The sequence below is a fragment of the Hibiscus syriacus genome, unplaced genomic scaffold (genome assembly GCF_006381635.1).
Source record: "Hibiscus syriacus cultivar Baekdansim isolate YM2019G1 unplaced genomic scaffold, ASM638163v2 tig00110009_pilon, whole genome shotgun sequence".
Lineage (NCBI taxonomy): Eukaryota > Viridiplantae > Streptophyta > Magnoliopsida > Malvales > Malvaceae > Hibiscus > Hibiscus syriacus.
In genome coordinates this window covers 1726314-1798402 of record NW_024062561.1, presented here as the reverse complement: position 1 = coordinate 1798402, position 72089 = coordinate 1726314, and the positions used below count along the sequence as shown (strand labels likewise).

The 72089-nt window shown below is 34.0% G+C and overlaps 1 protein-coding gene and 1 pseudogene across 2 annotated transcripts; both read left to right on the top strand.

Annotated features, from left to right (window-relative positions):
* The first annotated feature begins 20730 nt into the window (after window positions 1-20730).
* On the top strand, window positions 20731-36196 carry LOC120212283 (DNA-binding protein SMUBP-2-like). Of its 2 annotated transcripts, none has more exons than XM_039210646.1 (15): window positions 20731-20882; window positions 21120-21224; window positions 21436-21504; window positions 21941-22030; window positions 22144-22227; window positions 22581-22748; window positions 23028-23215; window positions 23631-23703; window positions 33267-33320; window positions 34149-34406; window positions 34726-34932; window positions 35038-35141; window positions 35401-35545; window positions 35698-35832; window positions 35943-36196. In XM_039210646.1, the coding sequence occupies exons 1-15, from the start codon at window positions 20790-20792 to the stop codon at window positions 36117-36119; spliced, it is 1950 nt and encodes a 649-aa protein (XP_039066577.1). In that variant the 5' UTR covers window positions 20731-20789; the 3' UTR covers window positions 36120-36196. The 2 variants fall into 2 exon arrangements, with proteins under 2 accessions (XP_039066577.1, XP_039066578.1); XM_039210647.1 differs by having other exon boundaries at window positions 20867-20882; window positions 21440-21504.
* An 8800-nt stretch (window positions 36197-44996) lies between these two features.
* Window positions 44997-47223, top strand: LOC120212281 (annotated as a pseudogene).
* Window positions 47224-72089: the final 24866 nt, after the last annotated feature.

Below are 72089 nucleotides of genomic sequence, written 5' to 3'. Positions count from 1 at the left end.
CTTTGGCCGAATAAAAAGCATCCCTTGGTGTTTTGCCGCCTATTTGATGTCATATGGAGTGCACATGCTTGAATGATGCACATGGCAGCCTCCTTGAATGCACATGGGTCTTCTTGTAATGCTTTGGTGAGGTTGCAACCATAGAATGATGTCTTGAATTCCTTTGGCAGCCTAGAGATGAACCAGCTTCAAGGTAAGCTAGGTGAGTGTCTTGGTAGCTAACTAGGAGACTTATAGGTTGATGAACTCAAGCTAGATAGCTTTGGTCTTCTCAGCTCCTCAGCTACTCCCCCAGCTACTTCCAGCTACCTTTAGTCCACTTTTCAGTAATTTGGTCCAAAACTCTCCTCCAGCTAAGTTAAGCTACATGCTAGCTCCTCTAGCTAAGTTGAAGCTCCTTAAGTGATTAAATGAGCTTTCATAACGTTCATGAGCTAGTGTGAGCTGATATGCTTGTCCTTTTAGCTAACCAAGCTACCATAATATGCTTTGCTTTGTGTTTCACCTATAGGAATCAACAAACAAATAAAGTAAGCAATGTGTGAGCTCATTTAAGGTAAAATGCATACTGTCGTGAGGTGCTTGAGTGATATGAGCTATGAATGCATGTCATGAGCTAAATACATAATGATATAACATATGTAAGCTAATGTATAAGACCTAGGAGCTAAAATAAATGCACATGTGCTAACAAATGAATGATTAAGCATGCTGCCATTTCATGAATGTAATGAATCATGCTTAAATAAATGCAAGACTATTCTAACATACTTGAAATAACATTGTGTATCAATCATAAAGATGTGGATATATGATGTATGCATGAATATCATATAACATGGTATTCATAATAAATGATAAATGGAAACATGTAATAATAATATCCAAAGAAATGATATGTAATCATAGCATATATTTGAATGATATGAAAAACATGATCAACTAAGCATAGAATGAAAATAATAAAATGATAATTTATACTAACATTTGAATGCATGCTTATGATAGAATAGAATGTATAAATGATATAATATAAGATAGGGTAAGGAAGAACTCCCTTAAAAATAGCAATGAAAAACGTCCATGGAATAATCAACTTATGGAGAATGTTGGGCATGATCATGCATGTATCTTCCCCCTTTCTTTAAGGCAATTTGTCCTCAAATCGAAGTTTTTTACCATTGATTGCTTCTTTTGTGGAGGAATGAATTAATCTACTCCATGTAGAATGTTCAACTTCATTTGTTTAGCTTCTCCCCTTGCATAAGCACATGTCTCTTGAAAACCTCTATTGTGTCATTTTGAATCATCATGTATGTTTGGAAATTCATCACCCTTGGTGATAGGACATAATCCTTGAAAGTTTTCCTTTGAACCATCATGTGCCCTTTGATGAATCTCTAATCATCTCCTTTGTGGGTGAATAATCTTACCTTTTTTCTTGAAACAACACATTTGATTGAAAATGCACAAGTCCATTGAGATCCCTCTTTGGAAACGTGATATCCTTTTTGGAATAGGACTTGCCTTTTGGATTACTACTTTAAACTTTGTACCTTTTTAAATGATGGCTTTTGAGTTGGTGGATAATGCTCGATTCATCTCTTCGAATTGTTCAATATAAGTGAAAATAACTCCATAGATATGAATCCTTTCGGTGCAAGAAACCCCACATTTATCATTTGCCTCCATACCCAAGCCAGAGGTGAATTCAGTTCAGAAACTTTGGTATTGACCTTCTTGCCCTTCTCCGGTAATTGCATAAATCCCAGTCTCTTGGTGATTAGGAAAAGGATTATGTGTCATATTGGGTGACTCTGAATTATTGAAATAAATTTAGTTCATATTGCATATCCTTTGAATAATCCTCTTAAAGGCAAGGCAGTTTTCGATAGCGTGTCCCGGGACACCACAGTGATACTCACAATGTGCATTTTCGTCATACCACCTGTTGTATGGCGGTTTAAGAGGCTCTACTGGGTACAGTGACACCACATGTGCGTCAAAAAGCTATTGATAAAGTTCCTTGTACATCAGGAGAATAATATCAAAATGCTCTTTTTCCTTTTCTCTCATTGGTTACCTCGAATCTTGTCTAGAAGTACCTGATGGTACAACTGCGGTTGGTTTTGATTTAGAGATCATAATGCGTTTGCTGGTGTTGAAAGTGTTGATGTTGTTGATCTCTCATTCTCTCTTCTTCATAGGAGGTCTTCTACTTGACTCACCTCCTGCTATCTTTTCTTTCTGAATAGTCGTTTCCACTATCTCTCTATCCATAACCAAATCAGAGAAATTTTCAAAGGTAATTACAACCAGATGCCCGAAGAAAGGAGCCTTCAAGATATGTACGAAGAACTGCATTGTCTCTTTTTCATCCAAAGGTGAATGAACCTACACAGCTAAATCCCTATATCATTGTGCATATTGTCTGAAACTTTCATTACACTTCTTCTCCATACTTTGCAGCATGACACGATCTGGTTTCTTATCATTTACATGATTAAATTGAATTAATTCAAAATTCAAGGGCAAATTTACAGAGGTGACTAAAATGAATTACACATCAAAACTATATGGAATACATAATTAATTTAAAAGCTTGTAATTGCAAGGTGGTCCCTCCTATAAATACCCCTAAAATCACAAAAAAAACTCATTTTTACCACATTTCACAAAAAAACTTCTCCCCCTAAAAAATTCTCTCAACTCTCCCCCTATCCAACCAAGTGTCGGCCAACTGCCGACGACCACCCGCCTCCCAAACCGTCGCTTCGGCCACCACCTCTAGTGGCCGAAAAACCTAAGCTAACCCAAAACGCTTCTCTTTCCACCCGATTCCAAAATCGAGCCCCAAATTCCCTAAAAAAACCATAAATGATGTAGATCTACGCTTGAAGTTTCGAACTTTACCTTTAGTGCGATGGTTTTTGGGTTTAAATTTTCTTTTTGATGATATTTGTTTAGCTTAAAAATGTTTGTTTTCCTTGTAATATTTGTAACTTGATATTTAGTATTTCGGTTTTTGTATGTCGTCTCCGTTTATTGCTGGGTTTCTCTTTGTTGGATTTTGTGTCTTGTAATACTCGACCGATGACCTTTTATAGCCTCTGGAAATGAGTTGTTTTCTTGAATCAGGCGTTGTAATCCCAATTTTGCCGGGATTTGGGAGTGGCTGATTCTCTTGTCATGTCGTCATTGTTCGGATTTTGTTCTGATTTTGTGGTTTTGCAGTTTAAGGGGCCGAAAATTTCGGTCGGCTCTTGAACCATGCTGGCCACGCGCGCTGCTTGATCTCCCCATGCGGCGCCCTTGCTTGATATGAAACCATAGCCCCTACTGGGTCAGGCAGATGAGCTTATGCCTTACCGGGCTTGCTGGGTTAGGCTTGCTTCAGTTGGGCTTCATTGTTGGACCTGGACTTTGGACTTCTAGACATAAAAAATAAAAAATAATAATAATAATAATATAATAAATATATAATAATAAATAATGATAATATAAAATATAAATATACTATAAATGTAACACCATTCTCCCGTATACCTTTTTGTACACGAGATATAGATGTCACATCACTTTTAAAACAGTTCTTCTTTTGAAAACCCGTAAAATTTTGTTTCAGTTTCTAAAACATTTTAATTAAAACAAATATAAAATATGCATTAAATTTAATTACATAACAAAAGGTCTTGTTCAAATGTTTTTCAGAGCGTTTTTACTAAATACATTACATGCAAACTAAATATATCAAAATGTAGACAAGTATTTCATACTGTTACTGACTAACCGTTTATGATTGTGAGCTTTTTAACCCGTTTCGTTTAAGCCCGCACCGCCAAAACCCGCGGGCTAAACGGGCGGGTAGCTCGTATACCCACCTCTAGTATCAATATCTTCCTCATAGTATCGATACTACTCGTTGATTCATCCCATTTTAGCCTATAGTATCAGTATTATTCTATCAGTACCGATACCATTACCTATATTTTCCATTTTTCAACCCGAAACTTGCCCAAATTTGGTTAAATTTCCTCATGTTTAGTCCCCAACAATACTATTTAACTCTTCTCTACTTATCCATACTAACTTTCCTTCATTTAGCTACTTAAAACATCTAAAATCTCTCAAGCTCATTTGAGTATAAGAATCACACCATATTTTCTAACTTGTTATTAAACTCATCCAATGCTTCTAATCTCTCATTTACTACTTTGACAAGTCAAAACAACTAATAATCATCAATAAACACTTATATCTTAACATATAATTTCAAAACCCATTTTTCTTAATTCTTTAATATTCTCCCATGCCATAGTTTTAATCCTATATAACCTTTCCTTAAGCTTACATATCACTTAAGGTTGCAACAACAACCCATAATTAAAAGGAAAAATTGATTAATTGAAGTTTACTTTTGGAGCTATGAAGGAGAGAAAACCACTGGAAAGAAAAAGAAGAGTAAAATGACTTATCCTAGTTTTTCATTTTCCCCTTTTTGTAACACCCCCCAGACCGATACGGGTGACCCGATCTGATCTGAGGTGTAACATTAGGGCCACATGTGCGACCCATTGTAAAAATAACTGAAAATTTAAAAACTTTTATTAAAATATGTAAACTCATAAAATCATTTATCAGTATTCAGAAATAAAACATATTTTCAGACTCAGATATAAAACAAAATAAAATGTACATGTCCCCTAATCACATGTACCATACTCTGTAAGCAACACCAGAAGACCTCCCTTACTGATGTTGATAAATGCATTGGTACGATTCTTTTAACCTGAAAATTGAGTAACAGAGTGAGCTTTGGGAAGCTCAATAATACAATACTACCAGTTGATGCTACATGACATATAGATAAATGAAAATCCATATAATTTCCTTATTGAATCAGACGTATACTGGTTTTCGGGATAATATGTGGTTTCACTAGTAGTTCATCGAGTAGTAGCCATAAAGATCTTAGTTCATAAGAAGCATTCATGGTATCACATTTTCAGAAGGTCGTATAGGATGTCTAGTGTGTTCCAATCAAAACCAGTGAAAAGATATAAATCTTTTAAAAACACAACGGAACCCTCCAACCAAACTCCATTATGCAGTTCCCCAGAACTACGTCCGTAGGGCTTACCTAAGTACACAGTAAAGGGAGCCAACCTAAGATATGCCTTGGGGCCTATGGGCCTACCCAAGTGTATCATTAGGTCCGTAAAGTCTTACTAGGTGGATTAGGGTTGTGACTCCATACTCCATAATCCTTCCATACTCCATAATCTTTCCATATAAAACTCCAGTAGAAATCATTTTTAGCCATAAATCATAATACCTGGACCGTGATCCAAAAATATGTCATAATCGTAATAATGTAATAAACCGTATAATTGATTTCCACCTGTATACCATAAGTAGTTCCATGATTAACCCAAGGGAGTGCCTTAAGGCCTACCCAAAGATCACCTTAGGTCTATAAGAAATTACCAGCTTGATCAGAGTTGTACCTCCAGTCTACCCATATAATATCCCTATAAAACAATTCGAGTATAACTAGTGAAACATAAAACCATGGTTCAGTAGTTTCCATGATTCTATAAATCATGAAATATTCATATTTTCGGTGAAAACCATAATCGGAGGTCATATACCATGTTTCCATGGTTCATAAACCAGTAAATCAATACTTTAGTGAAAACTCATTTTAAAACATATAAAACCGTCATGTAGTACATATGGAACACACTAGAGGATCCAAGTATTTTTCTGAGGCATTTTGTAGTTATCAGTATGGATAACCTAAAACTTGTGCAATTTGATCGGATTTCAAGAACGAGGTCCTATTGAAGAGAATCGATTATTAACTGATCTAATCAGACATTTAAGGTTGATACTTTAGAAGCTCACTATGTTTCATGTACATCAGGAAAGTGTTCAGGTATGACCAGAGTAATTTGACCTGATAAAGGAGAAATGAATATTCAGGGCACTTACCATCCAAGTCAATCGATCGGATTATCGAACAACTCGAGGTGAACACTCCCAGAACTGATGTCTGTTGACTGGTCAATTTATTGCCCTTCCAGGATATTCACTCTTTAATACCAACAATTCTTGTCCATAGGTCATCTTCAGAATCATTGTTGAACATATCTTAAGGAAGAGAACATATATCCTAATAATCTTTATTTTCTTTCCACATTGCTACAATATCAAGAATTGTCGACGTATTTAATTCTTGGTTCTCAACCCATAGGGACCGTACATCATGCAAGTTCATTGGTGTTCCTTGACTCTTCCAATCACTTACTAAATTCTCAGTCATTAAAGTTATTTAGTTCATTTAGTAGTCAAATCTATCCCATTTACTTCAGAGTCTTCCCAAGTAATTTAGACGCTTCTGAGTTTCGGATACATGTTGTACTTCTGTTCAGTTCACTTTGGTCATATAATAAAGTCATTTTGGTATTCGTGGTTGATTTATCACTCAAATATCCACTTCTCAATATCGAATGCTCTCTAGCGTTGAGCTGAGCCGAGTACTTATAGAATTATAATCGATCGAAAATTGAGGAGACGAACGAGCATTCAAGTGGTATTTATGCCATAAGGGTATTTTGGTCATTTCAGTACTTAACGTTATTTCAGTCATTTCAGAGCTTGAGGATATTCAATCATTCTTGGGATTGGTGATATTCTTGGGTCTTTTGCATTCCAGGGGTATTTTGGTTAATTTACAGATCCAATGTATTTCAATCATTTCATTCATCTTATTATTTAATTCAAACTTATCATATATTCCAGTCCTTTCAAAAAATCCTGACAAAAGTGCACCATCGATAAATTATTCTTCAGGTATTTACTCATAACTCAGAAATTTTCGGGTCAAGTGCCTTATCAGATGTTACAAACATGTTATCAGGAATTTTTTATACAAAGACAGGATCTTAATAATTAAATCTGTAATTTATCGAGTTAAGTACGAATCCTCAAAGTACTTTCTTATTTAGGGTTAACTCGAACTATTTTTACCTATCAAGGGCATTTTCGTAATTTCTTAACCAGATAATTTCGGTATTAAAACTCTTAACAAGGATAATTATAATTTACATATCCAGGGTTGATTCCTTAATCACTTAATCTCATAACTTAATTTAACTTCAACTGTCTTCCAATTACTTATATTAGTCATCTGAGCCATATTCAGATACCGAATTTTTATCTATTCGAATCGAGTGTATAAATTAATTAACTACACAGATGAGACCAAACATTTTCATTCATGCATTTACCAATACCAACATGTTCCATAAAGCATGAAAATGTAGTAATGTATTACTTTGATTTCCATGTCATACTGATCGACCATATAAATTCCATTCTAACGCCCTCGTTCTTTAATTCAATGTCCAATAATTCCTCAGATACATATAAACAAATATTTCATAAAAAAATGGAGCTTCATTCCGAAAAACGAATCAAATTGGGTGATTAATCAGTGAAAAACAACTTACCGGGTTTGAATTTGGCAAAACGGACCAAAAAAATAGACGAAGCCCACGCACAAGGGCCGATCAACGGTCAACGACAGTCAACGGTTCAGTATAGGCGGTAAAGTCTAGGCGGCTCGGTCGGATCGGTCTAGCCGGTCATCTGGTTCTCTAGGCGTCCAGACGAAGCCCACACACAAGGGCGGCGTGTGCGGCGGTCTACGTACTCCCAAAAATTCTTAAAACGGTTCACAATTTTGAATGGTGGAGAGCTCTATTTTGAAACGCCAGAAAGTTTAACTTCCTCACCCCCTCACGCGCCGGCAACGACGGAGACAAGAAGGACGCCGGTGGACATGGAACGATGCAAGGAACACGATGGTGCGTGAGGTGTCGAAAACAGAGCAACGATCGACGAAGAATCGATGATTTTCACGGCGGTGGAGTTTAAAAACTTTGATACTTTGAGTTGAATTTACTGCAAACAGTGACGATTCACGACGAGAAGTTTGAGGGGTTTTGTTCACCGGTCGACAACGAACACGATGGTGGTTTCGGATCGACGAACGGTGGTCGGATGGTGGAAAATTGGAGCTCAAAGGAGTTGACGGGGGAGAGGAAATGGGGAAGCATTATGGGAAAACAGAGGGGGAGGGGGTTTATAATTCTCACTTAAAGGAAAATGGATAAATTATGAGTTTGGTCCTCGAATTCCTATACTTTTCTAAAACTGACTACCAGTTTAAAAAACTGACTACCAGTTTAAAAAACTGATAATTTACCCCTAAATTGGAGTGTTACACTTTTCTTAAATCCCTCACTTTAAATGGGTTTTAAATTCATTTCACTCTAAAAGACCAAAATGCCCTTTCAATATTACAATTCTTACTAATTAGTTTTACTTAAATCATTTTTTCTACTTTACCACTTATTCCATTTAATCTTTCAAATTTTAATTCCTTTCAAAATAATCACTAACCTACTATTTGGGGTATTACAATAATATATAATAAATATATGCTATAATATATAATATATATTATATAATATATATAAATTATACTATAATAATAATATATAATATATAATATATAATCTATAATCTATACTATATACTATATATATATATAATATATATAATATATAATAATACTACCATAAAATATATAATATAATATATAACATATACTATATGTAATATAATATATATACTATATAATATATATTATCCCGGAGAAAATAGGTGTATACAATATAAAACTAAGTGTACAAATTGTACTTCTTTTCTTATTTAAGCGTATAATTTTTTGTCAATTTAGGTGTTTAACATTTTGAAGGTTATCATTTAAATAAGTCTTACGACGTAACGGTCGTTAAAAAATCTATTCAAAGTAAGTCAACCAATTAGTATTTGACACGTGATTTGATTTTTTATTTCCTTTAATTTTTTAAAAAAAATAAAATTCATAAATTTTCAAAAAAAAACTCAACTTTTCCTATTTTTCATAAAATACCTCAAGACCTTTAATTCACTCGTCAACCATCACCATTGTCGATAACCACTCACTCACTTGTCGACCAGTTACTCGTCGACCATTCTCTGACCATTTACTCATCGATTGAGATGGACATGTGTTGGGATTTAAGGAATTGAGTTTAAGGATTTGGAGAGTTTGAAGCTACGACTGACACTCGGCGATGGATGACTGACGAGTGGGGTGGATGTTTTGATATTAAGGATTTCAGGATTTTTTTTTTTGAGATTTTAGAAATATTTTGAGTTTTTTAATGATAATAATTTTAAGTGTTTTTTTAAATAAAAATTTATAAAAGTGACACATGTCACATTCTTTTAATTGGTTGAAGGAACTTTTTTAACGTCTATTACGGTCAAGATATCTAAATGATAACATTGGAAACATTAGATACCTAAATTATCTAAAAAGAAATTTATTCAGCCAAATAGGAGACAAAATATAGTTTGAGTAATTTTTTATATTAATCTTGTTTAAATATGAATGCACGTTTTAAATAATTTTTTATTTTTTTATAATTTCGTCAATTGAGTTGGTATTTGCTATTTTAAAAGTTTTCTTAAAAAAGGTTGTGTATTACCGCAGCTGTTATTAGAAAGCATAATTACTTGCTTGCTTTGCAGTTTATCCCATACACGATTAAGCAGTAGATTTTAGGATGAGTTTAGAGTGAGCTACATACACTGATGTACATTATTAATATAAAAGCATAATAAAATTTATAAATAATTATTAAATTTATTAAAATGATTTTATTTGTCATTGAATTTATAAATAATCATTAATTATGTAGATATACATTATTAATATAAAAGCATAATAAAATTTATAAATAATCATTAAATTTATTAAAATGATTTTATTTGTCATTGAATTTTTAAAAATTATAAATAAATATTAAACTTTTGATTTTATTAAAACTAGACAGCGACTATGAAATATTATTAAGGGATGATGTGTTATACTAAATTAATAAAAAAATATCTTATTTGACCCTCCAATTATGATTAAAATTTCATTTTTTATATTTTTCAATATTTTTAAGTAAAATTTTCAAAAAAAATCTAGATTTTTTAAAAAAAAAATCTATGAAAATAATTTATTTTTAAAATTAAAAATTATAATTTTTTGAATTTTTTTCATTCATTAAATTATTTCATAACTAATTATTTATAAATCGTGATTTTATTTGTAAAATTGAAAATTTATAATTTTTGAGATCCAAAAAATTGAATTATCAAACAATGTATTTATTTTTTTATTAAACGATGTGATTCAAGAACTTGACTTTTGTTTAAGAAAATTTAAACAAAATTTTAAAATACACATTCAGAAAATTATAATATCACATTGATAAAAAAATACATCCAAACTTAAATAAAAATAATAGAAACAATCCTTGATTTTAATAATATATCAAGTAATTTATATGGTATAAATTCAATATTTATAATAGGACACTAAAAATAACATTTAATCCATTTTATTTTCAATTTAATGAATGCAATACAAATTATTTTAATTAAAATTAATAGTAAAATGAAATTTTAGCTACAATTAAATGGTCACATGCGATATTTTCTATTAATTTAGCATGTCGCACCACATTTTTAATAATAGATAATGAAGTTGTGCTCATTTTGTAACAAAATCTAAAATTTAATATCTATTATATAACCTTTGAAAAATTAATATCTAAAAAGATAGCTTTGATATAATGGACATAAATTTAACCTTATTAAACTAGTGGTGATTCTGGTAGATATCAATGTTTGACATCTATTCCAAAATTTTCCAAAGACTATTTACACATTATTATGTTCAGTATTTCTGAAAGGTCAAATGATACGTGATAATGTTAATATTGTAACCCCTTCAGACCGATGCGTGTAACCCGAACCGTGTAACCCGATTCGATCTGCAGTGTCACATTAGGGCTATCGGAGCGATCCACTATAAAAATCTCGTAAAATTTAAAACTTTTTTCAAAACATGTAACTCATAAAATGATTTATCAGTATGCAGAAATAAAACATATTTTCAGACTTAGATATAAAACGAAATACAATTACATGCCCCCTAATCACATGTATCATACTCTGCAAACAACGCCGGAAGAACTCCCTTACTGAAGTCGATAGCTGTACTGGTACAATTCTTTTAACATGCAATGGTGAGTAATAGAGTGAGCTTCGGAAAGCTCAGTAATACAGAACTACCAGATGATGCTGAAGAACGTGCAGATACAGATAAACATATATTTACTTATTTGTTCAAATATCTACAAATTTTTAGGCTGAGCTGAGGTCCCCATTGATATCTCAGGTAGTAACAGATAATATTCAGTTCAGATGTAAATATTTCGGATGTCTAGGTTCAGGAGATCAGAATAGGTTATCTAGTGTGTTCCCTCAAAACCAGTGAAAAGATACATGTCTTTTTAAAACATATTTTTATTTATCAAAAACCATAGTAATCCCTCCAACCGAACACATCATAATGTGTAGGTTCCCTAGAACCATACACCCCATGCACAACAGTAAGACCCTGAGCACAAAGCCGATGAACCTGCAGATATAATTCCTCCAACAATACCCCAAATAAAACATTTACCGTCAATAAATGGAGATATCAGAAAACAAAACATAATTCAGATAAGATATCAGAACAGAATCCAGGTCAGGAATCAGAACAGATTTCATATCAGATGTCAGACCAGAATTCAAATCGAAAATCAGATAAAATATTCATGTTAGTAGGGATCACGCTAGAGTTTCTAGATACTATTCAAAGATATTGGATAACCTTATCGGGTGGAGAAACACGGATCTTCAGTTTACCGATAGAATAACGGAAGTTAGAATCACTATTGGAAGAGTTCATTAACTGACAGAATCATCAGTTATTCAGAATATAATTTATCAGGATCATCTTATTTGGATATTTTTCGGAAGCTCTACGTAATCAGAAGTGTATTCAGAATCCTTTTGCATCTGAGTTACTTGTGTTTTCATACATGACCAGAGTGATTTGAACTGATAAGAAAGAATGAAGATTCAGGACCTTTACAATCTATGTCGATTGATCGGATTATCGAACAACTCTTAGATGAATAGTTCCCAGAACTAATCCTTGTCGACTGGTAAATTCATTGTCCTTCCAGGGTATTTACTCTTTAATACCAAAAATTCTTGTCTATATATCATCTTCGGAATCATCGATGAATAGATCTTCCAATGTCTTTATTTCATTTCCACGCTTTCACAATATCATGAAATGCTCAAGTGTTTGATTTATAGTTCATGACCCAGAATGACAAAACATCATGTAAGTTCATTAGCATTCCCAGACTCATCCAAATCACTTATTTAATCCTCAGTCATTGAGCTTACTTAGATCACTTAGTAGTCAAGTCTATTCCAGTTACTTCAAAGTTTTCCATAGTAATTCGGACGATTTATGAATTTTGGATACATATTATAATTTCGTTTAGTTTAGTTCGATCTTCATGGTAGATTTGTCAAATAAATATCCAATTCGTAGTACTGAATGCAATCTAGAGTTGAGCTGAGCTGAATACTTCCAAAATTATCATCAAGCCAAACTTGAGAAGATGAACACACATTCAAGTGATATATATGCCATTCAGATACTGACATATCATTGTGGTTGATCGGCTCACTTAAGTTGTGTTCCATAACTTTTAAGGGTAGTACAACACCCGTGTTTATTTGGATTCCTTAATTAATCCAAGACATTTACTTAGTCTAGGCTATAAGGGTATTTTGGTGATTTTGGTGCTCAGTTTTATTCCATTCATTTCATAGCTTGATGATATCCAATCATTCCTAGGCTTGGTGATATTCTTGGGCCATTTCCATTCCTGGGGTATTTTGGTCATTTTACAGATCCAATGTATTACAATATTTTTCTTCCGTCCGATCTGATTATTGAATTCAAACTTATCATTTATTTTAGTTCTTTCGAACAATTCTGACAAAAGAGCACCCTCGATAAATTATTCTTCACGTATTTACTCACAACTCGGAGATTTACGAATTATCAGAAATTTTCTGAACAAAATTAGGATCTTAACAATTAAATCAATAATTCAACGGTTTATTCATAACTTCATGGGTGTTTTCTCATTCCAAGTCAACTGGGCTACTTTTACCTCTCAAGGGTAATTTCGTAATTTCTTAACAAAATAATTTCGGTATTAACTCCTAACGAGGATAATTATAAATTAGAGATCCTACGGTTAATCGCTTTCTCAGATAATCTTTGAACTTGAAATGATTCCTTATCAAACTTCTAGTATCTTTGTACAAGTCATCTTGGGGTTAGAAATTGGTTATCCAAATTTTCTAGACAAATCTAATATTTTCTATACACGTCAGTAACTTTATTGGATCAATATGTCTTTTCAAAGTTATTATTCAACTTCCAGGGACAATCCTTATCTTTTTTACAACATAAGGGTATTTTTGCAATTTCACCTAACCGAAGTATTCTCATAATTTCTCATCCAAATACCTTAGGCATTTAACCTTTAATTATATAAATTTTAATTTACATATCCAGGTTGATTCCTTTATCACTTAATCACAAAACTTGTAATTTAATTCCAACTGTCCTCCAATTTCTTATATTAGTCATCTGAACCATATTTAGTTACCGAATTTTTATCATATGCGGATCGAGTGTAGAAATTATTTAACTACAAAATTGAGACCAACATTATCTTATTCATGCATTTACCAATATCAACATGTTCCATAAAGCATAAAGAGGTAGTAATGTATTACCTTAGTTTTCACACCATACCGATCTACCATTTAAACTCCATTCGATCACCCTCGAACTTGAATTTCAACTTCCAATAATTCCTCAGATACAAAGAAACTGAATTTACGTCAGAAATGAAACTTAAATGAGAAACCATATTGAATACGAAGGTAAATCACTGAAAAATAGCTTACCGGGTGCAAATTTGGCAAAACGGACTTCAGATTCGGACTTAGGGCGTCGACAAAAACCCAAACAATAACTCTTGAATTCAAGCTCACCAACTCAATTTCTAACTTCAAATCTTTTTCTCAAGAACCCGAACTTTAAAATATACAAACTCAAATCTAAAGTAAATTTCTTCACCATAATTATAACTTATTAAAAATCCTTTCTATAATAGAGGGACATAATTGACGAAATTAAGAACTCAAAGGGCCAATTTAATACTTAGCTACCAAGGTAAGTGACCAAAATAATCTTATTCAAGCCATTAAATAATATTCAAACCATCCTTTTCTTCAACTAAATTGATCAAATGTTCTAAATCATCATTTGTCACAAAACTAGTTTTCCCCTTCGAATTATGTGTTGAACTGCCCCCAATTACAAAAAGTTATTAGCCATCAGTAAAATCAAAGACAAACAAAATTTATACACTGATTGTTATCTAGCAAAAAAATTTTGAAAAGTGAAAATCAAGTGGTGAAATCATAAACTAGGGATTGAAATCAAGGGTGGGTGGAAAAGGAAAAGAAGGCTTTTGAATCCCATCATCTGAAGGTAGTGGAGTTGAATCCTTCGAACCAGAATAAATAATTAACATTCCTCTGCCTATATTTGCCCACTTCGACTTCCATGCTATCACACCAAAACTCCGATCAATACAATGTTGAATTATGTTTCGATATAACAAATTTAAGGAAAAATGTTTTTTGACTTGAATTGAATTTATTCAAAGTTTTAAAAAGGTTTCAAAAATAATTCAAAGTCCATTAAATTTGGATTTGAGCAAAAATGCTATAGGGATCAAAGTGCATCCATGCACCTGTCACTAGTGCATCGATGCACCATGTAGTGCATCCATGCACTCCATTTCGAATGCAATTAGTGCATCGATGCATCTTGTTGTGCATCGATGCATATCCTGTTGTGCATCCATGCACCAAGTCTGCAACGGCTAGTTTATTTGAATTTAATGAAGGGGTATCGATGCACCTTGATAGTGCACCGATGCACCTTGATAGTGCACCGATGCACCTTGATAGTGTACCGATGCACCATGTTATGAGCAGCATTTTTGAGTAGAAAAATCATCCCCAAATGGCTCCAAAGCATCCCCAACGATTATATACGACATCAAACACATTCCAAGCTATAAATACAAGCTAAGGACACTTGAAGAAGTAAGAGAACAACTATCCAAGCAATCAAACACAAGATAAGAGTTTTTCAATCTTATTTCATCTTTCTCTTGTAAATATTTTGTTCTTGTGAGCTCAATCTTGTAAACACCTACCTTAGAAAGGTTTTTCTTGTTTACTTATTTTATCCTTTTGTAAAGGGGAAAGGTTCTAGCTTATCTCGTGTAAAATCTAGGGAAAGGTTCTAGTTTAGCCCGGAAAAACTAGGGAGTTGTAAGGTGATCTCTTTGTCCTCAAAAGAAAGAACAAATTAGTGAATTTGTTGGAAAATCCTTGGTGAGGAGCTAAAGTAGTGGTCGTAAACTTTGGTTGAGAAAGTCGAACCACTATAAATCGCTGTGCAATTCTCTATCTTTCAATCTCCTTACTCCCTAAACACAAAATTATTCTGACCCCTCTTTGCAAACCGTTACGGTTGTCGATTCGAGCTTTCAAAAATCCCAACAATTGGCATCAGAGCCTAACTCATTAAGAAGATTTAATCACCTTGAGATGATCCTCAAAGAAGCTCTACCAATTCCCGACACAACCGAGAAGATGGCTTCCACCTCCGGCTCGTTCCACATAGAAGACTCCCTACCAACAGACAAGCCTCCATACTTTAATGGAGTTAACTATCGTCATTGGAAGAAATTAATGAAGGTATTCATCCAATCCAATGATCTTGATGCATGGGAGATAATCGAGAACGGCTACTCTTCTCCAAAGAAGAATGAGAAGAAGCGGAGTGACAAAGAACGGAAGAAAGCTCAACTTAATGCCAAGGCCATACACATGGTGTTGTGTGCATTTGGTCCTGAAATATATGAAGGAGTTTCTTCATGTTCAAGTGCCAAGGAGCTTTGGAATAAGCTCAAGGAAATCCATGAAAACAAGAAAGAAGAACCAACAATAGTGGTGTCTCTAATGGCTCGTGAAGAGCCTGAGGTATCTTCTAACTCAAATGAATTTAATTTATATATGTTTGACATCTATTCTAGAATTTTCCAAAGAATATTTACACATTATTATGTTCAATATTTCTGAAAGGTCAAATGATACATGATAATGTTAATATTGTAACCCCTTCAGACCGATGCGTGTAACCCGATCCGATCTGGAGTGTCACATTAGGGCCACCGGAGTGACCCACTATAAAAATCTCGTAAAATTTAAAACTTTTTTCAAAACATGTAACTCATAAAATGATTTATCAGTATGCAAAAATAAAACAAATTTTTAGACTTAGATATAAAACAAAATAAAATTACATGCCCCCTAATCACATGTATCATACTCTGCAAACAACGCCGGAAGAACTCCATTACTGAAGTCGATAGCTGCACTGGTACAATTCTTTTAACCTGCAATGGTGAGTAATAGAGTGAGCTTCGAAAAGCTCAGTAATATAGAACTACCAGATGATGATGAAGAACGTGCAGATACATATAAACATATATTTCTTTATTTGTTCATATATCTACAGATTTTTAGGCTGAGCTGAGGTCCCATTGATATCTCAGGTAGTAACAGATAGTATTCAGTTCATATGGAAATATTTCGGATGTCTAGGTTCAGGAGATCAGAATAGGTTATCTAGTGTGTTCCCTCAAAACCAGTGAAGAGATACAGATCTTTTTAAAACATATTTTCATTTATCAAAAACCATAGTAATCCCTCCAACCGAACACATCATAATGTGTAGGTTCCCAAGAACCATACACCCCCTGCACAACAGTAAGACCCTAAGCACAAAGTTGAGGAACCTGTAGATATAGTTCCTCCAATAATACCCCAAATAAAACATTTACCGTCAATAGATGGAGATATCAGAAAATAAAACATAATTCATATAAGATATCAGAACATAATCTAGGTCAAGAATCAGAACAGATTTCATATCAGATGTCAAAACAAAATTCAAATCGGAAATCAGATAAAATATTCATATGAGTAAGGAACACGCTAGAGTTTCCAGATACTATTAAGAGATATTGGATAATCTTATCGGGCGGAGAAACACGGATCTTCAGTTTACCGATAGAATATCGGAAGTTAGAATCACTATAGAAAGAGTTCATTAACTGACAGAATCATCAGTTATTCAGAATATAATTTATCAGGATCATCTTATTTGGATATTTTTCGGAAGCTCTACGTAATCAGAAGGATATTCAGAATCCTTTACATCTGAGTTACTTATGTTTTCATACATGACCAGAGTGATTTAAGTTGATAAGGAAGAACAAAGATTCAAGACCTTTACAATCTATGTCGATTAATCAGATTATCGAACATCTCTTAGATGAATAGTTCCCAGAAATAATGCTTGTCGACTGGTCAATTCATTGTCCTTTCAGGGTATTTACTCTTTAATACCATAAATTCTTGTCTATAGATCATCTTCGGAATCATCGCTGAATAGATCTTCTAATGTCTTTATTTTATTTCCACGTTTCCACAATATCATGAAATGTTGAAGTGTTTGATTTGTAGTTCATGACCGAGAAGGACAGTACATCATATAAGTTCATTAGCATTCCCATACTCATCCAAATCACTTATTTAATCCTCAGTCATTGAGCTTACTTAGATCACTTAGTAGTCAAGTATATTCCAGTTACTTCAGAGTTTTCCAGAGTAATTCGGACGTTTTCTGAATTTTTGAAACATATTGTACTTTTGTTAAGTTCAGTTTGGTCTTTGTGGTTGATTTGTCAAACAAATATCTAATTCTTAGTACTGAATGTGATCTAGAGTTGAGCTGAGCTGAATACTTCCAAAATTATCATCGAGCCAAGCTTGAGAAGACGAACACACATTCAAGTGATATCTATGCCATTCAGGTATTGACATATCATTGGGGTTGATCGACTCACTTAAGTTGTGTTACATAACTTTTAAGGGTAGTACAACACCCATGTTTATTTGGATTCCTTAATTAATCCAAGACATCTACTTAGTATAGGCCATAAGAGTATTTTGGTCATTTTGGTGCTCAGTTTTATTCCATTCATTTCATAGCTTGATGATATCCAATCATTCCTAGGCTTGGTGATATTCTTGGGCCATTTCCATTCCTGGGGTATTTTGGTCATTTTACAGATCCAATGTATTACAATATTTTTCTTCCGTCCAATCTGATTATTGAATTCAAACTTATCATTTATTTTAGTTCTTTCGAACAATTCTGACAAAAGAGCACCCTCGATAAATTATTCTTCACGTATTTACTCACAACTCGGAGATTTACGAATTATCATAAATTTTCTAAACAAAACTAGTATCTTAACAATTAAATCAATAATTCAACGATTTATGCATAACTTCACGGGTATTTTCTCATTCCAGGTCAACTAGGGCTACTTTTACTTCTCAAGGGTAATTTCATAATTTCTTAACAAAATAATTTTGGTATTAACTCCTAACGAGGATAATTATAAATTAGAGATCCCAGGGTTAACCGCTTTCTCGGATAATCTTTGAGCTTGAAATGATTCCTTATCAAACTTCTAGTATCTTTGTACAAGTCATCTTGGGGTTAGAAATCGGTTATCCAAATTTTCTAGACAAATCTAGCATTTTCTATCCACATCAGTAACTTTATTGGATCAATATTCTTTTCAAAATTATTATTCAACTTCTAGGGACAATCCTTATCTTTTTACAACATAAGGGTATTTTTGTAATTTCACCTAACTGAAGTATTCTCATAATTTCTCATCCAAATACCTTAGACATTTAACCTTTAATGATATAAAATATAATTTACATATCCATGCTGATTCCTTAATCACTTAATCACAAAACTTGTAATTTAATTCCAATTGTCCTCCAATTTCTTATATTAGTCATCTGAACCATATTCAGTTACCGAATTTTTACCGTATGCGGATCGAGTTTATAAATTAATTTACTACACAATTGAGACCAAAATTATCTTATTCATGCATTTACCAATATCAACATGTTCCATAAAGCATAAAGAGGTAGTAATGTATTACCTCAGTTTTCGCACCATACCGATCTACCATTTAAACTTCATTCGATCGCCCTCGAACTTGAATTTCAACTTCCAATAATTCCTCGGATACAGAGAAACCGAATTTACGTTAGAAACGAAACTTAAATGAGAAACCATATTGAATCCGAAGCTAAATCACTGAAAAACAGCTTACCGGGTGCGAATTTGGCAAAACGGACTTCGGATTCGAACTCAGGACGTCGACAAAAACCCAAACAATAACTCTTGAATTCAAGCTCACCAACTCAATTTCTAACTTCAAATCTTTTTCTTAAGAACCCGAACTTTAAAATATACGAACTCAAAACTAAAATAAATTTCTTCGCTATAATAATAACTTATTAAAAATCCTTTCTATAATAGAGGGACATAATTGACAAAATTAAGAACTCAAAGGGCCAATTTAATACTTAGCTAACAAGGTAAGTGACAAAAATAATCTTATTCAAACCATTAAATAATATTCAAACCATCATTTTCTTCAACAAAATTTATCAAATGTTCTAAATCATCATTTGTCACAAAACTAATTTTCCCCTTCGAATTATGTGATGAACTGCCCCCAATTACAAAAAGTTATTAGCTATCAGCAAAATCAAAGACAAACCCAATTATACACCGATTGTTATCTAGCTAAAACAATTTGAAAAGTGAAAATCAAGTGATGAAATCAAAAAACAGGGATTGAAATCAAGGGTGGGTGGTAAAGCAAAAGAATGCTTTTGAATCCCATCATCTGAAGGCAGTGGAGTTGAATCCTTCGAACCAGAACAAATAATCAACATTCCTCTGCCTATATTTGCCCACTTCGACTTCCATGCTATCCCATCAAAACTCCGATCAATACAACGACCCATGAAGGAGCCATAAAGATCATTAACTCGCTCAAAACATCCCCGATCGTGGCTTCCTTAGAATCTCCAAAAGAACTGAACCCAATGCCATCTTTAAGCATCTGTTTATAAAATAATTTTAATAATTTTGTCTTGAAAAGAACCCTTGCCTAGGTGTCAAAGACAATGGCTCCATTATTGCAGAAAGACATAAGTTTCAATCCCACGTAAAAGCTTTTTTTATTATCACTAAAAGGGAGGGGCAATCTCAAGCTTGGGTCCTTGAACTTTCAAGAATTTAAAAAATTGCCATAAAATTTTGAAAATCATACAATTTGGTCTCTAAAAATATTTACCCCAACTTTAGGGTGTGACAAATATCTTAATGTCAGTGAAGTAAAAGTAAATAAAATGTTGATCAATTTAATATTTTTGTTGTAAAAAGATTTTTTTTGAGATTTTAGGTTTAAGCAATTATGTTATTAAGGTGTATGTCTGTTATTAAATCATGAATATATATTATATATAATTACTCTAAGTCATCTAAAGGAAAAATAATTAAATTAATAGAAAATCATTTGAATTTTTAAATTATATTATATGAAAAATTTACATAAATGAATGATAAATTAAGGTCTAAAGTGTATATAACCTAACCTCTCCATAATTTTTCACAGTTATCCCCCGACGGTAGTGACAGTGGTAGTGTAGCAGCAATGGCGATGCAGGGAGAAAAGAAGAAAACATCATCTCCAATATCTCTTCAACAATTCATCACCAACGTCACCCCTTTAATTGATTTGGAGAAGGTTCTTTCTTTCACTCCTCTCCCTCTATAGATTTGTATTTGATTTTTCTCTAAATAACTTTTCAATCATCAATAGCTCCAAACCAGAGAAGTTTTCATATTTTTGTTCCAGCATTCTTCGACTCTGAAACTTTTGTGGCGATTTTGATGTAAAAGATATTATTCCGTTCTAGTATAGCCGTTGATTCATTTTCTGTTTCTACAAAGTTTTGATTAGAGAAGTCTGTTTGTGTTTCAGGAAGCTGAGATATCAGCTTCTCTAAGTTCAGGAGCAGCAAGAAATTTGGTCACTGCTCAAAAGAGGGGCTCCATCATTCTAAATTTGAAGTGTGTCGATGCTCAGGTTGGTTTGTTTTCTTTGCTTTCTATATGGTCTTTGTGCTACTTTTAATTAGCTGCATTTGCTGGCTCTGTAAAGTAGATGGAAAGGGAAGAAAAAGAGGATACCCATTTTGTTTTGTTTTGCTAAAAGGAGCAAGGACCATGCTTAAAATTGTGTTTTAGAAACGGCTTCAGTTTCTTATTGTTTACCCATAATTTGGTTTTGCAAATAGACAGGGCTTATGGGGAAAACTCTACTTGAGTTCCACTCGACGAAAGGAGATGTTCTTCCCGCTCACAAGGTGAGGATTCTTGAAGTGGTGCTTTTTTGGAAAACTCTACTGTAGAATACATTTTAAATTGCAGTGAAGAAAACATTTGTATTTAATCACTCCTTTGCTTTCAGTGAATATTTTCTTAGTATTTATTATAATTGCAAACTGTCTATTTTTCTTGAATGTGGTTCTATGCTGGATTTCAACAGTTGTCTGCCTTACTTCACGATGGAACAATATTGCTTGAAAACATGATTTGGGGTCAAAATGTTCTAATTTAATTTCTTGAAAACGATGAAATAACTAATTGATGTAAATAAGAAATAGCATTGCATTCGGTTATAACTGAGTGTATATCCAATGAAAATGAAGGGATTTTTTTTTTCATTTTCTTTTATGTTGTTTTGAAATGCATGTTCCCTTCTTTTTAACAGCTAATGTTTTCCCCTTGCTTGCAATGCAGTTTGGAACCCATGATGTAGTCGTTCTAAAACCAAACAAGGCTGTTTTAGGTTCTCCTTCTCTTGGGCAAGGTGTAGTTTACCGGTTGAAGGTAATTATTAGAGATGGAGCATTGGTGTTGGGTTATTTCTTTATTGGTTTTGTTGCTTCATATCATGAATGACCCTCCTCTGAATTTCTTTTACCTCTGATCCATGTGCATAGGATTCCTCAATCACAGTTGCTTTTGATGATGTCCCAGAAGATGGTTTAAATAGTCCCTTGCGTCTTGAAAAAGTGGCAAATGAGGTCTGCTATTCTGAATTTATTTTGCTTCCAGGTTTTTCATATTGGCTTCTTCAGTTACACAGTGTGGACAATAGTTCTACTTTTTATGTGGATTCAGACTTTCCCCAGTGCATTTCAAATCACTTTCAATTTTTTTTTTATGTTTGTTGAAAAGTTTGTTCTGGTTGACCTGGGAATCATGTAGGAAGTGAAATGTGAGGTTTTAGTTTTCATTTTTGCTGTTAACATCTAATTATATATCCAAGGATAGAACTAGATTAATATTGAATACTTGATGATTTACAAGATATATGGAGTTGGTACTGTCAGTGCTTATAAGGAAAAACGTATCACATATATAATGACCTTTGCAGGTGACATATCGTAGGATGAAAGATGCTTTGATAACATTGAGTAAAGGTGTGCTGACGGGTCCTGCCGCAGATCTAGTTCCTGTATTGTTCGGAGAGAGACAGCCAACAGTATCAAAGAAGGGCACTGTCACATTCACCCCATTTAACAAAAACCTTGATCATTCTCAGGTGCGTTGTATGGATTCATTGTTCTCATCTTTTCAAATAATTAACTTATTATTTCTTTTCACTGTGTTTCTTTTCTTTTGTTCTGTTCTTCTCACACTGAATGGTGATGATGTTATGGTTAAAAGCTATATTCTATGTGCACTATGAACATGTTGGCATCAAAACATATTTACGCTGTAAAACATGTTTATATAGGCTTTATGCATACTATATGTTTTACAAACGAAGGATCGATTTTTTTGCCCTAATTTATTCATTAACCTTCTTTTTGGGATCAAGAAAGATGCCATTTTAAAGGCACTTTCATCAAAGGATGTATTTTTGCTGCATGGACCTCCTGGAACTGGAAAAACTACAACAGTTGTGGAAATTATACTACAAGAAGTGAAGCGAGGGTCCAAGATACTCGCTTGTGCTGCTTCAAATATTGCTGTTGACAACATTGTTGAGCGACTTGCCACTCACAGGTACAATGGCCAAATATACTGGAAAGCATTCTTCAGCCTCAATTAGTAAAGAAATCTTTCCTGATTTACTTTTGTTTCTGATCCTCATGGTTTTCTACTTCTGGGACTTCATTCACGCAAAAGGACTAATGATTTATTTTAGCAGATAAGAACCAAAGGATTTAAACTACCCATTTTTTTATGCTTACCTTGATTCTGTTGACGTTTGCTGGTTCTAGCATATTTCAATTCCATAAAATTCAGTAATTTTTTATTATTAATTGTTGGGCCATATGCCAGTTAGTAAATCTCGTCTTGTCTTTTTTTTTATTGTTACTTTCATATGATTTCTGCTGAGACTTGAAATGTTAGAAGTTCGTGAGAATTAGGATGGCATATGATTACCTAATTTTCATTTCAATAAAATTTTCGTCAGAGTAAAGATTGTGAGATTGGGGCATCCTGCACGTTTACTACCTCAAGTTTTGGACAGTGCTCTTGATGCAAAGGTAAACCTTTGGTTTTGAAAAGGAAAAAAAAAAACGACAATGAAATTTGAATGTACTTTTTTAGTATAGGAAGACGGGGAAAATATTTTGTGTGTAAAAGACTTGGGAAAATGGTTCTGAGTAATAACGAAATGAGGAAATGTCATACGTGGAATCATGAGATGATTGAAAATGTGTTTGGGGTGGGAAGTAAAATTTTAATTTGTGTGACCCATTATATACTTTTATTATATTATTATTATTATTAAAGTTTTCAAATAATCAATTGTTATGATAAGTATAAATATAGTTTATTTAATTAAATTTACTTATTTGATTAAAAATATTTTTAAATTTTAATTATATATTAATAAAAACATTAGTATTTTTATTTAAGTGAAATATTTTTGTGTTAAAAAATTTATAAAAAGTATTTTTATTTCCGTACCCTGCCACACCCATATCTCGATTTTCTAAAAATTACCGTGTGGCTGTGTCCATGTTGTGTCATACATGTATTGTGTCTCTGTGCTCGTGCTTCATTCAGTTTCAGGCACATACTTGAAAGTTACCCCCGTCCAGTGTTTCACAGATTTCTTTTAAAATGCTTTTATTTATGATTATGTGCTTTTGCTTATATGTTGAAAGGATGTCATTGATGCTTCCGTACAATGGTCTTTATCATTTTGTTATCCATAGTTTTCCCGGGACAGAAAAATAAGTCCTCATGTTCTATTTCTGAGAAATTGAGACCCAGTCTCGTATCATCACTTCATTTGAGTATGTTGGAAATACTTAAATTTAGGAGATTTTCTACCTTAGTTCTAGGAATTTCCTTGTAAATATTAGCCATAATCTAATTACTAATTTTTAGGGATAGACTAATTATTAGAGATTATTTCCTTTTTATTCTTTTTCTGCTATGTTAAAAGGGGTGTACTCCTATTAGAAGAAATAAGACTTTTCTTCTTCCTAAATCTGTTCATGGTATCGAGAGCCATAGGATTCATTCGATCCGACTCATTTGTCTCTTATCTCTCTTCCTAAACAATTCTTTTTCCTTCTCTCATGGGTGATATCAATGAAACCCTCTCTGAGACTGAGATCTCACAAATTACTCAAAATCACAGCCAATGAATCCCTCAAAGTAACCTTAACTCCTCTCTTACAATTACAAATTATCGATTAGATGGAAAAAATTTCCTGCAATGGTCACAATTTGTCCTTATGGTTTTCGTGGTTTAGGAAAAATTGGGTACATCAATGGAGACATTCCTCGACCAACATCGACAGAATCTGGTCATGCAACTTGGGAGCTTAACAACTCAATGATCATGGCTTGGCTTATAAATTCAATGGAAGGTAATATAAGCCGAACTTACCTTTTTTTCAAAACTGCCAAAGAAATGTGGGATGCAATTAAGGAGAATTACTCAAATCTTGGAAATGCTTCCCAAGTATTCGAGATCAAATTAAAGTTGAAAGATATTCGGCAAGGAACACTTGAAGTCACTCAATATTACAACCACCTAAAGATCTTATGGCATGAGTTGGACATGTATTATGAAGCTGATTGGGGCGAGGGCTCAGAACACACCAAGTTCATGGATCATATTAACAAAGAGCGTCTTTATGAGTTCATAGCAGGACTAAATCGTGATCTTGATGAGGTTTGAGGACGAATACTAGGCAGAACCACACTACCAACCATTGGATAAGCATTTGTTGAAGTAAGGAGGGAAGAGAAACGACGTCTTATTATGTTGGGAGACACAAGAGAACTAAAACCTTTGACCACAGCTGGTCATCGTCCTTTCGAGAACACTGCTCTTATTTCGAAAGGCCCACAGTCTCAAAGGTACGAGGCTGGAATTGATTCTGGTTCAAATAGGCCATGGTGTAGCCACTGTAACCGGGTTGGACATACCAAGGAGAAATGCTTTAAACTCCATGGTTATCCTGGAAAAAATCAGAAAGAAAACAAGACAACAATGATATATACTACTGAAGAAGATGCCCAAGATGTTCGGCTAATCAAAACTCAACTTGAGGCTCTTCATAAACTCCTCGGGACTCCTACAGCTAGTAGGTCACTAGCTATTCAAGGTACTTCCTTAAATACTACACATGAACCCATCTGGATACTAGATTCGGGTGCATCCAACCACATGACAGGTGATCTAAGTTTGTTTCACACATATTTACCTTGTCATGATTACTCCCGAATTCGCATAGCTGATGGATCTTACTCGCCGGTGGCTGGAATTGGAACAATCAGACTTACTGAAAATTTTTCCATTGATAAAGTTTTATATGTTCCAAATCTTTAATTTACTCTCAATTAGCAAGCTTACCAAGGATGAGAAAGTACTTGATGAATTTTCTGCTTTCGGTTGTGTGGTTCAGGAACAGGAATCGGGGAAGATGATTGGCACTGCTAAAGTTGATGATGGCTTATATATTTGGAATAAAAACAGTTCACAAGAAGGGATAACCTTATCTACATCGAAAGAAGAATCTATCATGCTATGGCACCGTAGACTAGGACACCCTAATTTTATGTACTTGAAGAAACTGTTTCCTCTACTATTTCTAAATAAGAAAATAAGTTCCTTGAATTGTGAAGTTTGTCAACTGTCTAAACATACCAGTGTCCCTTATCCTTTGAAACCTTATGTTCAATCTCAACCTTTCTCTTTAATCCATAGTGATCTATGGGGAGCCAGTCGAATAAAAAATGTCACAGGGGCTAGGTGGTTCATAACATTCATTGATGACCACACAAGAGTTTGTTGGGTCTATCTCTTTAAAGAAAAAACCTAAGTATCTAGAGTCTTCCAAAGTTTTCATTCAATGATTCGAACTCAGTTCAATTCTAAAATTCCCACCCTTAAAACTGATAATGGGAAAGAGTACTTTAATTCAATCCTAAGCCCTTATCTTTCTGAGCAAGGAATCATACATCAAAGTTCTTGTCCCGACACCTCTCAACAAAACGGAGTTTCCGAGAGGAAAAACAGACACCTTGTAGCCGTGGCTCGTGCTCTTATGTTTACTATGGGTGTACCGAAGTATTTATGGGGAGAAGCTGTTCTCACTGCTTGTTATCTTATAAACCGACTCCCATCAAAGGTATTAAACTTTCAAACACCTTTACATACTCTTTAAATTTTTTTCCCTTGTTTCGTGTTCCTAATCTCCCAACCAAAATTTTCGGTTGCAAAGCATTTGTCCACAATCAACAACCTAACCGATCTAAACTTGATCCTAGAGCCCACACTTGTGTCTTTCTTGGATACTCACCTACACAAAAGGGGTACAAGTGTTAATCTCCAACCCTACACCGGATGTTTGTGTCCCTTGATGTTACTTTCTTCGAAAACGAGCCATATTTTTCAGCCTCTCATCTTCAGGGGGAGATATTTAGTGAAGATGAGACCTTAAACAACCTTCTCATTATACCTCAAGACCCTATCAGTCCTACCACCACTACAAAACCTGCTGAAAATCCTACAGCCATTGTTGAAAACCTGCTAAAATTTCTACAGCCACTGTAATTCCTGATTTGGACCCTGTTTTACTCGACTCCATTGTGCAGCAACAAGAAACAAGGGTGATTAACCATACTAATGAAGAAAAATAACCCTCTCCTCCTGAAAAACAACAAGAAAAAACTCAGCAACTTCGTGTATACTCTCTGAAACATCAGCTGCCAGAAACTGAAACAGTAGTGCCAATGCCATCTTTACCCGAGGACTGTCCTGAGGAAGATGTCTCTCCTCCTTCGCCTTCCATTTATCTTCCAATTGCAGTAAGAAAGGGCACTAGAAGCTGCACTCAACATCCCATTTCTCGGTTTGTATCCTATGGGAACTTGTCTAAATCTTACAATGCCTTTATTTCTAATATTGACTCTGTAGAAACTCCAAAGAACATCGAAGAGGCTCTTAAGTCAACCAAATGGAAGCAAGCTGTGTTGGAAGAAATAAAGACTCTTGAATACAATGGAACGTGGGAAATATCTAAACTACCTACTGGAAGAAGACCGTGGGTTGTAAGTGGATTTTCACTACGAAATTTAAAGCAGATGGGAGTATTTATCGATACAAGGCTAGACTTGTGGCCAGGGGTTTCACTCAAACATATGGGTTAGACTACGAGGAAACATTTGCACCAATGGCCAAACTAAATACTATTCGAGTGCTCTTCTCAATTGCCGTCAACTTAGATTGGACTTTGATCAAATTGGATGTAAAAAATGCTTTTCTCAATAGAGAATTAAACGAAGAAGTCTACATGGATTTTACGCTCGGATTCGAAGGAAGCAAGGCCAAGTATGCAAGTTGAAGAAGTCTTTGTATGGACTAAAGCAATCCCCTATGGCTTGGTTTAATCGTTTTGCCAAAACCATGACGAGTAGACATTATATTTAAGGTCAAGCTGATCACACCTTATTCTACAAACACTCGGCTAATGGGAAATGTTGTATTCTCATTGTATACGTAGATGACATAATATTAACAGGAGATGATTGTATTGAAATTGAAAGACTAAAGGAATTCCAAAATTCCTTAAAGACTTGGGGAATCTTCGATATTTTCTTGGAATGGAGATAGTAAGGTCAATGGCAGGTATTTCAATCTCTCAAAGAAAGTATGTTCTTGATCTACTTTCTGAAGTCGAATTGTTGGGTTGCAAACCAGCTGAGACTCCCATGGAACCAAACCTTAAATTAGGATCTGATAAGGATGGAGAAGAGGTAGACAGGGGGAGATATCAACGGTTAGTGGGAAAACTTATCTATCTTTCTCACACTCGTCCAGTCATAGCGTTTGGAGTAAGTGTTATTAGTCAATTTATGCATGCTCCTAGGGAGAAACACTTGGTAGCTGCCTACAAGATATTGAGATACTTAAAAGGGACTCCTGGTAAGGGGTTGTGTTGGAAATCCTTAAATTAAGGAGATTCTCTACCTTAGTTCTAGGAATTTTCTTGTAAATATTAGCCATATTCTAATTACTGATTTTTAGGGATAGGCTTATTATTAGAGATTATTTCCTTGTAAATATTAAAGATTATTTTATTTTTTATTTTTTTCTGCTATGTTAAAAAGGGTGTACTCCTATTCGAAGAAATAAGAGACTTTTCTTCTTCCTAAATCTGTTCATGGTATCGAGAGCCATAGGATTCATTCGATCCTACTCATTTGTCTCTCATCTCTCTTCCTAAATTTTTTTTTCTTCTCTCATGGGTGATATCAATGAAACCCTCTCTAATTTCGGTTCAAATAGGCCATGGTGTAACCACTCTAACCGGGTTGGACATACCAAGGATGAGAAAATAATTGTTGAATTTTCTGCTTTCGGTTGTGTGGTTCAGGAACAAGAATCAGGGAAGATGATTGGCACTACTAAAGTCGATGATGGCTTATATATTTGGAATAAAACAGTTCACAAGAAGGGATGGCCTTATCTACATCAAAAGAAGAATCTATCATGCTATGGTACCGTAGTCTAGGACACCCTAATTTTACGTACGTAAAGAAACTGTTTCCTCTACTATTTCTAAATAAGAAAATAAGTTCCTTGAATTGTGAAGTTTGCCAACTGTCTAAACATACTCGTGTCCCTTATCCTTTGAAACCTTATGTTCAATCTCAACTTTTCTCCTTAATCCACAGTGATCTATGGGGAGCCAGTCGAGTAAAAAATGTCACAGGGGCTAGGTGGTTCATAACATTCATTGATGACCACACTAGAGTTTGTTGGATCTATCTTCTCAAAAAAAAAAAAACCGAAGTCTTTAGAGTCTTCCAAAGCTTTCATTCAATGATTCGAACTCAGTTTAATTCCAAAATTCATACCCTTAGAATTGATAATGGGAGAGAGTACTTCAATCCTATCCCAAGCCCTTATCTTTCTGAGCAAGAATCATACATCAGAGTTCTTGTCCCGACACCCCTCAACAAAACCGGGTTATCGAGAGGAAAAACAGACACCTTGAAGCCGTGGCTCGTGCTCTTATGTTTACTATGGATGTACCGAAGTATTTATGGGGAGAAGCTGTTCTCACTGCTTGTTATCTTATAAACCGACTCCCATCAAAGGTATTAAACTTTCAAACACCTTTATATACTCTTTAAAAAAAAATTCCCTTGTTTCGTGTTCCTAATCTCCCAACCAAAATTTTTGGTTGCAAAGCATTTGTCCACAATCATCAACCTAACCGATCTAAACTTGATCCTAGAGCCCACACTTGTGTCTTTCTTGGATACTCACCTACACAAAAGGGGTACAAATGCTATTCTCCAACCCTACACCGGATGTTTGTGTCCCTTGATGTTACTTTCTTCGAAAACGAGCCATATTTTTCAGCCTCTCATCTTCAGAGGGAGATATTTAGTGAAGATGAGACCTTGAACAACCTTCTCATTATACCTCAAGACTCTATCAATCCTATCACCACTACAAAACCTGTTGAAAATCCTACAGCCACTTCTGAAAATCCTACAACCATTGTAATTCCTGATTTGGACCCTGTTTTACTCGACTCCACTGTGCAACAACAAGAAACAAGGGCGATTAATCATACAAATGAAGATAAACAACCCTCTCCTTCTGAAAAACAACAAGAAAAAACTCAACACCTTCGTATATATTCTCGGAAACATCAGCTGCCTGAAACTGAAATAGCAGTGCCAATGCCATCTTTAACCGAGGACTGTCCTGAGGAAGAAGTCTCACCTCCTTCGCCTTCCATCTATCTTCCAATTGCAATCAGAAAGGGCACGATAAGCTGCACTCAACATCCCATTTCTCGGTTTGTATCCTATGGGAACTTGTCTAAATCCTACAATGTCTTTATTTCTAATATTGTCTCTGTAGAAACTCCAAAGAACATAGAAGAGGCTCTTAAGTCAACCAAATGGAAGCAAGCCGTGTTGGAAGAAATAAAGGCTCTTGAAGACAATGGAACGTTGGGAAATATCTAAACTACCTTTTGGAAAGAAGACCGTGGGTTGTAAGTGGATTTTCACTACGAAAGTTAAACCAGATGGGAGCATTGATCGATACAAGGCTAGACTTGTGGCCAGGGGTTTCACTCAAACATATGGGTTGGACTACGAGGAAACATTTGCACCAGTGGCCAAACTAAATACTATTCGAGTGCTCTTCTCAATTGCTGTCAATTTAGATTGGTCTTTGATCCAACTGGATGTAAAGAATGCTTTTCTCAATGGAGAATTAAACGAAGAAGTCTACATGAATTTTTTGCCCGGATTCGAAGGAAGAAAGGGTCAAGTATGCAAGTTGAAGAAGTCTTTGTATGGACTAAAGCAATCCCCCAGGGCTTGGTTTAATCGTTTTGCCAAAGCCATGACGAGTAGACAGTATATTCAAGGTCAAGCTGATCACACCTTATTCTACAAACACTCGGCTAATGGGAAGTGTTGTATTCTCATTGTATACGTTGATGACATAATATTGACAGGAGATGACTCTATTGAAATTGAAACACTAAAAGAATTCTCAAGTCTTGAGTTTCAACTTAAAGACTTGGGGAATCTTAGATATTTTCTTGGAATGGAGATAGCAAGGTCAAAGGCAGGTATTTCAATCTCTCAAAGAAAGTATGTTCTTGATCTACTTTCTGAAGTCAGACTGTTGGGTTGCAAACCAGTCGAGACTCCCATGGAACCCAACCTTAAATTAGGAACTGATAAGGATGGAGAAGAGGTAGACAGGGGGAGATATCAAAGGTTAGTGGGAAAACTTATCTATCTTTCTCATACTCGTCCAGACATAACGTTTGGAGTAAGTGTTATTAGTCAATTTATGCATGCTCCTAAGCAGAAACATTTGGAAGCTGCCTACAGGATATTGAGATATTTAAAAGGGACTCCGGGTAAGGGGTTGCATTTCAAGAAAAATGTAAATCGAAGCATAGAAGTCTACACTAATGCAGACTCGGCAGGTGCTATTAATGACAGGCGCTCCACAAGTGGTTACTGCAGCTATGTTTGGGGTAATCTCGTGACATGGAGTAAAAACAGTCGGTTGTGGCACACAGCAGTGCTGAAGCTGAGTATCGAGTCCCAAGGTATGTGTGAAGGAATGTGGCTACAACGGCTAATGGGAGAACTAAAATTATCCTATACAACACCTATAAAACTGAACTGTGACAACCAGGCAACAGTTAATATAGCTCACAATCCTGTACACCATAACCGTACCAAGCATGTGGAAATCGATCGCCACTTTATTACAGAGAAAATTAACAAAGGGGAAGTTTGTGTTTCATATCTACCTACTCGACAACAAGTAGCATACGTGTTAACCGAGAGCTTGAGCAGAAAAAGGTTCGAAGAAATTATGGGCAAGCTAGGTTCAATTGACATCTACACTCCAGCTTGAGGGGGAGTGTTGGAAATCCTTAAATTAATGAGATTCTCTACCTTAGATCTAGGAATTTCTTTGTAAATATTAGCCATAATCTAATTATTGAATTTTAGGGATAAACTTATTGTTAGAGATTATTTCCTTGTAAATATTAGAGATTATTTCCTTTTTTATTTTTTTCTGCTATGTTAAAAAGGGTGTACTCCTATTCGAAGAAATAAGAGACTTTTCTTCTTCCTAAATCTGTTCAGGTTGCATTTCAAGAAAAATGTAAATCGAAGCATAGAAGTCTACACTGATGCAGACTGGGCAGGTGCTGTTAATATAGGCGCTCCACAAGTGGTTACTGCAGCTATGTTTGGCATAATCTTGTGACATGAAGGAGTAAAAAACAGTCGGCTGTGGCACGCAACAGTGCTGAAGCTGAGTATCGAGCTCTATCCCAAGGTATATGTGAAGGAATGTGGCTACAACGACTAATGGGAGAACTAAAATTATCCTAGACAACACCTATAATACTGAACTGTGACAACCAGACAGCAGTTAGTATAGCTCACAACCCTATACACAATGACCGCACCAAGCATGTGGAAATCGATCGCCACTTTATTACGGAGAAAATTAACAAAGGGGAAGTTTCTGTTTCATATCTACCTACTCGACAACAAGTACCAGATGTGTTAACCAAGAGCTTGAGTAGAAAAAGGTTCGAAAAAGTTATGGGCAAGCTAGGTTCGATTGACATCTACACTCCAGCTTGAGGGGGAGTGTTGGAAATCCTTAAATTAAGGAGATTCTCTACCTTAGTTCTAGGAATTTCTTTGTAAATATTAGCCATAATCTAATTACTAATTTTTAGGGATAGGCTAATTATTAGAGATTATTTCCTTTTTTATTTTTTTTTCTGCTATGTTAAAAAGGGAGTACTCCTATTAGAAGAAATAAGACTTTTTCTTCTTCCTAAATCTGTTCAGAGTAGCCATTGACAAAGTGCAGAAACTTTCTTTTTATGTCATCCATTCGTAGATATATCAGCAAGAATGATGTTTCCTTTGTTTCCCAAGGCTTGTGTACTGTATAGTGGACGCAACTTATCTTCTTGCATGTATTATTGTTTTGATTCTACCACTTGTTTAAATCTTAGCGTGCTTAAATATTTTTATTTTTTTATTTATTTGCTCCTAGGTTCTACGAGGTGATAATAGCTCTCTTGCAAATGACATTCGTAAGGAAATGAAGGTATATGTTTATGCTATAATTTAAAGTCTCAGTTTGCTATAGTAAAGCTAATACGCTAAAGAATGATATATATATGTGACCTTTGTTTAGATACTGCTCCGTTTAACATTGTTTTTGAAAAGTGCTTTTGAAGCCATAAGCAATGCTAAACATATAATTTTTGGAGAAAAAAAGTGCGTTTGAAAAGCACTTTTTAACCCAAATCCAAACGCAAAAGCTAAAACTTTCAACTTTTTCATTTGAAAAGTGTTTTTGGAGTCAAAAATATAGTTTTAACCTTCATTTTATTATCCTATGGTGTGTTTATTTTATAATTTATAAAATTATAATTTTTTATCAAGATAAAATTTTATGATTAATAAATTATATGTGATTGAAAATTTTATATTTCATGTCAACTTTTAGATAAAAATTATTTTAAATTTTGTGTTTTCATGGAACATGTACAACAATCATTACAAATTTATTTATTTATTAATACAAAATATTTTTTTATATTTTTATGATAATTTAAGTTAATTTATTTTATATATTATAATATTAAAGAATTTAAATATATTTAAATGCATATTTTTTAACTTACAACATCATGTACTTTTCAAAAGTAACCCAAAAGCACTTCACTGTACTTTCCAAAAGTAATAATCATCCTAAAATGGACTATAATGGCAATATATAATGTCTGAATTAGCGGTTTATCTGTTTAATTTGAATGCATTTAAATATTCCTGGCTTATCTGTTTGATATAGAAGCAAGAGATTGTTTAATTTGGTATAAAGGGATTTTCGTTTTGTGTGTTCTTCTGAATACTCTACTTTTTGCTTCAGGCACTAAATGGGAAATTATTGAAAACCAAAGACAGAAATACAAGGAGAGATATCCAGAAGGAGCTAAGAACTCTTTCAAAAGAAGAGCGGAAAAGGCAGCAGCTTGCTGTGATTGATGTAATTAAGGAAGCCGATGTCATATTGACAACCTTGACTGGTGCATGTTCTCGCAAACTAGACAACACTACGTTTGATTTGGTTATTATTGATGAAGCTGCTCAAGCTCTTGAAATAGCATGTTGGATGGCTCTACTGAAGGTAATAATCTGTTGAAATAGTATATAAAATGGAAAACAGATATGAAGTAACATTTTGTATAGATTAGAGAAAAATGATTTTAGGAACTGGATCACCATAAACCCGCTCATTTGCATGGTTTTTCTGACATCTAGTAGGATATGGTTCTTCAAGATTTATGAATGTAAAACCTGCCTTCTTACAGGTTTCAGTCTGTTATTTAATATATATTTAAATGAAAATTGATATGTTATTTATAAGATTGTGGCTGAGCATCAACCTAGCATGTAAAGCAATAACAAATTACAGTCTGACCTAAGATGCAGTATCCTTATTTCAGGGCTCAAGATGTATACTTGCAGGGGACCATCTGCAGCTTCCTCCAACTATCCAGAGTGTTGAAGCTGAGAGGAAAGGGTTAGGAAGAACCCTTTTTGAACGCCTTGCAGATCAGTATGGAGATGAAGTCATGTCCATGCTCACTGTACAGTACCGCATGCATGAGCTTATTATGAACTGGTCATCTAAAGAGCTTTACAACAGCAAGGTACTGAGACTTTAGCTGTATGGTTGCTTACATATTGAAATTTTAGGTTATAAAAACATTTTGTTTTGCTTTCGGGTGATGATGACTGTTATTTCATTATTGCAGGTCAAAGCCCATTCTAGTGTTGCTGCGCACACGCTCTTTGATCTTGAGAATGTTAAGAAGTCATCATCAACTGAACCGACCCTTCTTCTCGTAGACACCACTGGGTAAGCTGTTTATTATTGAAATTTGATTACCAGCAAGGGAACACATGAAATGGATTCCCTCCTTTCGTTTGTATTGTTATTTAACTTTGCATTTACTGAAATATTTTGACTATTTCGTTTCTTGAAACAAAAGTGGGGCCAAATGCGGGTAGTAGTTGAAGATAAATGTGTGAAAATGAGGAACCGATTTGAATCCTCTACAAGAGAGATCTCAAATGTGATGGGAGGCATATATGACTTTGATTTTAATTTTCTATAGGTGTGATATGGAAGAGAAGAAGGATGAGGAAGAGAGCACATTGAATGAAGGTGAAGCTGAGGTTTCTATTTCACATGCAAAGAGACTTGTTCAGGCTGGAGTCCTTGCTTCTGATATTGGAATTATTACCCCTTATGCTGCACAGGTAAAAAGTTTTTATTCTGAAGTGGTCAATTGTCTCATTTCTATGGACTTCCACAACTTTGATTCAAACATTGGAAAACTGAAACACTGTTATGAAGCTGTACCCTCTCTATTTCTATGCATAAACTCATAGATTCATTGATGATTTTGCAGGTGGTCTTACTGAAGATGTTGAGAAGCAATGAAGATAAGCTGAAAAATATGGAAATATCTACCGTTGATGGTTTCCAAGGTCGAGAGAAGGAAGCGATTATCATTTCAATGGTTCGTTCAAACTCAAAGAAAGAGGTATTTTTAAGCATATCTGACTATTGTCACTGGATCCTATATGGTAGAAGTCTGTTAAATGATAATGAACTTCATTCTTGGGCTTTCTTATAATTCTGGAACGATATCAGGTTGGGTTTCTAAGTGATCGAAGGCGAATGAATGTGGCTGTGACACGAGCAAGAAGACAGTGTTGTGTTGTATGTGACACCGAAACAGTGAGCATTGATGGGTTCTTAAAGCGACTGGTTGAGTATTTTGAGGAGCATGGTGAATATCTAAGTGCCTCAGAGTATTGTAACGAATAATTGAATAAATATCAACGTGGACACATTTTGAGGTAATTTAATCTGTTGTCTTTGGGGGTGTTGCGTTCAGAAGAAAATAGGTATCCTTGTGCTCCATACATATATCTGTTATTTGCAAAAGCAAACGGAATGTGATGTGATAGAACATGTGGATTATGTGTTTGATATTTTTATTGTTATCAGAATAAGTAAAGCTTAGGCCTGAATACAATATAGCTATTGGACCCACCTAATTCTTTTTTTAAATAAATTCTAAATCTAATCCGAATCCTACCTAGAAGGGAGGATTTAAGCTTGGCCTACTGTTGGTGTTCATGCTCTCTCCCGAAGGTCTTCGTTGCCATTTAACGTTGAATGACTTGGAGACCTCCCCCCGTCCCTGGGTTTGTTTTCCCATAAGCCACATGAGTGCAATTAGTTTCTTTCTTGCCAAGATGCTCTTGTCCTTAGTTTCTTGGTGCTTTGAGATGGAAACAAAATATGGCAAAGAAAGTTGCCCTTATCATCAAATCTTGCAGCACAATTCAAGCAACTCTCATGTGGACAACCACCAGCACTGCATACCAGGACCGTTTCGGATATTTTCAGTCATGAGCGAAAACTCAAAAACAGGCTCTACATAATGAGATTTGGAAAAGAGAAATTATTGAGAGCTAAAAGGAGATGATCAGATTTAATTTGCTCATGTTACTCCCCATAAGCCATACCGACACCTGACCACTTTGGTTACACTTGACACAGAATTTTGATCCATCCAGCCAAGTTTTTGCCCAGGATCTCGACTTGATATGCAATGGGAGCTCAAGAAAAGTCTATCTTTACAGCATTATTAAAGATGTCATCTTCAAATTCAAATATTTCTTCCAGACAAGGGTAATCCATGTCATCTTTTTCCACACCAGGATCAATACTTGGTTGCAATCCATCAACAGAGATCACCACTAGGGCCTTTTTGCTGAGCACCATTCTCAACAAGATTGGATTCATTAATCACAAAACTTTGGCAAGTAAACTGTAGAATTGTTCTCATTTTTTTTGGGTACAAAACTGTAGAAAACTAAACTAAGGACTCTTAACTTCTCTTCACCACCACTCCCGTAGCATCACTGTTAAGTAAGTGGTGTAAACTAGCAGGTGGAACCTCTAAAATTACTAATTTTTCCTCTTGTTCATACGCTAGATTCACAGGTGGTTCACACATCTATTTCCTTCACGAAAAATATGTCGAATTTCCTTCACCCAACCACCCTGCATTAACCTTTCACAATCTTTTATCAGCCTGAAAGCAGGATGCTCTTCTACTATCTCGCCGTTTAAAGCGTCGACAACCGATTTGGCATCCAGTTCCACTACTAGATTTGATATGTTGAATTCTTTTGCTAATATCAATCCTTGCCTTACTCCCCAAAGTTCTGCAAGTAGGTTGTTTATGTTTCCAATTTTCATGAGGAATCCACACACCCATGTACCTTTCTCATCTCGGATTAATCCTCCGGTCACGGCTAAACTTGAAGAGCTTTCGAAAGCACCATCTGAGTTCCGAATCCACGATCACGGCGAACGTTTTGCCCATACTTATGAGGTTACTTGATAGGTAGGTTCATCCAAAAAATAAATTTATGTGGGAAACAAGGGTTGTTTGGTAAGTTGTGTTAAAAAATACATTAACGTACTGATTTTCCAAAAGTGAGCAATGGTTGGGTAAATAATGTTGTTATTGGATTGGATTAGTTAAAACAAGTATGAGAGATGAGTAGTGGTGTTTTTGTATAGAGAAGAACACCTACCTAGTAGGCCTAGGGGTTGGGTAGTGGATTGTATAATTTTTTAAATTAAGCGTTTAGTATCTAGTTTATATATTTTGGCTTATTTTAGTATCTAAACGGATATCAAATGTTTAGTTTCTGTTTTAAAAATTTAATAGGTGATTTGTACGTGACACATTTTTTATAGATAAATTGCATCATTTATCACTCAACTATCTTCTAACTCCTATTTTGGTCACTAAAGTTTAATTTTTTTTAAATTTAATTACTTAATTTTCAAATTACTCCTAATTTAACCACTCTAATTTTTAAATTTATTTTTAAAATTTTAATTATATATTAATAAAATAATAATAAAAATTTCCATCTCACAAAAAATTATTAATAAAATAAATTATAATGATTAAAATAGGAATAACTTGAAAGTTGAGTAGTTAAATTGATTTTTTTTTAAATTTTAGTACCAAAATAGGAGTGAGAAAATAGTTGAGTGATAAATGATATAATTTACCCATAAAATGCACCGTTAAGTTTTTAATGGCGATGTACTAGAATGATACAAAAATTAAACAATAGGTATGATTTTGAAAAAATTAAAAAATTTAGATACTAAAACGGACCAGAATTGATAGTTTATATACTAAACAAATAATGTATCCCTTTTCTATAAGAGAAAATAACCTCAGTGACCAAAAATTCTAGATAATATACGATTTTGACCAACTTTTTTTGGATTTGCGAAAATGACCAACAAAATCGCAATGCGATCTCAAAATCGCAATGCGATCTCTAATTCGCATTGCGATCTCCACTATCGCAAATTCGCGTTGCATTTCGCGTTGCGATAGTTGAAAATCGCGTTGCGACATTTCGCGTTGCGATAGTCTACAGTTGTTGTTGCGATAGTCTACAGTTGTCGTTGCGATTTTCCAAATTCGTTGCGAAAATTCGTTGTGATAGTTAAAAAAAAAGATTTTGTTTCTTAAGAATTTTCTCTAAAAAGATAGTATCCGCGCGGACGTGTCGAAGACACGTATTACCACGACCACGACCACGACCACGACCCGAGACGGACGGCGACGGCGGCGACGCGCGAGAGTCTCCTTGTTCTCTATCACTCAACAAGAAAGTGGGAAAGCCAAGCCTTAAATACTATTCCCAATAGTGTTTCCAATACTATGTGGGATTGAGCATTACCAACACTTGTTTCCAATACAATGTGATTATTCAGGAAACAATTAACAATTATGCACCTTAAAACAACTGAATTAGCAACCAATTGCATTAGTATTATACGATTAAATATGTCATAATTAAAAGTCAATCTACAATCAATCGCGATTATTGCAATTTTAAGCAAAACATTCAAAAATAATATCACTATTGTTAGGATTTTCGGAAGCTCGAAACGATAACCGGAACGATTTGCAAAGAGGGGTCGGAACGGTTTTGTGTTTAGGGAGTAAGGAGATTGAAAGATAGAGAATTGCACAGTGATTTATAGTGGTTCGACTTTCTCAATCAAAGTCTACGTCCACTACCTTAGCTCCTCACTAAGGATTTTCCAACAAATTCACTAATTTGTTCTTTCTTTTGAGGATAAAGAGTAACCTTACAAACTCCCTAGTTTTTCCGGGCTAAACTAGAACCTTTCCCTAGCTTTTACACGGGCTAAGCTAGAACCTTTCCCCTTTACAAAAGGATAATAAATGTAAACAAGAAAACCTCTCTAAGGTAGGTGTTTACAAGATTGAGCTCACAAGAACAAAATATTTACAAGAGAAAGATGAAATAAGATTGAAAAACTCTTCTCTTGTGTTTGATTGCTTGGATAGTTGTTCTCTTGCTTCTTCAAGTGTCCTCAGCTTGTATTTATAGCTTGGAATGAGTTTGAAGTCGTATATAGCCGTTGGGGATGTTTTAGAGCCGTTTGGGGATGATTTTTATACTCAAAAAGGTTGCCCAGAATGGGGGGAATCGATACCCCTTCATAGGGAATCGATACCCCTTCATAATATTCAAATATTATGACCGTTGGGCTGTTGAACAGGGGGGGAATCGGTACCCCCTGGAGGGGAATCGGTACCCCCTGGACATTCTGTTTTTGAGCTTTAGACAGGGGGAATCGGTACCCCCTGGGGGGGTATCTGTACCCGGGGTATCTGTACCCCCTGGGGGGGAATCTGTACCCCCTGGGCAATCTTGAAACCCCTTAAAATATTTTTGGCTCAAATCAGAATTTTAATTGACTTTGAATTATTTTTGAAACCTTTTAAAAACTTTGAATAAATTCAATTAAGTCCAAAAACATATTGTAAATTTAATTCAAGTCCAAAAGCCATTTTGTCTTAAATTGTTATATCAAAACATAGTTCAACAATCTCCCCCTTTTTGATATAACAAAACATTTGAAAAATTGTTTTTGACAAAACTCCCCCTTAATAAAATATTTAATGAAAAAGATACTAATTGTTGGAAAACATATGAAAATGTTAAGCTCCCCCTTTTTCATTAAGAAATTGAATTTTTCAAACCAAACTTCTCCCCCTTTTTGTTATATAAAAAATAATTCGATCTTTGAAGTTTAAAATAACTTTGGAGAGTAAGTAGTAAATTTTACATTTAAAATCATTTGAAAAATCAAAAGCTCCCCCTTAATAAATGCATTCCAATCAAAATTTAGCTTTTAAGAACTTGACACTTAAACAAAATTGAATTTCAACAAAGAATAACAAACAAGTTAGTAGCACATGAAATTCAATTTATCCAAGACTAAAATACTTTATGCAATACCAATTGTTGAAATTTGATATAAATACCAATTGTTAAAATTAAGTGCATTTGCATAAAGTTTTCCAAAAATGTTATGCATTTTAAAAAAAATTGATATCAATTGTTAAAGAGATATCATTTTCATTTAAACCACATGCATAATCATTTAAATTTAGGTCAAAAATTAAAATTTATAAAATCAAAGCATTTTAAAATTTGATATCAATTGTTAGAGAGATATCACTTGCATTAAAACCAATTTTGACCAAAATTCATTATGATGAACTAAAAATTATGAAAAATCATTAAAACTTTAAAATGTTCATCATAAAACCTTCTTAACATACATGAGATTAAAACAAAACAAAATCATTCAATATCAAAACTCATGCATGCTTAAAATCAAATGAGATACCAAATAATCAAAATCAAAAACATTAAGCTTAGAGGTTACCCATTCCTTTTCAAGTGTGGCTAGAGCATCTTGAATATCATCATTTTCATCACCATTGCTCCAACACACCTACAAGAGACATTTATTTCGATTTTGGTATCCAAATTGCTTTGGATCCTTGAATGTTAGTTTCAATGCCCCTTGTTCCTTTCGGAATCCATACTTGTCTAATTTTAAAACGTTTTCCTTTCTTCAAAGGATAAGTATGTTCCAAATGACCATGAAAATAGCAATGTGAGCATTTTGCCATTTTTACACATAATAGGTTATTTTTAGAAATTAATTCTTTTCTTTGTTAAGCCTTCAAGCTTAACTTCTAACTCAAAATTTTTCTTTCTAAATCATTTATTTTGATTTTTGAAAGCTCTAAATCATTTTTCAAAATTTCATTTTGATTTTCAAAATCAACTTTTACTTTCAAAATCAAATTATCTTTAATTTTGAGTTTTGAAATTAATTTCGTATATTTGGAATTCATGGTCTCAAATCCCAAATACAACCTATTATAAGCATCTTGTAACTCATCAAAAGTAAATGAATTAAATTCATTTGAGTTAGAAGATACCTCAACTTCTTCATGAGTGGCCATGAGGCATAGGTTGACTACTTCATCTTCATCATTGGAACCATCTTCATCACTCCAAGATGCAACAAATGTCTTCTTCCCCTTTTTCTTTAGAAGAGGACATTCATACATGACATGCCCCTTTCTTTGACAATTGAAACATACCGGGGACTCTTCTTCTTGGTTGATTCATGTTTCACTTCCTTGGAAATCATGAATCTCTTGAGTTCCTTCAAGAGCTTGACCATTTCTTCTTTTTGTTCATCATCGTCTTCATCAACCTCATCACTTGAATCTTGATAGCTTTCATTGATGCCTACGTCCTCATTCTTCTTCTTCTTCTTCTTCTTGTTTTTCTTCTCTTCCCTTTCTTCATCTTCCTTCACCATCATCTCATGAGTGAGAAGGGAACCAATTAGCTCGTCGAGAGTGAGAGACTTTAGGTTTCTTGCTTCGATAATGGCCGTCTTCTTTGATTGCCACTCCTTTGGAAGAGAGTAGATCATCTTCCTCACAAGCTTCTCATTTGGGATTACTTCTCCATATCCCTTGAGACCGTTGACAATCACGGAAAATCTATCCGTCATAGCTTTGATGTCTTCATCGGGTTTCATCTTGAAGTTCTCGTAGCTATGGTTGAGAAGACTTTTCTTTGATTCCCTCACTTCGTCGGTTCCTTCATGAGTGACTTGGAGCTTATCCCAAATCTCTTTGGCACTGGAACAAGATGAGACTCTTCCATATTCATTTGGGCCTAAAGCACAAAATAGAATATGTATAGCCTTAGAATTAAGCTGAAAATTTTTCTGCTCTTCTCTACTCCAATTGTTGTACTTGCCGGGTGGAAAGGAGTAACCGTCCATGATTGAGTACCAAGCTCCTAGATTGTATGATTGAATGAAGTACATCATCTTATTCTTCCAATGTGCATAATTTGCTCCATTGAAGAAGGGTGGCTTGTTGACCGGTTGTGAATCCATAATAGGATATTCTTCAAGATAATAAGCACCGGAAGAAAAAGTCATTTCTTTGTCGGTTGCGTCGGGAATTGGTAGAGCTTCTTCTAGGATCGTCTCAAGGTGGTTAAACCTTCTTAACAAGTTAGGCTCTGATACCAATTGTTAGGATTTTCGGAAGCTCGAAACGACAACCGGAACGATTTGCAAAGAGAAGTCGAAACGGTTTTGTGTTTAGGGAGTAAGGAGATTGAAAGATAGAGAATTGCACAGTGATTTATAGTGGTTCGACTTTCTCAATCAAAGTCTACGTCCACTACCTTAGCTCCTCACTAAGGATTTTCCAACAAATTCACTAATTTGTTCTTTCTTTTGAGGATAAAGAGTAACCTTACAAACTCCCTAGTTTTTCCGGGCTAAACTAGAACCTTTCCCTAGCTTTTTACACGGGCTAAGCTAGAACCTTTCCCCTTTACAAAAGGATAATAAATGTAAACAAGAAAACCTCTCTAAGGTAGGTGTTTACAAGATTGAGCTCACAAGAACAAAATATTTACAAGAGAAAGATGAAATAAGATTGAAAAAATCTTCTCTTGTGTTTGATTGCTTGGATAGTTGTTCTCTTGCTTCTTCAAGTGTCCTCAGCTTGTATTTATAGCTTGGAATGAGTTTGAAGTCGTATATAGCCGTTGGGGATGTTTTAGAGCCGTTTGGGGATGATTTTTATACTCAAAAAGGTTGCCCAGAATGGGGGGAATCGGTACCCCTTCATAGGGAATCGATACCCCTTCATAATATTCAAATATTATGACCGTTGGGCTGTTGAACAGGGGGGGAATCGGTACCCCCTGGACATTCTGTTTTTGAGCTTTAGACAGGGGGGGAATCGGTACCCCCTGGGGGGGTATCTGTACCCGGGGTATCTGTACCCCCTGGGCAATCTTGAAACCCCTTAAAATATTTTTGGCTCAAATCAGAATTTTAATTGACTTTGAATTATTTTTGAAACCTTTTAAAAACTTTGAATAAATTCAATTAAGTCCAAAAACATATTGTAAATTTAATTCAAGTCCAAAAACCATTTTGTCTTAAATTGTTATATCAAAACATAGTTCAACAACTATTTAAGGCTCAATCCCACATAGTATTGGGAACAAGTGTTGGTAATGCTCAAATCCCACATAGTATTGAAAACACTATTGGGAATAGTATTTAAGGCTTGGCTTTCTCACTTTCTTGTCGAGTGATAGAGAACAAGGGGGACTCTCGCGCGCCGCCGCCGCTGCCGTCCGTCTCGTCTCGTCTCGTCTCGTCTCGGGTCGGGTCGTGGTCGTGGTCGTGGTCATGCGTGTCTTCGACACGTCCGCGCGGATACTATCTTTTTAGAGAAACAAAATATTTTTTTTTACTATCACAAGAATTTTGACAACTGTAAACTATCGCAACGCGAAATGCAACGCGAATTTGCGATAGTGGAGATCGCAATGCGAATTAGAGATCGCATTGCGATTTTGTTGGTCATTTTAAATCCAAAAAAAGTTGATCAAAATCGTATATTATCTGAGATTTTTGGTCACTGAGGTTATTTTCTCTTTCCATAAAGTGAATTGCATAATTTATATAAATTATTATAATAAATAATTTAATGTTAATGATATAAATGGGTGGATAATGATTGATGTCATTCCATATAGCCGTTGTAAAAGCCTAAAGCAAATTCCTGTCTTGGGTAGAGCTGTAAATGAAACGAGACAAATCACGAATTATTCAAGATCGACTCGATCAAGGTGTGATAAATACTCCAATCAAATGGACCCGACTCGAGTTCTTAACGAGCCGAAACGAGTTACTTGATATTCGAGTCGAAAAGCTCGTCAACAGCTTGAAAATATAATATATTAAGATTTTATTTAAAAAAAAATAAATTATTAATAATATTAACATTTATGTATTGATTTTTTATATACAACAAGATTTTCATGTATTTAAGGTTCAAGTTCGAGTTTGAGGCTTCAATCGAGTTAAGTTTAAGTTTTTTTTTTTCATTTCGAGCTGCTTACGAGCTTCATTTCAGGATTTCAAGTTCGAGTCGAGCTTCAAATTTTGAAGCTCGCAAGTTTTCGAGTCGAGCTTCATTTCAGAGTTTTCGAGTCGAGTCGTCGAACTCAGCAATACTCAAACTCGACTTGGCTCGTTTACACTTCTAGTCTTGGGTAAGTAGGACTAGAGTGTCAATTTGGTAAATTACTTGAGATCAAGACCTAAACTATTAACCATTTATATGATAAACATTCCTCATAAATTAATGGCCGAGGAAGATGAAGCAGGGGTCCAAACAAATAAAATAAAAAATAAAAAAACACTGTCGGTCTGTATGATCCCCCATTGCCATTTTATTTGATCCTTTCTGTCACAACCGACACCGAAATGAGGAAACAAGCACCGCCGTCCGCCACCTCTTCCACCATCGGCAAGCTTTTCCTTTGCTTTGAGACTAAGCCTTTACTTGTCACATTGCTAGCTCTCACCTTGCTTATGCTTCTCTGGAACTTCCCTCCTTACTTCCAGGACCTCTCTACCACCACCCGTCCCTGTTCCGCTACTCCTCTCGCCTCCGTCGCCGTCTCCGTCGCTTCCACTAGCTTATTGTCCACCAATGCATCGCTACCTTATACGGCTACTCCGGTTGCTGAAAAGAAGTACTACTCGGATCCTAGAGCTAAACCCGGTGATCCAAACAAACGTGTCTTCGAGGCTTACGGTAACGCGGCCGCTTTGTTTGTCCATATGGGTGTTTACAGGGGCGGTCCTACGACGTTCGCGGTGGTGGGGTTGGCTTCGAAACCCATTCACGTGTTCGGTCGACCGTGGTACAAATGCGAGTGGATCTCGAGTAATGGTTCTTCTTGCAGCTTACAAAATGCTTCCCGATTGGGGGTATGGGCGTGTTTACACTGTGGTGGTGGTGAATTGCACTTTCCCTTTCAACCCAAATCAAGATAACCTCGGTGGTAAGCTGATGATTAACGCCTACTACGGCGAGTACCCCAGGAAGTACGGGAGATTCACGGCGCTGGAGGAGTGGCGGGGATCTTACAATGAAGCCAAGTACCACCCAGTCACCCACCGTTTCAGTACGAGTATTTATACTGTGGGTCGTCTCTGTATGGGAACCTCAGCGCTGATAGGATAAGGGAATGGATGGCTTACCACGCTTGGTTCTTCGGACCGAGCTCGCATTTCGTGTTTCATGACGCTGGTGGTGTCTCGCCGGAAGTCAGGGCGGCCCTGGAACCTTGGGTACGTGCCGGAAGGGCTACGGTTCAGGATATCCGTGACCAGGCTCAATTCGATGGGTATTATTATAACCAGTTCTTGGTTGTGAATGATTGCTTACATCGTTATCGGCATGCTGCTAATTGGACATTCTTCTTCGATGTGGACGAGTATATCTATTTACCGGATGGAAACACTTTGAAATCAGTGTTGAATGAGTTCTCCAATTATACACAATTCACTATTGATCAGAACCCAATGTCCAGTGTCCTCTGCTTGAATGATTCCTCTCAACAATATTCCAGGTAATCTCCTCCTTCACCATGAAAATGATAGTAGATTAAAGAACAATCTTGTTGTTTTTCTTCCTGAATTTGCGTAGTGTACAATTGACGGCTCGAAAGGTAAATTTTTCAGTCAAGTCGAGATTCAATTCGGTCTTAAGGGGCGTTCCGACAAATAGGTTCATTAGATCATTGCAGAAGAAATCTAACTCATTGACAACTTTTGGTTAAATTGGTATGGCTTATGAAAATGACATGTTATTCATTCATCCCATATGATTTCTTGCAGGCAATGGGGATTCGAGAAGCTACTCTTTCGGGAATCAAGAACCGGAATTCGTCGGGACAGGAAATATGCAATTCAGGCAAAGAATGCGTACGCCACGGGCGTTCACATGTCGGAGAATGTTATCGGGAAAGCATTACATAAAAAAGAAACAAAGATTCGTTACTATCACTATCACAACACCATAACTGTACATGAGGAGCTATGCGGAAAATTCATCCCTCCCTCGGACAAGAACAACGTGACCTGGTTCAATAAGCTACCCTACGTCTATGATGATAACATGAAGAAACTGGCCAACACCGTCAAGGAATTCGAGCGTAAAACGATCGGGGACCTACACCTTTAAGTGATGATGGTTCTTCTTACTTAATGACCCTCAACTGTTCCTCGTGTATCCAATTACCACAGTTTAATGTTTTAATGGTTGAGCATTCATGGCATAGAGTGGTTATGTTTCATAATTCCTGATTTGGGGTTTGCTCAAACTTTACTCTTTCCTGCTAGGGATCTGTGACCCCACCTACTGCAATCAGTGGCGAGAAACTCACGGAACAAGCTGGAAGGAGGGCCCGACATCGTTTTCATCTTGTCTGTAATGGTGGTTGTGAGTGTTGTTGTACTCATTTGTGTTTGTTCTATATAATCTAGTGGGAATACTTGTAAAATTGTTTCTTTTAAGTTATTGCTTTATAGAATTCATACCAATTTTATAAAGAGATGCCTCCATTATTGTTTCTTTGCCTATACTAATATTTGCACAAATTGGGTTATTTCCCATTGCTTTATCTCTTACCATTTGGAATTGCCCATCTAGCTCAGTTGGTAGAGCGCAAGGCTCTTAACATTGTGGTCGTGAGATCGAGTCCCACTAAGGGCAATTCATAACGGAGGTCTTCCACAGAAGCTGCTCTCAACCTGACGTTGGGGGCAGCCTACTATCCTACCTCCCCTTACCCTATTACATATGGGAATAGGGTCAGCTAATTTTTTCTCTCTTACCATTTATATAATTTGTTCAGTAAGATGAACTTATGGTGTTATCATCTTTCACCCTCTGTCGGCGTGGTATATTTGCTACTTCAGTCCTTGTTCTTTAGATTTCATGTTAAAGTCGTCATGGAACTTTGATTTAGAGTTCCAATGCACGAACGACCTTCTCAATGCAGTTTGTTCCATACGCAAATATTAGGATTTGAACCCTAACATTGCATAAAAAATCTAGTGTCTCATTTTACTAGACCAGTTGATTGTGACCTAATATGGGAACGACATTCCTAATTTAGTTTGTTTCATATGCACATGTTAGGATTTGAACCTCTTATCTTTACGTAAAGAGTCTAGTGTATCATCTTATTAAATCAATTGATTGTCTTAAGAGTCGGGATTAACTCAATTGAATCGAGATTGAAATTTTAATATATTATTTTTCCATTGGTCCTATTTTTTGGGGCTTAAATTAAAAACAAAGGCTACAAAACGTGACACAAGCTGGTGTATGAGATTTGTACCTTCAATTTGAATGTTTAATACATAACCCCTAAATTTGTAACTTTGTCAGACTCTTAATTTTTATTTATTTTCAATTATAATTAATTTAAATATTTATTTAACAAAAAATTAATATGATATGTTTAATACATACTATTTAACAAAAGTTATATTTTAATGTTGTTTTAAATAGAATTATAAATAATATTAAATAAAATTTGAAAGGATGAAGTTGTCACGTTCGACGAGTACGAATGAACTTGTCGAGCACCATTAAATTAATTTATAAAATGTTAAATTATAAAGTTTTTTAATTAAAATGTTAAATTATAAAGTACTAAACGAATAATTATAAATTATTTAAAAATCTAAATGCAATTTAATTAAAATATAATATTAGTAAAACATTAGTTTTTAGGGTAAACTACACCATTGACCATCTAATTATTTATCCCTTTTACTTTAACCACTGATTTTTCAATTTTATCAATCGTATCACTTAACTATTTAAATCTTGTCAATCAAGCCACCTGCCGTTAAATATTAACGCAGGAAATGACGTGACAGTTAATATAATTTGTATAATTACACATTTAGTCATCATTACTTACACATTCTATTAATTTGGTCCTAACTTTTATTTAATTTAATAAATTTAATCCTCAATCCGATAGTGGCATGTGTCCCTGTGTGATTGAATTTTTTTAATATTTTTATTGAATAAATTTTTTTCATCCAATCAAATGGTTGATCGGATGGAAAATAAATTGAATCAATAACTGCTGCTGGTAGAGTTTGAGCCTGAGACACAAGCCGAAAAATTAAGTGCCCTAACCACTAAATTTTTCTAATATACAAAACATAATCTATATAATTTATAATATAGTTAATGGTAATAAATGACCTTCTAAGGACTCAAACATGAAATAATTGAATAGTATGAAAATATAAAAATAAATATTATAATTGATTAATAAATGAATTTTATTTATATTTTAAATCACATTTAATGCAAATATTAAAATAAAAGTGAATTTAATATGTTATAACTGAAATGTGTCATTTTACATATTTTAAATTAATAAATTGTCTTAATTATTCTAATTTTATTGAACTAAAATGTATCATATCTTATATTTTAAAATATTATAACGTCGATCAAATTCTAATCTTATTTAACAACTCTATATTAAAATAGGCTAATTCAATAAAATCTAGTTTCCCCTAAAATTTTCTTCAAATATATAATGAATAAATAATAAAATATAAAATTCTTACTTTAACCGGGATATAAACAAGTCAATGCATAAGTTAAAATGCTTACTACGATAAACCCTCAATTATCAGGAAAATTCTAAGTCAATGAAGCTCTTTGTTATATTTCAATTATAATATATTAAAATTAAAAGTTATTTGTATTGTTTCATTAAAATGATTTAAAATATAAATAAAATACATTAACATATTAATCAGTTATAATATTTTTGGATATATATCATATTATCGTATTATTCAATTATTCCATGTTGGAGTTCTTATTAGGTCATTTTCCCTTTTTATTGCCACTATCTATATATATTATGTTGTGATAGGTTTGTCATTTGAATGGCGGAGTCCAGTGGTTGAGGTTTTTCCTTCATCTCCACATGTCTTGAGTTCAAACCTTACCACATGACACCATCTTATTGAGGATTAAATTTATTGAATTAATTAAAAGTTAGGACTAAATTAATAGAATGTGTAAGTAATGAGGACTAAATGTGTAATTATTTAAATTTTATTAACTGACACATCATTTCCTCTATTAATATTTAATGGCATGTGGCTTGATTGACAAGATTTAAATAGTTAGGTGGCTCAATTGACAAAATTAAAAAATCGATGGTTAAAATAGAAGTGATAAATAGTTAGGTGGTCAATGATATAGTTTACTCTAAAAACTAATGTTTTATAAATATTTTATTTTAATTAAATTAAGTTTAGATATTTAATTAATTTATAATTATATTTTTAGCAATTTATAATTTAACATTTGATAAATTAATTTAATGATTCTCATTATTAGTGGTACTTATCCATGCTCGAAGAGCATTATAAAATTTTTCATTTTGAAATTAATTAATGTAACACCATTTTTTCGGACTATATATATTATTATTAGTATTACAAAATCAAAACCAGCCCCAATAACCTTGGCCCAAACCAAACACCAAGCCCACAACCTAAACCTATCAACCGTCCTTAACCCTAATCTAATTAGCCATTACCGTTAGTCGCTCCTGTCGCCACAACCCATCGCCGATGAAGCGCCTATCGCCTTCACTATTTCACCATCATCACCTCCCTTGTTTCAAAGAAAAAATAAATCAAATAAAAAATATATATCAATCAATTCAAACCCAACCCTCTGACCTCTGCCATAAACTGACCTAACATGCCACCATCAAACTCACCAAACATAAAAACAATGGTTTTAAAAACCACAAAAAAACAACAACATGGAAAGCGAGGAGATTCGGGAGAGAGAAATGAGGGGATATAAAAAGAAAAAAAAAGGAAAAAAATGGGAGAAGGCAGAGAGCATTCCAAACAAAGAAAGAAAGGAAGAGGAAAAAAAGGAGCACTTTACCTCTCGGTTGAACCCATTCGCTGGAGTTCGGCATCTCCATTAGTCAATATGAACAGTGAGAAGAAGCGTATTGAAGAGAGGAGCGATATATGTTGAAACTGACATGATCTAATGATGGTCGAAGGAGATGAGAGCATTGAAGGCCGAATCATTTTCGGTTAGTTTTGTGGAGATGGGGGTGGTTTCTTGAAAATTGAAGCCCAAATCTGCATTCCTGATGACAGAAGAGTCGACCGAGGTAGTTTGAGACTCAATAGTCACCGGTGACGGTGGCCAGCGCAGTGAAGCTCTTCACCGGTTTCTAGAAATATAGAGAGGGAGAGAATTTTGAATATAGAGGGAGAGAGAAGAAATGAGAAAAATGAAGAAAAAAAGGGATTTAGCCTATTTATAGGCACATCAAAACAGTGCTGTTTTGGCACCTGCCCAAGCACCTCAAAACGACGTTATTTTGCTCCCCTCCTAATGTTGTGCGTTTTGACCCCGATGGTCTAATCACGCGTGCAACCATCATTGTTTTCTCTCGTTTTCATTTTAGTCTCAATTTTAGCTTATTTCACTTTTTTTAAAAAATATTATGTCTTTATTATGATATTTACCATTTTTAATGTTTTAATAGTAACTTATTGGTTTATTTTCTTTTAGGTCCCTCTACTTTACGCGTGTTTTTTCATTTTGGTCAATGTTCTTTTGTTTCTTGTTTATTTCAAATTTGGGATGCTAATTTTATTAGTTTTCATTATGGTCATTTATATGTATTTATTTTATTACGAATTTGATGCCCTAGTTTACATTATTTTTATCTTGGTCACTTGTTCATGACATTTTTTATTTATTTCGAATTGCATACTGTTTTTTGTTCATATTGTATTTTAATCCTTTTAATTTTATTAATATTCGAACATTAATACGACCTTGTGTTGACCCGCCCTGAGATATGATCACATTATTTAAGGTTCGAGTAACATTTTAAATATTAACCATAAACTTCTAATTTTATTCGATTGATTTATTTTCTATATTTTATAATTCTACCCCTTTATATTTATGTTATTTTAATTTATGCCTTTACTTTTCATCATTTACATTTTAGTCCTTTAAGCACTAATTTTTGATTTTTCAACAATTTCTTAATTTAAGATTTAATTTATGTTTTCTTTTATTTTGGTCATTTATTTAATGAACTTTAATTTCAGTTGTACATTTTTAAATTCCTTAATTTAGTCCTTGATAGACCACTTGTCTTGTTAGATTCAGTCCTTAAATTTAGACTCCTTTAAATTTGGTCCATAAACTTTTAATATATGATAATTTTTGATTTGGTCCTTGCTTATGCTCATGGTTTTGAATTAATTATTCGATTCAATAATTGACTAAAATTAATTAGGATTAATATTAGAGCCTCCATCTTAGGCCTAATTTCACATTTAGTCCTTAAATTGGGAGAATTCTTAATTTGGTCCTCATTTTTGCTCAAGGTTCTAATTTTATTATTCGAATTGCATAATTGATTAAAATCGAATAGGGTAATGTTTAGAGCCTCCATTTCAGGTTTAATTTAAGCTTAGTCCTTTAATCTAGGAGAATTTTTGATTTGGGCTTCGCTTATGCTCGAGGTTCCATTTTGGCTGTTCAATTCAATAATTTACCAAAAATGATTAGAAATAATATTAGAGCCTACTTTTTTTAGGTTTAATCCCCTAGATACTTTAAATCTCATAATTTGACACTTTAGGTTAGGGGAAGCCTAATTAACTCACCTAGCATAATTAGGTATAATAAAAAGTTGTTTGCTTGCATTTGGATTTAAAATAGTAAGACAATGTTGATTTACCAAGGATTTAATGGCGTATCCTTCGCATTATGCTCAGGGGGTGACTACTGGTGACTCCTGAAATAGGTTGACATCTTTTTTTGAAAACCCTGTCATGTTTCCAAAATTCCAAGGCAATGTTCGATTATTGGGCATAATAATTTATCTCCCGCATTCATGCTAGGGGGAGAATATTATTGACATAAATAATCAAACATAATTTTCAACTGCACATCCATAGTGAAATTTTGATTAAATAAAGTTTGAACTCAAAATTTCTAAATTTCAATAAATGGTAATCAACTAGGTACCAATTTTTGGGTGCTGTGGGGGTGCACCCTTCCCCAAACATAACCGGCTCCCAAGCCTGATTTTTGGATTTTTACAGACCCCAAAACTTGGTATTTTGGTAAAATAAAATGTTTTATTAAAATCACCCGATTTTTATGGTGTTCCATTCGTACCTTAAATGGTTGGTGACCACTCCTCACATTTCAAAATATTTTCAAAGAAAAACCCTATGTCGTACTGGTTTTTTCCCACCCGGGCGAAAAATGGTGACGACAGCTTGGCAACTCTGCTGGGGATATTTTGTTTTCCAAAAAAACTTGAGAGTCGAGCCAAGAGTTGGTTACCCTATATTTAGGGTTCTAGAAATTATGAGTTTGATCTTATTTAATTTACAATTCATTATGTTATTTCAAAAAAAAAATCTCTCTAGTTAATGTTTACACTTTTGTGAATTTATTTAGGATTGTTGCATACCATAGTTCTAAACCTGAGCTCAATCCTAATTTTCCTAAGTAGGGGGAAACATTACACCTTATGGGGAGCATTAGGCTTCCTCGTGTGGGTTTGATAAACTACCTTTGGAAAGCATCCTAAGTTGTCTATCCGGATATCAGTTCCGAGATATGCTTTTAGTGGTGTGATCCCTTAAGTTGAATCCGATTTGCAAGTCTATAATGGGTCAGAATCGGAGTCCTAGTTAACCTTAGCAGGTTGTAAAGGCATATTGGGAACCCTTTTCTAGAACCGTACTTCATGTAGAGAATTTAGTAAACCTACCCCCGCTAGAGTCATGTGGGTAACCTAGGAGAACTAGAACACATGCGGTTAGGACTCTTAATTTCCTTTGTATATTTTATTTTCTAAACTCAACTTTCAGTTGTATTTAATTATTTTTACTAAGCTTACATTTCTTTGAATAATCATTTTAACTAACTTGATTTCTTTTTGTCTTGTCTTGTGATTTGTTGTATTTTTGCATGAACATGGCATATCCTTCAAAGGTATTAATCCCTGAAATAACTGATCTTTTAGAAGGTTCTTGAAAAAAATGCCCACAGGAATACCTTTCATTGGGTTAGATAGAATTTCGAAGATTATCTACGTAGATCGAGTAGCGTCAAGAGATAGTCTACCTACTAAGGAGACAAGCCAGACATCTACCATCTCGACAAATTTTTGGAAGTAGGAGACAAAGTAGAAGCTTTGAAGGTTTTCAATATGCCTAAATATGATGAAAGACGATGCAATACCCAGATGCTCGCAGGAGCTGGACAACTTGAAGATGGACCAGATTTTCACTTCCCCAGTGTACCAAGACATTGTCGGTTTCTGAAGAATTGTTCAAGGAATAGTTACTTTTGGAAGCAATTCCTTTGTTGCATTTGCATCTCACATTTTGCATTCTCATTTCTGTATTTTTTGCATTTGTATGTACATCTTTGCATACATATTTATACATCATATATTGCATCTCAATGTGCATTAATCATGGATCCTGGGAGTAACTCGCGGAGAATCTTGTGATAGAAGTTTTTGAGGTAAATTGAAGTCACCCCATTCGTGCCTACAAAAGAATTGAGAGCTATGTATGTGATGTTAGCACTGTTTAAAGTTCGAGGAAACATTATTGAGATCTGTGGGACAACGAAGAGCAAGGTCCAAACTTTGTTTAACCTAGGGGCATTGACCTTTAACGTATAATGAGATATTCTAATTCCAATCAGGAAAAAGTTCTTACATCCACAATGAAGCCTTATTGAACTGGCATTGTCCTATTTGAACGTGTTTTTGTTCTTTCTTTGAATACTCTATAAATAGTTTGATGCTTGAACATATGTCATTTTCTAAGGTTATGAGCAATAAATCAAGTTTTAAATCTTGTAATTCTTTGAATATCAAATGAATTAAAAGTTTTTTACTACTTCGTTAATTATAGATTTTTGACAAGTGGCAAGATTAGACCTTTCATGTTCCCTCCAAAACAAAACACACTTACTCATTTCCTTACATGTCATGTGCTTGTTACCAAAAAAAATTGAACCTCGACATCACCTCCCTCTGAAACAATAAAGTCATGCCCTTATTCTTCCTGAGGTACCAAAACTTGTACTTTTACCTTTCCAGACAGAGCTAACCTTTCCATAACATTACCCTTTTCAGAATTATGACTTTAAAGTCACACATTTCCCTTTCTACACAGAACCAACATTCATTTTCCAACCTCAGTAAAACCTGGAGGCATAAAGTACAAGATGTCCACGTGTACAAGAACCATTCCTACAAGAGAAGCGAGATGACATATCGTGGATCGACTTTCCAAAAATAAGCTCGAACAATTGGGGCATACTAGGAGCAAAGTGAATTAGAAATAAAGGGAGTCATTGAAATAATTCTATCATTCATTAATGACATTGTTTTCATGTGAAAAGAAGTTAATCCTGAATACTCATCCCCCTTGGGATACCTCTTTTACAAGGAATTTCATGTATGATATGATGAACAACTTTGTTTATTTTATCACTTAAAAAATATATAAATATCCCTTGTTGTCCCCACTTGAGCCTATAGTATTTTCCTTTTTGATTCAACCCTAACCAAGGATCACCCTCCACACCAGAGGGGTAAGGTGAAGGAAATATGCTTGTAAGAATGAAATCCATCAATCCATATTTTGTTACAGAGGCAAGCCATGGTGAAATAAAGTGGGAAATAACAAGATACCGTAAGGTATACCAAAGATAAAGTACTCAAAGATCAAACCAAGTTGACAACACAAAGAGAAAAAAGATAAGGTATAGTAAAAAGAAGGAAAAAAACAAAAAATGAGAGAAAAGAAAGAAAGAAGAAAGAGAAAAGAAAGGAAAAAAAGGAAAAAAGAAGAAAGAAAAATACTTCAAGACGAGTGACTCAATAATCCTCAAACCACAAGGTTGATCAAGTATGACTAGTTCGAAGATCCAGATTCAATAAGAAGATAAAAATGCGATGACATAGCGAGATGTAGATGAACTCTAAGGTGAAAACCCAAAAAAGGGTAGTCTAGAGCAATCCAGGAAAATGAAGAAAATGAAACGGTTGTAAGCAGATTCAAATCAGGTAAAACAAGATTGAAGATGTCAGCACAAGTTGATCCTTGGTTTGATCACCCTTAAACACTTGTTTGGGCCTGTTTATCCTTTTCTTTCATAATCGTGAGCCCTAGCCTACGTTACGTGCCCAAAAAGTCCCTTATAATCATACATGGATTTCTAAGTGGAGAGACTATCTTCAGATTTCATTCCGCCCCTCATGGTTAATTTTATTTTCAAAAAATAGTTTTCTAAAATCTTTAATGCATTATAGGGAAAATAACAAAAGGAGGGATCAAGACGTAAAGGTTTAGATGACATCTTGAAATCAAAGGAAAATTCGAGTTGAAAACCTGAAAAGAAAGCTCAAATACAAAGATTACTGCACAAAAGATGATCTTATACATCTCTTAATAAAGCACTACACAACCCAAAGGCGCTCACGAGGGCTGGGAACCAGTGAACATTTTCGGAAGATAAGTATAACGGCTACTTCATCATATCAATGAGCACCAGAATCAAGAGAGCTAGACCTTAACCAATGAAACCAACCTGAGACACATTACTTCCCCCCAAATCAACCTGAAATACTCTACCTTCCCAAGTCAGCCTAAGCCTTATATCAGCATTAATCTGTACATATGTCAAATGTATATAATTTTTGAAGGATTAAAAGAGAAGTTGACTTATTGGTATTCAAAGAACACTTGTTTTACAATTTGTTTTGATTGTGAGCCTGAAGAAAATGATATCATTTTTAATACTTATTCATAATACTTTTTTCACATTTCTAAAATTGAAAGAGGAAGAAAAATATTTTCAAACAGGAAAATCTCAAGTGAAAAGGTCCTTGAAGCTGATAAGGCTCATTCTGCCTCAATTGGAGAATAAGAACAAACAATGCCAGAGTAATAAAGACATTTCAAAATCTTGAAAACAAATATTTAGAGAGATTAGAAGGACTAGAGGATAGAACTTCTAACACTTCCTTATGACGTTGTCAATAACCAATAAGCAGCATATGATCACCTTAGTCGAAAGGGGCACATATCTCAGCTCATAGCAAAGATTAAAAACATTTTCGTTAGAAGAATTGATCACTTCTTAAGTGTCCATATGATTGTGTCATCATGAAGAGAAACCCTTAAACTATTCAATAAGATTTCTGTTGATGACAAATGATTGTTGATTAGCGACACAAGAGTGAGACCATTTGAGATTAAGATATTTTGGCACTAAAAGAGCCATGAGTACCCACATTGGGGCATTACCAAAACCAGATCTCACTGAGATAATAAGATTCAAATCAAACAAACATGATGAATGAGCCTCACCATTTAGAGTGCCAAGGGAAGAATGATGACAAAAAGAGTTTACATTGAAACGTTTCTGATAGAACCATTGAATTAGATCCATAAGAGGCATCAATACCATATGTGTGACTGCAGGAGAGTATTTCTTCTAAGACTGTAATGATGAAACCAAAGATAGAAGACATAAAAGACATGATTGCACAAGATAATCAGATTACTCCTCAAAAAATACAAGCTTAATATGACAAGTTTCCAGTGAGGCAAGATTCATTCAAAGATGATCAAGTGAAGGAAGATTGAGTTTTCCACTTTAAATCCAAAAGAAGAATTGATGATCAACATTTCTGCATGCAAGAAAGTCTTGCATTACATTTCGATACATTTAAGTTCATTCATGTTGTCATACATATATACATAATTCTTACAGATTTTCCAAGAAAATAAGAGAAAGAAAAGAAAAATCAGAACTCAAGCCTCAAATGGAGGGAATTACATTTAAGATTGGAAGAACCTCAAGAATTGAGTAACCCAATACACAAAACAATCATCATTTTTAAAGTGGGGCATGTTACCTAATATGATATTTTCAAATCAATATTTTTAAAGAAGCTAAGCCTAATTTTTAGGGGTTTTGTGATTTCTTCAAATGATTTTTCAAAGGAGATAAACCTAATTTTCAGGGGTTTATTAATGTTTTCAAATAATTTTTAAAGGAGCTAAGTCTGATTTTTGGAAGTTTCTTGATGATATATTCAAATGAATTTTGAAAGAAGCTAAGCCTAATTTTTAGGAGTTTCTTGATGTTTTCAAATGAATTTTGAAAGAAGCTAAGCCTGATTTTCAGGTGTTTCTTAATGTTTTCAAATGAATTTGGAAAGAAGCTAAGCCTAATTTTTAGGGGTTTCTTAATGCCTTCAAATGAATTTTTAAAGAAGCTAAGCCTAATTTTTAGGGGTTTCTTGATGATAACTGTAAATGAATTTTTGAAGAAGCCAAGTTTGATTTTCAAAGGTTTCTCGATGATGAGGCCTCCGGGCCTCATAGCATACAGTTGCATTATTATGGTGATTTGCTCTGTGCATAAATGTCGAAGTCATAAGAAATGATGAATGCTTCCTGTACCAGTAGTTATGCTGTTGAGCCAATGTGGAGTTCATAAGGGGTTTTTATAAATTCTAATTTTACCCAATTTGAAGGTCATGTTCTGTCTGCCCCAAGGTTAAAAATGGATAACAAGAAAGTTCTCTTTCAACTAAATGGTTGATAGAACTTTGAAAAAATCAATGCAAAGCTTGGAGGGCTGAATTCGATGTTAGTAATTGAGTAAACACCTTCAAGTTTGGTTTTTTCTAAGGTTCCAATTACAATCCTTGGCATGGATGTATCGTATGACTTGTCAGGGAAATCAAATGTTCTATCAGTTTTCTACGGTGGTTAGTTCTAGATAGTGGCTGTTGATTTTATGTCAAAAGGTTACAGTGAGTACACGATCTCCAAAGCTTGAAATGATAGATTCTCTTTTCAAAACCTTCTGGTAAGGATAAAAACTTTATTGGATTTCTACATAGGTTAAGGCATGAGAAGCTGAATTTATCAAGAGCCAAAATTTATTGGGGCAAGATGCGCACATTCACAAGTCAAGATTCACAATAATGTACTCAGGTGTGATAGATAAGAAAGATAGCTGAACCATGAAGAGAATGAAGAGTTCTCTTGCAATCATTCCCAACATATCAATAAAACATGCATTCATACATATTACATGAATTTGCATCTTTACATAATATATTTTATAATTTCGTAAACATGATAAATTTTGATTTACCTCTCACGAGGATGCCTATAAAATCTATTTTGAAAAACTATTTTGTCATTCTTAGGATCATTTTTCTAGAAAATTCATTTGAGTCATTCTTAGGACTATTTTTCTAGAATTTCGTTTGAGTCCTTCTTAGGATTGTCCCCTTAGATACCTTTTCAGTGATATCTTTCTTCAACTTGACTTTTTACCAGGAAGTGGCTAGATCGCTTCAATGCGAGTGAGCAGTGTCGTTTCGAGAATTCACCTAACAAAGAGAAAAAAATTAGTGAAAATTAAGGAGTAAAGATTCACTAGACAATAGAAGTTGCAACACTAAAATGACATCATGCATGCATATTTAGGCATTTGCAAAATAGAAGCATACACATTCATTTTTCATCAAGTTTTGAATATCTGACAGGAATTCAAAGAGTAAACAAAGATTTCATTTCATGATTTCGGGTAAAAGAAAACTAGTTTCAGCAAAGATTCGGTCCACATTTTCACCTTTGAAAGAAGTGGATCTCAACAAAAAATTAAGGACCTTCGGTTCCTTACCCTCTGGGTACCTTAAATACATATCACTGACATATGATAATCTTTTACAAGTTTAAAACTTTTCAAAGAAAAGATAAACCAATCAACATTTCGAATGGAAGAGTTCATAATGAGTCATCTGACGAGGTAGAATAAGTTCATAACGAGAAAAACTTGATCAACCTTGGTTTTGATTCCATCACAGAAGAAGGTGGATCAACATTTCCAATGGGAGAGTTCATAATGAGAAGAACTCATTCGATGAGCAAGAAGAATTTCATAATGAGAAGAACTTGTTCAACCTTAGCTCGATTCATTACATAAGGAGTTAGCATAAACACTTTACTGGATTCCATCAAATAAGGAGTTGGATCATCATCATCACTTTGTTCGTATCCATCACAGAAAAAGGTGGATCAAAATTTCCAATGGAAGGGTTCGTAACGAGAAGAACTCATCCGATGAGGGAGAATAAGTTTATAATGAGAAGAACTTGTTCAACCTTAACTCGATTCCATCACATAAGGAATTGGGTCAGCATTATTTTTTTTGCTCGATTCATCACATACGGAGTTGGATCGACAACACCCTACTCGAGATTGATCAACATTTCCAATGAATAAGTTCATAATGAGAAGAACTTATTAAACATGCTCGATTCCATCACATAAAGAGTTGGATTAGCACCAGCACTATGTTTGATTCCATCACATAAGGAGTTGGGTCAATGTTTTCGAGAGAAAAAGTTCATAATGAGAAGAACTTTTTTTCAACTGGATCTCATCCATCATAGAAGAAGGTAGATTAACATCCTCGACTAAGAGTTCATAATGAAAACAACTCGCAGCTAAAAGAACGGTGATTAATACAAAAAAATAGTGCTTTATATCTTTGCTTCATTCCCATTCCATAATAATGAGTAAAGAGGGGCAACTGTAATCACCATTTTTTTGGACTATATATATATATATATATATATATATATATATATATATATATTATTACTACTACTACAAACCAAAAAACCAAAACCAACCCAGAAACCTGGGACCAAACCAAGCACCAAGCCCACAACCTAAACATATCAACCATCCTTAACCCTAATCCTATTAATTATCACCGTCAGCCACTCTTGTTGCCACTGCCCGTCGCCGATGAAGTGCCTATTGGCTTCACTATTCCACTTTCATCACCTCCCCTGTTTTAAAGAAAAAAATAAATCAAATAAAAAATATATATCAATCAATTCAAACCTAACCCTCTGACCTCTGCCATAAATTGACCTAACACACCACCATCATACCCACCAAAAATAAAAAAATGGTTTTAAAAACCACAAAAAACAATAACAAGGAAAATATGGATTTAGGAGAGAGAAAGGAAGGGATTCGAAAAGAAAAAAAAGGAAGAAATATAAACAAGATAAGGCAGAGAACATTCGAAACAAAGAAAGAAAAGAATAGGAAAAAAGAAGCATTTTACCTGTCAGTCAAACCCATTCGCTGGAGTTTGGCATCTCCGTTAGTCAATCTGAACGGTGAAAAGAAGCATATTAAAGAGAGGAGCAATATATGTTGAAATCGGCTTGATCTAACGGTGGTCGAAGGAGATCGGAGCATTGAAGGTTGAATTGTTTTCGGTCGATTTTGTGGAGTTGGGGGCTGTTTCTCAAAAATCCAAGCCCAGATATGTATTCCTGACGTCGGAATGAGTTGACCGAGGTATTTTGGGACTCAACAGTCACCAGTGACGACAACCGATGCGGTGGCGACACAGTGGAGCTCTTTATCGGTTTTTGGAAATATAGAAAGAGTGGAGAGAATTTTGAATATATAGAGACAGAGAGAAGAAATGAGAAAAATGAAGAACAAAGGGATTTAGCCTATTTATAGGCACACCAAAACAATGCCATTTTGGCAGGTCCCCGAGCACCTCAAAACGGCTCGTTTTTCTCCCCTCCTAATGTTGTGCGTTTCGGCCCCGGTGGTCTAATTACACATGGTATTTTTTCCCATTTTTATTTTAGTCCCAATTTCAACTTATTTCACTTGTTTTTAAATATTCTGTTCTTATTCTGATATTTACCATTTTTAATGTTTTAATACTAACTTATTAGTTTATTTTCTTTCAAGTCCATCTACTTTACCCGTGTTTTTGCATTTTGGTCACTGTTCTTTTGTTTCTTGTTTATTTCAAATTTGGGATGTTAATTTTATTATTTTTCATTATGGTAATTTATATGTATTTGTTTTAATACAAATCCGATGCCCTTATTTAAATTATTTTTGTTCTGGTCACTTGTTCATGACATTTATATATTTATTTCAAATTACATATTGTTTTTTGTTCATATTGCATTTTAATCCTTTTAATTTTATTAATATTCGAACATTAATACGACCTTGTGTTAACCCGCCCTGAGGTATGATCCATATTTTTAGGGTCTAGGTAACATTTTAAATATTAACCTCAAACTTCTAATTTTATTCGATTGATTTATTTTCTATTATTTATGTTTTTCCTTTAAATTTATGTTATTTAAATTTATGCCTTTACTTTTCAGCATTTACATTTTAGTCATTTTAAACTAATTTTTGATTTTTTTGCAATTTCTTAATTTAAGCGTTAATTTCAATTTTATTTTATTTTGGTCCTTTATTGAATGAACTTTAATTTCAATTTTGCAATTTTAAATTCCTTTTAATTTAGTCCTTGATATATCACTTGTCTTGTTAGATTTAGTCCTTAAATTTATACTCCTTTAAATTTGGTCCTTAAACTTGTAATTTATGAGAATTTTTGATTTGGCTCTCGCTTATGCTCGAGGTTTCAAATTAATTATTCGATTCAATAATTGACTAAGATTACTTAGGATTAATATTAGAGTCTCCATCTTAGGCCTAATTTTACATTTAGTCATTAAATTAGGAGAATTCTTAATTTGGTCATTGCTTTTGCTTGAGGTTCTAATTTAATTATTCGAATTTCATAATTGATTAAAATCGAATAGAGTAATATTTAGAGCCTCCATTTTAGTTTTAATTTAAAATTAGTCCTTTAATCTAAGAGAATTTTCAATTTGGTCTTCGCTTATTCTCGAGGTTCCATTTTGGCTGTTCAATTCAATAATTTACTAAAAATGATTAGGGTTAATATTAAAGCCTATACTTTTTAGGTTTAATCCCCTAGATTCTTTAAATCTCATAATTTGACACTTTAGGTTAGGGGAAGCCTTAATTAACTCACCTAGCATAATTAGGTATAATAAAAGTTGTTTGCTTGCATTTGGATTTAAAATAGTAAGACAATGTTGATTTACCAAGGAGTTAATGGCGTATCCTCAACATTATGCTCAGGGGTGACTACTGGTGACTCCTGAAATAGGTCGACATCCTTTTCAAAAACTCTGTCATGTTTCCAAAATTCCAAGGCAATGTTCGATTATTAGCATAATAATTGATCTCCCATATTCATGCTAGGGGAGAATATTATTGACTTAAATAATCAAACTTTCTTTTCAACTACGCATCCATAGTGAATTTTTGATTAAATAAAATTTTAACTCAATATTTCCAAATTTGAAAATATGATAATCAACTAGGTACCAATTTCTGGGCAATGTAGGGGTGCTAACCCTTCCCCGCGCGTAACTGACTCCCGAGTCTGATTTATGGGTTTTCACAAGCCCTAAAACTCAATATTTTGGTAAAATAAAATATTTTATTAAAATCACCCGATTTTTATGGTGTTCCAATCGCACCTTAAATAGTTGGTGGTGACTCCACCCGAACAAAAATAGTGACGACAATTAATAAGTTGTAGTGATAGATACCAACTCAGTTGGTCATATATATGTTAAATCAATGCTTTCTATAACTCTAGAGGATTAATTAATTACATTTTTTCAAATAAATATTTAATCAATTTAATTTTTAGAATAAAATCTCAATTAAGTTTTTATTATTTTATAATGACTTTTTAAAATTTAAGCTCTTCAGTTACAAGTACATATTATCGTATTCATCAGATATTCATTTTGTATATTTTAAGTGAAAAAACAATTAAATTAATTACGTGAACTGCTCGAGTAGTTAAAGAGATTTGTTATTTTCTAAGGTTTCAGGTTCAAGCATGTGTATGTTAGGAATATGAGCGTTCATTATCAAACGGTTGAGAGTCTTATACAATTCTAGTAGAAAGTTTAATAAAATTTCAAGTGATGAGATTTTAATTGACTACAGTTTCGAAAGATGATAATGAGTGGGGAGAAAAATAAAAAATAGTTATGGATTAACTATACATTTAGTACCAAAATTATTACTTTTGTTTCATTTTAGTATATGATTTTTTTTTAAATTATACCTAACATTTAGTTTAGGTTGTATTTTAGTATCCGACGTAAAATACTTAATGATGATGTTAATGTATCATCATTAGGTAAATGCCGTATCATCATAAGATAATGCCAGGTCATTACTGGAAAAATAAAAAGATAAAACATCAGTAATTATGTTAAATTTTTAATGGCATGGTATCAAATTGAAACCTAAACTAAACGTTAGTTATAGTTTTGAAAAAAAGATAAAGTTTGAGTACAAAAAATAGAACAAAAGTAATAGTTTAGGTACTAAATTTGTAGTTTACCCAAAATTTATTTATATTATCAATTGAATAAAACTATACGCGTGAGGGATAAAAGATGTTAAAATTAAGGGTGAGAATTCAATCAAGTCGAGTCGAGTTAAAATAATTTCGAGTTATTTGAGTTGATGAGTCCTATTTTATAAATCAAAGTTGACTTTGAAATTTTTATGAGTTGAATCGAGTCAAATTTTCGAGTTTCTGTTTAAATTTAGTGGTAAATATTTATAATATTATAATATTATTTGATTCCAATTTAAGTGGGTTTTTATAACCATATACAATACATATAAATATTTCTTCATATTTTTCATATGTGATATACACATATCATACAGAGTCGAGGGACTCGACTCAAACTTGAAAATCAATCCACTAATTACTAAAAATTTCGAGTTATTCGAGTTGTGTTCTACAAATAGATTTGAACTTGAAACTTTTTCGAGTCTAGTCAAGTTTATGAAATTACAACTCGAAGTCAATTCGAATTGAAAAAAATCAACTTTTCAAGTCGAGTTTTGCTCACCTTTAACTGAAATAGTGTATATCAAGTTCATATAGGGTGGGACTCAAATGTTATTTTTTTGTTACAAAAGATTTCGAATCCCCTCTTGCATCGAAAACATACCATCAAGATAAAAGTGGTTAATTTCTAATTGAATTTGCATTGAAAATTTGAAATCACCATAAAAAATAATAAATTTGTAACCCCCTCAGATCGATGCAGGTGGCTCGATCCGATCCGGGGTGTCACATTAAGACCACTGGAGCGATCGTAAAAATCCCAGAAAAATTAAAAGTTTTCGTTAAAACTTGTAAAATCATAAAACAATTTATAAACACAACAGTAACATTGAACAATATTAAGAAATAAAATAAATTCCAGAGTCGGATATAAAAATAAAATACAACCTATATGCCCCCTAAACACATACACCGTACTCCGCAAGCAACGCTGGAGGAACTCCCTTTTTGTTGTCGATAGCTACATTGGTTTGATTCTTTCAACCTGAAATGAGAGTAAAAGAGTGAGCTTTGGGAAGCTCAGTAATACAATACTACCAATTGACGCTACATGACATGCAGATAAATGGAAAACAATAATGTTTCCTTGTGATTTAGATGTATACATGTTTTCGGGATAAGCTTGGATTCCACTGGTAGTTCATCGACTAAAGCTATGAAGATCTGAATTCATAGAAAACATTTAGAGTACAATGTTTTCAGGAGATTGGAATAGGGTGTCTAGTTTGTTCCAACCAAAATCAATGAAAAGATATAGATCTTTTCAAAACAGTAACCGTTAAAAACATGTTTTCAAAACCATAGTAGAACCCTCCAACCGAACACTGTTATGCAGCTCCCCAGAACTGCATCCATAAGGGCTTACCCTAAGCACACAACAAAGGGAACCACCCTAAGGGAATGCCTTGGGGCCCGAGAGCCTACCCAATGGTCACCTTAGGGCTGTAAGGATTTACCAGCTGGATCATGGCTGAACGTCTATACTATAAAATTCTACCCATATAAGATCCAGTAGAAAGCAGTTTTAACAATAAACCGTAATATTTGGATTGTGATCTAGTAAAATCTCGTAAACATGTCAATGAAATAAACCATATAATTGCCCTCCACCTGTACATTATATGTAGTCCCATGATTAACCCAAGGGAGTGCCTTGAGGCCTAAGAGGCTACCCAAGAAAGTTTCTCAAGGCCTCAGAGCCTACCCAAGAAAGTTTCTCGGGGCCTCAGAGCCTACTCAAGGGTCACCTAAGGTCCGTAAGGATTCACCAACTTGATCAGAACTAAAGCTTTAGCCTACCAGATAATGTCCTAATAAAATAGTTCAAGTATTAACCAGTGAAAACAGAAAACCATAGTTCATAAACCAGTAAATTCAATGATTCCATAAATCAGGAACACTCATATTTTTCAGTGAAAACCATAATCGGAGAACACATACCATGTTGCCATGGTTCATAATCCAGTAAATCAATAAATTTTGGTAAAACATATTTCAAAACATATAAGACAATCATGTAGTACGTGGGGAACACACTAGAGGATCCAAGTATTTTTCAGAGGCACTCAGTAGTTACCAGAAAAACATGAAACTTATGTAATTTGATAGGATTCTAGGATCGAGGTCCTATTAAAAGGAATTGATTACTAATGGATCTATCATACATTTAAAGTTGATATTTTAGAACCCCGTTATGATTCAGGTGCATTAGAAAGATATTCAAGAACCATTATGTCAGAATAATTCTAAATTCATATTTAGATAGAGAGATTCCATTACTTAAACAATCAGGGGTATTCAGGATTATGTATTGAATTATTAGGATTTTGAGTCCAATTGCACCAACAATTCTAACACTGCAATAATTGTCAATCTTTGGGACTGTGATACTTCATTATTATTCACTTCTTATTACTGAATGCATCAGTTAATCTGATCAATATCATAATTATCCTTGATCAGTTTTTGAGGAGATGAATAGATATTCTAGTGATATTTATTTCTCTTTTGTATTGCAACGATGTCAATAATTGTCGACGTGCTTGATCCGAGTTTAAGATCCTCGAGGGCGATACTACATATAAGTTCATCAACGTTTCCAGACTTGTCTGAATCATTCATTTACTTTTAGTTCTTTGAAGGTGCTTAGGTCATTTGGTAGTTAAGTCTATCCCAATCACCTTTGGAGTCTCCAGAGTAATTCAGTTATTGAGGTTACTTAGTTCATTTAGTAGTTAAGTTTATCACAGTCACTTCAGAGTTTTCCAGAGTAATTCAAACTTTTCTAAAATTCGGATACATATGATACTTCTGTTCAACTCAATTTGGTCATATAATAAAGTCATTTTGATATTCTAGGTTGATTTAATCATTTTAGAGCTTGAGGGTATTTAGTTATTCCATGGCTTGGAGATATTTTAGGTCATTTTACACTTCAGTGACAATTCTATAATTCTAATATAGATCCGAAATTTAATTCAATGATTCCAAAGTTCAAGTGGATCCAAAACATAAGTTCTTAGGCTGTCTCCCTTATCATAGTCATTCATTGTGCTTTTTACACTTTAAGCGTATCATCATCAGTCCACTCAATTCTGTCAGTGGCATACTTTCGATAAATTAGACTTGAATGAATTCTAGTTCCTTTAGCGTTCATGGTATTTTGTTCCTTTAATTATTGGAGGTTATTACAGTTATTATGAAGCTTGAGGATATTTCAGTAATTCATTTCAATTCAATCCTATGCATTTTTTTTCTGGTAATTGATCCAATATGTCCTTTAGGAGTTATTTTTTTACTTTCCGGAGAAGTCTTGGTCTTTTACAGTACAAAGGCATTTTTGTATTTTTATCCCATGGTGCTATTTTCTGTAATTTCATATTCAAATAATCTCGGTATTAACCTTTAAAGAAACTTATCAAATTTTATGGATCTTGAAATCAAATCATTTATTTATTAAATCACCGAACTTATTATTATTATTATTATTATTTCTGATTGATCTTCCACTTTCTTAATCGAGCTATATAAGTTATATTCGGTTACCAACTTTTTATAATATTCGGATCGAGTTTAGGAAGTGATCACTACATACATACAAAAATTAATACAACATGTTCCATAAAGCATGAAACATGTAGTAATGTATTACCTCAGTTTTCGTGCCATACCAATCAACCATTTAAACTCCATTCGAGCTCCCTCAACTTGAATTCAATGTCCAATAATTCCTCACATACATAGCAAACGAATTTACGTCAGAAACTGAACTTAATTGAGAAACCATATTGAATTTGAAGGTAAAACATTGAAAAATGGCTTACCATATTCGAATTTGGCAAAACGGACTTCGAATTCAGACTTAGGACGTTGAAAAACATAAAATAAGGCTTTTCAAAAAATTTAACTTTTTTTGTCAAAGTCAAAGTCAATGGTCAACAATCTGACCGGTCAAAGTCAACAGGTAGATCGGTCAACGGTCAACAGGTTAACTCGGTAAAAGTCAACGAGTTGACTCAATCAAGTTGACTTAGCGATTGTGTCTGGTAGGCGGGTCGGGTCGAATCAGACGAGTCGGGTCAACTAGACTCGGTTCTAGAAATTTCCTTGGCTAAAACAAGCCCCACGCGTGGGAGACGACACGTGACGCCAGAGGTGACCTCGGGGAAGAGGGTCGATCACTCCACAAGCATCTAAATATCAATTCAGACCAATAACATCACCCAAAACTGGATAAAATAAATAACCGAACGATCTTGGGTTTTCCTACGGCGACAAACAGTGACGAAGTAACATTGGGTGACGAGATGGGTCGGGTTCTGATCGGAATCACCAGGGAACACCATGTTGGAGGCGGTGAGATAGAACGACCACTAGATTGGCTGAAAATTCATGAAATTCGCGACGACGACGGGGATTTTTAACGGGCTTCCCAGCGGGTTTTTATGGCGAACGGTGCCGATTTACGATGGGATAAGGGCCATGTTTGTTTGCCATTCGATAGTGAGTCTTTTGGTAGTGGCGGCTCGAGCTAAGGTGACTGGACGACGGCTGATTTGGCTGGTAAAGAGGGTCGGTGGGGAAGGATAATTTAGGGGTTTAATGGTTTGAAATTTAGGGGAAAATCAAACATCTTGATTGAGGGAATTAAATTTTCACCGGACATTAAAAATGGGCAAATTCAGGTTCAAGACCCTGAACTTTCATGCACTTCCTAAAATAGTTTGCTAGCTTTGAGATTTTTCAATTTAGTCCTTAATTTCTCCCTGGATACAACTTTAATTTGATACTTAAAATTATTAAAATTTAACCCCTAAATTGGGGTGTGACAAAATTAATTAGAAAGTGTACATGAATTTATCAAGGAATAGAAAATCTTAAATCTTTAGTTTTAATCTTCAAAATTAACATGTGTGATTTGGATCATAATTCCAATATAAAACCTAGCACATCAACCTTAATTTCTAAACAGTTCATCATCAATTAGAAACTAGTTATTTGGGTATCTATACATATGTGACTCGTATTTTATTTAATTATTGAAGTCCAATTAATCTTAATTGTATTATTTTTTTAAAATAATCTTAATTGTATTAGATCACTTTAATACAGACTTAATCCTTTTATGATAATAAATAACATAGGAGTATTATTTATTATATATATATATATATATATATATATATATATATATATATATATATATGTTATGCCCGTCCAATTCAATAATCTCTCATCTGGATAACATATATGCACCTATAACTTTATAATTGTATGTCATGATAAATTTATGAGTTCAAAATTTTACTATCACAAACTAGAGGTATACTGAATACCATCAATCATGTTAATATAGAATTAATTTGACTTTGGCTAAATGTTATATTAACATAACCAAATGACATACAACAAATATAGATGTGTAGTATGAAAATTGCTTACAATGTAATCATAACATGTCTATTTCTAATTAGTCTTTCTTAAATCTTAGTGAAATCAAATTTTACCAAATCTGGAGTGTAAATAAATCAAAAGAAACATTATTTCTGTAGAAAATACTCTTGAAATATCCTTAAATTGAAGTAATCAAAATTTTATTTACAAGAAATGAATATTTTAAAATTACAAATTCCAACTAAAAGTAAATATCATAACGTTTGTCAAAATCTGTAACTGTTAATCATCACGTTTAACAATTTGATTAATTGAAATTGTTTAGCCTTGACGATTTATTCAATTAACTTGTGAAATATAACAGTTTTACCCATAAACGATTACAGATTAATTTACACACACCTAGATATAACTATCCTATCAAACTATTCATTTTCACTTATCATTTTATTGGTCAATTAAAACAAAAAGGATTTTTTTTGGCAGGAAGCCTTAAGTCCATAACTCCTATGGAAGGAGTTCAAGATTTAGCCATTAAACTAGGCTAAACAAATGATAAATTTTTATTGAAACAAATATTTAAGCTAAATTGACCACACGTGGATTGTTGCCGAGGAAAATAGAAAATGACGTGAAAAATAAATATATATATATATATATATATATATACAAACTACATCGACACAGGTGATGATTTTGTTAAAACAAAGTTTGATGGCCAAAATAGAAAAGTTGTAATAATTTGATGACTAATGATATAATTTACGTTAAAAGTTTTAACCTTCGATTGTTGATACATAGGAGTCCTAAAGATAGCCTAAATTGATACTATCATAGTCTAAACTCACCCTAAATAATGTGGATAAGAGAAAAATCAAACTAGGCAAAAGGAAGAAAAAAGTATTGGTTTTATTAACATACTTAATTCAAGTAGTAAGCAATTTGATATCGCTTAAGTAAGGTCTTGAGTTTGAGTTATTGTGTATGTATAAAATTCCTGCTGGGAGACTCACCCACCAAAACCAGGTGTGTTACGCGGGTCTGTCTAGATTAATTAAGGCGAAACCTTGGAACCGGGAGGGCAATAAAAAAATTGTTTTTCTTTTAGTTAATTGGGTTTCTTATTTTTAAGCCCATGATATATTTCAAATGATATTTAAGATTATAGTTCAACCAATGTCTTTGTTTATATTCTTCGCTATAGTAATATAATTCCATATAAAGAAATAAAGGTGTCAATCGGGTCATTCTGATCGAATTTGAATCGGGTTATTTTGGATCGAATTGTTTCGAGTCTAGATTACTTTGGTTTAAATTTGGCTTAGATCGGGTCTGGTTTTGGTTTAGTTCGACTATATGAAAATTCAGTTCAGTTCAAGTATCGGGTCGGGTCAAAATCAGATCGGTTAGTTTCGAGTCAAGTTAATATTAGATTGGTTGGTTTTGGGTCGAGTCAATATCAAATTAGTTGGTTTTGGTTCGGGTCAACCATTAGATTTTCGTGTCAATTCGAGTCAACCTTTAGATTTTCATGTCAACCGTTGTTGCTCTTTTTCGTCAAAACTTTTGGGTTTGCTCTTTATTACTTATAATTCAAGATTTTTACATGAATATATATTCATATATCAAATTCAAAGATAGAAGCTTTAGTTTTAAACAATTGAAACAATAAATCTTTAAAATCAAGAATTTTATGTAAATATATTTTTTCACAGTCCGAATTCAGAGCTAGAAGTTATTTCATCAGATATAGAAAAGGTCTTGTAACTAAGGAAAGATTATATTGAACCATTAAATTTTTACTGATGGTTAACTAGTAGTATAATACAAAATGAGAATAAAACATACATCATTGTACTATTTATCCACGCTAAAAATAGATAATAATAAAATTAAACAAATAAATTATTTATTCACTTAAACTCAATTATCAAGTTAAAATTTGGTTTGGATCTGATATGAGTAAACTAAATTTAGGTTGCTTTCAGTTCGGGTTGCTTTCGGTTCAGGTTGCTTTCGGTTCGGGTTGCTTTTGATTCGAGTTGCTTTTGGTTCGAGTTACTTTCGGTCCAACTAAAATTCGCATCGATTTCGGTTTGATTCGGGTTATTTGGATTTCAAATCAATTTTGGGTCATCCTGTTCAAGTTTATATCGGGTCTCGGATCGGGTAAATCGGTTCGGATAATAGGGTACGAGTCAAATTTGCGAGGTATATAAAGAAAGGGTAAAATACACAAATGGTTCCCCGGTTATAGGACATTACTTTATTGAGTCCATCAACTATTAAAAGTTACAAAATCATCCCTCGACTATAGGGTGCTACTTTGTTGAGTCCATCGACTATTAAAAGTTACAAGTTGGTCACCCGACTATTCATATGTTCTAAACTTGTCTTTTTCCTTTAAAAATTGACGGTCGTGCGAGCTAAATATTAACCAGCTGATTGGAATATAATAACATCATATTTATATTTTTGAACATAATGCATTAACCGAAAATAGTGTCGGTTACAATAACATTAGATAAACATAAAGGATAATCAATCGAAAATGACACTATTGAGGAAGTGGTAGAAGCGTAATGAGCCAACGTATGTGCTGCCAAATT

What these genes read in the sequence shown, in the direction of transcription:
- LOC120212283 (XM_039210646.1), top strand. Translation starts at nt 20,790, where the DNA reads ATGGCGATGCAGGGAGAAAAGAAGAAAACATCATCTCCAATATCTCTT. An exon ending in AAGAGCTTTACAACAGCAAG is followed by an intron (nt 34,933 to 35,037) that starts GTACTGAGACTT and finishes TCATTATTGCAG; the next exon opens with GTCAAAGCCCATTCTAGTGT. An exon ending in TTACCCCTTATGCTGCACAG is followed by an intron (nt 35,546 to 35,697) that starts GTAAAAAGTTTT and finishes ATGATTTTGCAG; the next exon opens with GTGGTCTTACTGAAGATGTT.